This window comes from Protopterus annectens, chromosome 4.part0 (assembly GCF_019279795.1).
Source record: "Protopterus annectens isolate FY-2018-M chromosome 4.part0, PAN1.0, whole genome shotgun sequence".
NCBI lineage: Eukaryota > Metazoa > Chordata > Ceratodontiformes > Protopteridae > Protopterus > Protopterus annectens.
This window is the reverse complement of record NC_056733.1, coordinates 53,154,598-53,226,686: the sequence shown is the minus strand read 5'-3', so window position 1 is coordinate 53,226,686 and position 72,089 is coordinate 53,154,598.

Here is a 72,089-nt window from a genome sequence, read left to right as displayed (position 1 = left end):
GGCAACCATAAAAACTTTAATAAACAGATGTGAGTAGGTAAGCGCTTTCACCACTACAAGTGGCTTCTTCAGACCATATAACTCACAAAAGCAGAAACAAACATTTAAATAGGTGACATCACCTACTCACTTTTTAAATAACCCAATAAAAACATAGCAATCACATTATTAAATTCATTCAGTACTAGACCTGCGCCTTCCATCACTACCAGCTCACTAAAAAAGATAAAGCATGCTGCATCATCAAATTCAGGAAATCAGCTCCTAAAGCAGCAAAATCATAAATTACTTACATCAAAGTTCAAAGTTGCTACAGCTGTAAACAGTATAAACAAGAATATATAGCTCACAAATACAGACGCATACGTTCAGATAAATAACATCAACTACTCACTTATTACTTTTTAAAATAGGCCAGTAAATACACAGCAGTCGCAGTATTTCATTCATTCAGTGCTAAACCTGTGTCTTCCCTCATTACCAGCTCACAAGAACAGATAAAGCATGCTGCACCATCAAATTCAGGGAATAATCTCCTAAAACAGCAAAATTCATATACTGCATGCATCAAAATTCAAAGTTGCTACAGTTATAAATACATAGTATAAACAAGAACATATAGCTCACAGGAATAAAAGCATACATTCAGATAAATAACATCAGCTACTCACTTTTCACTTCTTAAAATAGGCCAGTAATTACACAGCAGTCACAGTATTTTGTTCACTCAGTGCTAAGCCTGTGTCTTCACTCATTACCAGCTCACAAGAGCAGGTAGAGTATGCTGCATCATCAAATTCAGGAAGTGAGCTCTTGGAGCAGCAAAAGCCATATACTGCATGCATCAAGATCACTAAGAATTACTGCAATTATAAATGCACAGTATAACCACCAAATAAGTGCTAAAGTCATACTCACATTCATATATAAAAAATACAAAAGCAGTAAAAACAAAGGAAGGCACCTATTTAGGTATACCTCTCTTATTAAGTACTGGTTTAATGGAAACCACCCCATTGAGCCCTGACCCCCGATCAGCTCTAAGCTTAAGGATCCAGCATAGCTCTGCTTCTTCTGTCTTATTCTCAATGTCTCCTAATCTAACACTAACTCCTATACTTTCAATAACCCTAAATTTCAATACATGCTTGCCTTCATTTGCTAACACATACCTAGATATGGCACTATTATTACTCCCTTTACATATATTATAAAGGTGCTCCCTTATTCGTTCCCTTAGGGTACGTCCTATCTTACCCACATAGAATCTCTGATAACAATGGCACTGCACTAGATAGACTATATGCCTGGTGGCACAAGTGGCTCTAGGGCTGAACTTATACTCCTTACAGGTATCCAGATGTAAAAACACATCCATAATTTCTATGTGTTGACAAAAACCACACTGGCCACAAGGGAATGTCCCAGCCATTCAATATTTGAATTCAGTTCAGAATACAGTCTGAATGAATTGCATTTATTTAAACTGTATTTGATTTAATATTGCTACACACTCAAGTGTGCTAGCTTGCACTGCACTTGAATTGTTTTTAGTGCTGTTTTAACTGCTTTTCTGTAAAAAAAAAAATTCTAAGCTTGTTTCTTGCCTTTCCTGTAACTAGTCTAGTCCACATACAGATTTGCTGTATCCAGGTCTGTTAGTAAGCTTCTGAGCCCCCCAAGCCTTTTTGTGTTGGAGGGAAGCCTTTTAGCTTATCAGTGGGAGTGGTGATCACTAAGTAGCCTATTTACCACAACAGGAGTGGTTTCTGGCACATAAATTGTAGTTTATTAGGTTCATAGATTCATAGGTAGGTACTAGGCTATCTGCCCGAGGGCATTGATAAGTCTAGCCAAAGTGTGTTGGCTTTCGCCACCCCATTGATTAATTAACTGGTCCTTTGTCAAGCAGAGCCAATGAAGTGATCCCAGGGGTGTATTTTCTGTTACCCATCCAATCGTCAAGGTTTCTCTTGAAAAGTGTTAGTGAGGGGCTCTGCCTGATGTAATTTGGAATTTTGTTCCAAAGCATGGGACGTCTCTGTGACAGGAATCTATCCCTCCAGCATGTTCTATTTATTGTTGTGGCGAGATTTAGCTCACTAGAGTGCGTGGCTCGCAGTGACTTGAATTTCTTTAGGTGGAGCATGTCCATCATGTTGGGCATTTGGGCAGTTTTTCCATCTCTTTCATCTTTTTGGTTTAAAAGCCTGCATTTGCGCTTTTCCCACCTTTCCTGTAACTAGTCTAGTCCAATTACAGATTTGCTGTATCCAGGACTGTTTGTAAGCTTCTGAGCCACCCAAGCCTTTTTGTGTTGGAGCGAAGCCTTTTAGTTTATCAGTGGGAGTGGTAAGCACTACGTAGCCTATCTACCACAAGAGGAGTGGTGTCTGGCCCAAAAACTGTAGGTTTTTGGCCGTTTGGGCAGTTTTTCCATCCCTTTCAACTTTCTGGTTTAATTGCCCACATTTGCGCTTGTTTCCTGCCTTCCCTGTAACTAGTCTAGTCCAGATACAGATTTGCTGTGTCCAGGATTGTTTGTAAGCTTCTGAGCAGTGCCAAAGTCTGCTCTTCAAATTTTCCCTTAGATCTGCTAGTTTTCTCCTCTCCTGCACTTTTACTAGCTTATTAGTCTGGCACTTTACATGACTTCTGGTAGCAATTATTGTATCACACAAAAGTGCTACCAGCACTAAACGTTCTACATGGAAAGAGCTCCAGTACTTATTATTAATGCCCAACCCTCCAGGCATGTCTAAAGGTCAGTTCCCTGTGCTTTCTCCTATTAACCTGGTGAACTTGGGCATCCTGAGGCAATGTAGCAACTGCCTCATGTTCACTGACAACCTTCTCTTCTTACCTCCCAGCACTCAGACTTGCAAGAGATGCACTTATATATCCAAACTGGAAGTCACACACTCTCCAGCTAAGACCGGAATAGCTGATCAAGAGGAGAAGGTCAACACTTGCACCACACCACATGGAACATATAGCCCTCCAGAACACACACCAGCACTGCCTTCACATAAAAACACAAACCTTACACCCACCTTCATGGAGGCTCTCAATAAAAATCTACCCAAACAGCAGAGACCTCCAAGGCAGAAATGCACTTGACCACCATAACACTAATCATGAGACATATAACTCTAATAAACAGTGTGCCATTCAACCAAAGCCCCTAAGGCAAAACAGCATGCCCAACAAACTAGTCATAGGAGACCCATTAGTGAGATACACTGATGCCCCACTCACTAGGTTGAATAAGGAGAAAGTAACAGTCAGCTGCCTGTCAGGTGCCAGGATCTGCCACATAATGCACTCACTCAGGTCCTTCAACAACAGGTACAAATATGACTCTGTCATTGTACATGTGGGTGTGAATGACCTGAGACGTACCTCCCTGGACTACATGAAAAGAGACATGGAGGAGCTCTTGAATTATGTAGCCAGGGCGGGTATGACCCTAGCCCTGAGCAGCATCCTACCATCACCCAGAATGCTACCAGAAAATGATTGATTTCAACAATTGGCTAAGTTTCTGGTGTCATTCTAAGAGGATTCAATAACTGTCTGCCTGGGATGACAAGATTGACAGACCTCGATGATTTGCCAGAGATGGCCTGCATGTGTCACCCCTGGGTTTCCAGATACTGGCCAAGACTCTTGCCACCCCTATAGTGCCTTTTTTAGGCAGTGTTCCAAAGACCAAATTACCACTGTAACAGCAACAAACAAATGTAATCTGAGGTTCATGCTGCTCAATGCTAGAAGTCGAAATCTCAAAATGCACTCGCTCAAAACACTCCTTAAAATGGAGAACATCGACATTTGTGCTGCAACAGAGACTTGGTTCAAGGCAGCAGAAAGCACCCCTGCACTACCAGGCTATAACTCATTCCACGCCTTTCGGCCCCAGAACTTGGACTGAAGCTGCAAAGGTGGTGGTGTTTTTATACTCATAAAGGATGCACACACCTCAAGACTGGAAGCCCAACATAACACATCAGAGATACTTCAAGTGGAGCTAACAATGGGTAAGACAGCGATTCAGATCATAGCCTGCTATAGGTCCCCAACCATGTCCCAAGACTCACACTCTTCGGTCCTAAGCACCGTGGAAATTATTAGGGTCCAACCTAACACTCTCATACTGGGCAACTTCAACTACCTCCTCATTAACTGGGAAAACTGCTCATGTACCAATACACTTGCCCAACATTTCCTGGAATTCATTAATTCCAATGTCCTGGACCAGCTTGTTCTTACCCCCCACTAGAGGTAGCAACATCCTTGACCTGGTCATTACTAACATGGGTGACCGTTGCTCTACGGACACAGTCAAATCCTCCCTGGTTAGGTCCGACCACAAACTAATCACCTTGGAAATCCACATCCCTCGCACCCTCCCACCCCCGCAAAAGTAACCACCATGAAAAACTTCTACAAAGCTAACTTTGGGCTTCTAAAAACAGAGGTGGCTAACTTTACAGCACCCATGCAAAAGAATAGTTGCATGACTGCCAAATCATACACCAATGCACTGTACGAACATGTACACAAATTCATGAATCTCACCATACCCAATAGAACCAAGATGCTCTCCTCCAAAAAAAGAAGCCAATCTGGTGGTCCCCTGCCATAAACAAACTTTACAACAGAAGGAGGAAACTGACGCGGAATAAGGTGAAGTCCCAAGACAGGAAAAACTCCCTTATCATCCTCAACAAAAAGCTGAGATCCCTCATCAAATCCTCTAAAGCTAGCTATGAAAGCAGAATTGCAGCAGATAGTAAAGACAACCACAAGGCCTTCTATAGTTATGTAAAGAATATCCACGGCAATACCTAGCTTTGCTCTGAGCTACTGCACAATGGTACAATGGTACCTCCTATACCGAGCCAACAGATATTGCCAAGATATTGGCTAATAGCTTCAGTGCCAACTTTACCCCCCCCCCCCCAAAGGACCAATCACAATACCAGTAGATTGCCAGGCACCCAGTATTACTGCTGCACAGGGTAAAACAGCACTGTCCAAGGCCAAGAATACAGCTTCTATGGGACCTGACAATATCCCTGGCTGTGTTCTACATGAACTAAAGAGTGAACTGGCACCTTACCTGTGTGCCCTGTTCAATCACAGCCTCGTGTCAGGCTTTGTCCCTACCAAATGGCGCACTGCTACAGTCATCCCTCTCCACAAAGGACGAGCGACTACAGACCCTGGGAACTATTGCCCCATTAGCCTGATGAGTCTGATTTACAAACCTATGGAATGCATCATCATGGACCTAATAAACAAGGATATAGGGAATCTCCAAACTCTGGATCCCACACAGTTTGGTTTTGTGTAAGGTAGATTATGCCTGCTCAACTTGGTCAACTTCTTTGAGTCAGTCACCAGAGCTGTGCATGAAGGCAAGGTGGTTTATACAGCCTACCTTGATCTGGCCAAGACCTTTGACACCATTCCCCACTCAGGAATCATAGAAAAACTCACTAAGCTAGGCATCGACCCCTATATCACTAGGTGGGCTGCAAACTGGCTCACAGATAGAACCCATAGTGTGAAAGTAGCTGACTCCAAGTCAGACTGCTGACCAGTCACAAGTGGAGTCCCACAGGGTTCAGTCCTGGGTTCTCTCCTGTGTGGTATCTAAGTCTCTGAAGTCCAGGCCAACACAAAAGGACTCTGGCTGACAAAGTTCGCAGGCGATTGCAAGTTGGGAGCTATTATTAACTCCCCAAGTGATGTTGACATCCTACATAAAGGCATCACTGAGACCAACGACTGGTGTCAGAACAATGGCCTTAAGCTCAATGCCAAAAAATGTGTCATCATCCCCTTTGAGAAAAACCCAGTTCCCATGAATTACACCACTGATGGTAGTTTACTGAACACAAAAGGTGTTATAAGAGATCTGGGAGCACAGGTTAATAGCTACCTCTCTTTTGACCACCACATTGCCACTGTAGTCAGAATGTCCTTCTATGTGGCACATCTCATTACTAAGGGTTTTGCATCCAGGAAGAAAGAGGTCATTGTCTCCCTCAACTCTTCCCTCATTAGGCCAATCATTGATTACAATGCCCCATTTGGCATTTACCTCACTATACACCTGCAACAACTAGAAAGGCCGCAAAAGTACCTCACAAAGAGGATCCTAGGCCTTAATCACTTGTCCAATATGGACAGACTCAAAAAACTCCAACTATCCTCTGTCTTATATCGCCTACTTAGAGGCGATCTCTGCTTGACTTACAAAGCCATATCTGACCCAGCTCTGTTAGAAATGTTACATCTAAAGAAATCCCAATCCCTCCGCACTACATGCTCCAGAGACCTCAACCTTATTAGCACAACCAACAGAACGTGCTGGAGGGACAGGTTCATAACCCAGAGACTGCCCATGCTATGTAACAGACTTCCCATACATGTCAAACAGAGCATCTTGTTGGCCCTCTTCAAGAGAAATCTTGATGAGTGGATGGAAAATAGAAAATTCACCCCGGGGATCACTACTCGACAGAGGCACTGGGAGCTAAGGTTGGGTGGCACGATGGCAGGGTAATCCTATGCGCTAGGCTTGTAAAGGCTCCAGGGCCATTAGCCTAGTACACACCTATGAACCTATGAACTTATGAACTAGACCACCAATAACACCACTCACAAAATTCCATAAATTTTTACGCCCCTCACATAACACATTCATGCAGGGGAGTGTACATACTGCACTTTCTTTAGTATCCAACATCCCAAATAATATAATGATGTCCAAGCCTGCCTCGCTAGGAAAAAGCTGCAATTTTCCATGATTTTGTGAGTCCCCTCAAAAAGGCCCTACAGTTTTATTTTCTGAAGCCAACCAATAAACAAATATAATTACTCCAAAATTCTTTCACTGTGCTTTGCTGTGAACTTCAGTGTCTACTATGATTCAGATGAAATATGGTACAAATAACCCCTGAAATTCATTTATACAATAACAACAAATCTATTAGGAACAGTTTGTGAAAGTTATTACAAACTACCAAAACAATAAGGGTTGGTACCATTAATGTCTGTACAAGGTCACATTAGTGTCAATCTTCCGATCCTTTAGTATGTATAAATTAAAAGTAGAATATTGAAAAGTTATTGTTGGGTTTAAAAAAATGTAATGACACCTGTGTGAGACAAATGTGAACTTTTTCTTACTTTGCTGCGCTTCAGTAGTAACTCAAAGGCACCCCCTACTGGTCAGGGCACGGTATAAAAGGAATGGAGTCATACAGTGAGTCCTTTGAAGACTAACTCACTAATTCACAGCATAGTACTGCAATATTAAATGAGTGCAATTTTTTCAGAGATGTTTTTGGTTTGCCTCAGAATTTATCTCTGTTCTTCGTAAAGTTTGTGTTTTTTTTTCTGGGACAGCAGAGCGGTGCAGCTGTAGCATTGTCACCTCACAGCAAGGGGTTGAACGGTTCAGTTCTCGGCTGGAGTGCCTTCTCTGTGGAGTCTGCATGTCCTCCCTGCATTCGTGTGGGTTTCCTCCGGGTGCTCCAGTTTCCTCCCACATTCAAAGACATGCGTCTGGAGTGTTTCTCCCTGGGCCTTTGCTGAAAATTGGCTTTGTTCCAAGTCGGACTTTCCCAGTTAACAAATGCTAAATAAAATAAATGAAACATTTTATGAAAGAAATGCGAGGATTACAGTGATTAAATAGTTAATATTTGCAGATGTCTTGGTGTTCAGAAAAGTCATGTTCATGCAGAGCCTGTTATTCTATCTAAAAGAAAATAGCATTAGTTAACAGCATCTCTGAAATGGTCTCTTCTTGTGTTAATACTTTGAGAGTTGAGATAAAAGGATCATGTTTTTCCTGAAAAATGACATGGCCAGTTTATTGAGGTGGTCAGACCTGAGAAAATTCAGATGACTAATGATAATGAGAACCCTATGAAGTGACTATAGGTAAGTAGGTGCATTCTATTTAATGGTGGTGCAACTCTATGACACATCAACTGGGTGCCATTATAGGTATTGTGATCAGATGGGTTTATTTCTCTTCCTGAGATACCATTAAAGAGTTGTGCTCTCTCATGGTCCAAGTCTATGTCTACATCTTTGTACATAAATAAATGATTGTAACTAGTAATTTCGACCTAATAGGTCAAACTATCTGTAGTAGTAGAAGGTCTAGGACATACATTTCAGTAGCTGTTCAATCACTCCTTCCATACGGACTCCACAAATTGGCTGGTTTCTGGATCAGTACTATAAGAAAGTATTATCCAAAAAAGTTTGGATTAGTACTATAAGAAAGTATAGTACTGATCCCAAACTATAAGAAAGTAATTTCCAAAAAGTTAATGTACTCTTCTACCCCTGGACTCCCTCCTGTGCAGAGCAGTGTGCATGCTGCTGAGAACACAGACGTATTAATCACAGAGGATGCAGTCCCTAGGGTCATGAAAAAAGGCTTGTATTCTGCTACAGCATAAGAAGCTCTATGGATACTCCTTTCAGTTTGAGGCAAATCTGTATTTTCAATAATCTTGCCAGATTATGGAATGGCTTACATATACCCATTAAAACATCTCAACCTTTGACTATGACAAAATGGGTCTTGAACAAATGAAAACCTAACAATTGAAAACATGGAGTGAATGTGTACAGGCAAGTTCTTCAAGACTAGTGATAGTAACAATAAATTATAATGTTAGGGTTGTTTTTCTTTAACGTGTATTTCCTGCAACTAAACATTGTAAAAACAGTGGCTTCTTTTTCTTCCCTACAGAAACTAATGCAGACTTATGCTGGTGTTCACTCAGGCAGGTGTGCACATGGCTCCAATATATATCACATGTTGATGCAAAGTCTCTCTGTTTTTTTTCCACTGTTTCAAATGTCAGGCATCACACACTCACCTGAAGAAAAATTTTGACTGCACAGTAAGTTCCATTTTCATTTTCTGTGGATCCTATTATTTAAACATTTTCTTTTATTAGGGTCTGCAATACCAACGGTTGTTTTGGTCACCACTAAAAACTTATTTATACGATGTTTATTATGTTTGGGCATATGAATAGTTGTGAGCATCACAAAAAAATCATGTCACTAAAATCAAGAAAAAGAATGTGATGATTTCATTTCTCACAGAAAAAAAAATGTAGGTTTTTGTTGAAAAAATTATAAAAATAATAAGTTCATCATATGAAGCTGGAAAAGTCAACAAACTAATCCAGAAGAGGACAGCTCTCAGAAAAACTGCTCTTGTCACCCATAGGTTTTAGGACTTCTACTCAATACTTTCATCACTGCATGTTGCTGTCCATCTTGCCATTTCCCACTGACAGCAAAAGAAGTAAGTAATTTTGGTGCTGTCGAGAACATACTTTGGTACCAAAACTGAAAATGAAATTGGTACATCCATCGGCATCAACAAGGTACAGAAGTTCGTCATCCTTAAGATCATCTTAGCAGTTCTGTAGCCTGAGTAACAGCTTCTTAGACAAGAAATCACATCCCTAAGCTGCTGGTTTAAATAATGGAAGAGACTTAAAATTTGCAGCTATGTAAGGCCACCCTCTTTCAACTTAGGGTCATGTATAAGTTTGTCTCCTCTTATACCAATTTATGCTACAGGAGACTGTCTGAATAGATTCTTTCTGCTTTAACAAAGTCTTCAGAACCTATCATGGTACCTGATAAATGTTAACATAATTCTTGATCACCTACATCAGCTCTCAGAAAGGTTCCCTACAAACTGAAAAGCTCTAACTTTCCATTTCCTGTTTCATCCAATGAGGAATAAAGTATTTTAAATGTCAACATTTCTCTCCATAATATTTTATTTATAATTATGAAGCTATATCCTTACAGACTATAGGATCTTTCCAAAATAATGTGAAATTTACTGAGGCAATTACTATTACTTGGGAAATTTACAACTGGCTCACATCTGAAATTAACTGGAGAAAGTTACAACTGACCCACATCTGAAATTGCTTTTCCTAAAATGAGGTTGTTAGAAATGCTTGACATCACAGAATCCATGGGAAGAGTGTCTAGTCTGTTCAAGTCCTCCTAGGACCAGGGTTTATGGACAAGAAATTATGGGTATCCTAATACTCAGCCATTAAATGTGAGGAAAACCTTTTCTTTACTATAGTCAGCAGTCAGATCCGCCAACCTTAACTTATAACCTCTCACAGACCTGGTACATTTTTTTGTCCCAGAAGATACTTTACCATTTAACAGACAAGGAAAGTTGTTTGACAGACACAATTAAAGGAGGTATATCTCTAACATGTTAGTATTGAGAGAGCATAATTACTTACCTCACATATTATCTTTCAAAATTCTTTGAACAAATGTTGCAAAACATTAACAGTGTAATGGACTGTAAAATAAAATGGGGGTTACTTGTGAATGTAAAGAGTGGTGAGTATATGAGTCCTTGGGGTCTATGGTTAATCTTCAAATGGACTAACCATCGAATGGCATATCATCAAAATCTAATCCTCAAATGTCCATCCGTTGAACGAGCACTTCATTGAACTTGTGAGAAGGGGAAAGTAACTAGTTGGCCAACACTTCCCCATCTCACAAATGGCAGCATTTCAAACTGATCCATTGGGGAGGCTTAGCCACTCACACCCCCCAACTATATATACCAACTCCAAGGTTGAACTACAGTGGGGAAAAGTGAGACGGGGAAGTCTTAGCCAACTATTTACTTTCCTTGTCTCACAGGTTGAATGAAGTGTTCGTTTGATGGATGGACATTTGATGATTAGATTTCGATGATGTGCCATTTGATGGTTAGTCTGTTTGAAGATTAACCATACACCCGGGTCTTTGGCCATTTTGTTGTGTTTATGATGCACTAGATGCAATAACTGGAGTAGCCATAACTGGCATAGTTATACACATATATGCTTATCCAGCTCCTGAGAATCTGAGCAAAAATATTAAACTGTGAACCTTAGACAACTTAGTAGCAGGCAATTTCGTTTTCCAGTCTTCCAAATATAGAACTATTAAAATCCTGGAAAGAAAAAGGGAGCCTTAAAGATCAGCATCAATTGAATATGTTCCAGCTGTTAACAAAAAAAAAAAAAAACAAAAAAAAAACTCAGTGTATATGTGACCATGCTGCCCAAAAAAACACTAAAATCTACCAACAAAGACACATATATTGTTTGGTTCTGATGAAGTCCTTTTGAATGTATATGATGAAATTGCTTATCCTGCTGTTTTATTTTACTTGAGGAATAAATTATTGTGGATTCTCAGCAGGTTCTGTGATGTTGTTTGTTGCCCCTGCAAACACCAAACACTGTGAGTGCCTTTCTTGGTGGTATTTTCCAGCTCTTCTTTCATTTCAAATAAATTATCCATCGTCCAAGAAATACCTTAACAAAAGACTTGTCAGGCAACCTCCTAGAACTAGATGTCATAAATCAAAACTTGTGAAGATTTCTCAGTCAAAAAATGAGTGCATGTACTATCTTTACTTCTCATGATATTCTGAGTTTATCTTACCATACATTGCACATTATGTATATCATTAATGTTGTATATTTCTGTTTATTTTTGCTTATATTAGATTTTATATAAACTGGATTTGCAGCCAAGCTGGATCATGGTCAAACGGGGTCCTAGGCAGGATAACGGATCCCCCCACCCACTCCCTCCCCTCCTGTGAAGCTATTCCATTGTCTCATTACGTGGATGTTTTCTCCATTTACCATAAACACTGTCCAAAACTGTCAATGTGCATATGACTCTCTTCCTTACTTTTACAGTGATTACAGGGATTAGGAGTTAAAACTTTTATTTAAAATTTTATACACAGACACTAATGGCTTTTTGCTAAAAAAAAAAAAACAGAAAACAGTCTCAAACTGAAACCAGACTTGTCGTCCCATTAAATGTATACGCATTGGAAATGCATCTGCCCAATCATGTATTAAGCGTACCTGGGGTCCGAGGTTGTTTTCAAACCATGGATATAAATGCAGGTGCTCTTTGATTCTCTTTCCAGATTGTTTTAAATTAAATTTCTTGTTTCATACAGCAACATTTGTTAGAGTGTTTTAAATTTGTAGTTCTGAGCATATCTTTCAGTGAGCAGTGGAACAAAATCTATGGATCAAACACGACCAAAGAACTAATTTCAGAACATTTCAACCATAAATCATAATCTACTAATATCCGTACTCAATAATTATGGGCACTTTATTGACTGTGTATACATCACATGTGTATACATCACATGTGATTGTGATAAAAATGGCCACACTAAGTATTACAATTTGCTTTACATAAATGTACACTAGCTCTGCAAAGACAGACTCATGACTTTTAACTTTATCAGCTCAGCAAGGTCAGTCATTTTTGTCCACTGACATTCCCAAATCCAGCAATTATAGCTTCCTTGATGACATCATCTTTTCATGTATCTGTGCCAAAAAATAACAATAATAATGGCCATATTCACATATTTCAAATTTGTGTCACACAAACACATGGTATCCAAAGTATTCAAACTTAATTCAAATGCACACAATGCACACTAATCCTGCAAAGCTTGATTAAAGGCTGTTTAAAAATTAACCGATAAGAGCATAAGAGCATAAGGTACCTTCAGCCACAGATATCCTCCCATCCCCACCAGCAATTCAGTTATGGTCACTTTATTGACTGTGTACACTGTTTATTGTCACAAAGAAATAAATTACATGTACTTTATTGGTAGCTTTGGATAAATTACATGAAATTGTAAAAAGACCACTAGTATCACACCATAACACCCAACCATGTTTAGCACAGTTTAAACAGAAAACTATTTATCAGAGCATAATAAATATTAACCACTTGATAACACAGGCTAAGTCAATATGCACACTCTCTGTAGAAGTTAAAGTCATCCGGATAATTCTACATTAAAGAGAACTAAGACTAATACAGAGGTAGCTGCTGGTTAAAAAAAAAAAAAACTTTGCATCTCAGAGCTCCATCTACAAATGCAGTGCCTGCTACCCTTGACAAATAAATTGCCTATGTTGCATAAAAAAATTGTGTGCTGGTGATATTGATATAACACTTCCTGAACAAGATCAGCTATGCAATAGAGAATGGCTGGCAAAACCAACAATGCATTCATTGTTACCAGCCACACACACAGTCCTGGAAACCATTAAAGAGCCTTACCCAAAATTCCCATTTGCTGCAAAAGCACTGTCTGGTTAAGTGACTTGCTCAACATCACACAGTAGGTTAATAAGGGTCTATATTAAAAGACTGAAGAGGTGTTTCAGCGAACACCTCTTGGTTGACATGTAATGAGCCAATGCACTAAAGCGCGAACACTCAAAACAGCGGTTTCTTTCCCTGGGAAAGAAACCTCTAGCACAACACACACACACACACACACACACACACACACACACACACACACACACACACACACACACACACTTTAAAACATAACAACGTGGGGGGCTTCACCACCCGCACCCCCCACAACCCCCTTAACTAAATATACCAACTCCGAGATTGCACTACAGTGAGGCAAGGGACAAACACATGGGGATGGCCAAGCAATTTCTTTCCCAGGGAAATAAATCGCTGTTTTGAGCATTCGCGCTTTAGTGCGTTCGCTCATTACGTGTCGACAAAGAGGTGTTCGCTGAAACATCTCTTCGGTCTTTTAATATCGACTCAGTTAATAATGGTGGAATGACTGAAATCCCCTACCTTACCACAGGAAGTGACTCAATAACAAGATTGGGTTTTAGTTCTCTGAGCTAACTGCCACAGTAACAGTTTTTAACTAAATGCAAAAACCCTTTACAATCCAATCATGTAAAGAAGACTGTTATTAGAGTAAAATGCAGTGATGACTCATAGTGGATGCTGAATATCAGATAGTTCTGATTATTCCTCCAAATGATAGGTTCATAGGTTCATACTAGGCTATCTGCCCTAGGGCATTTATAAGCCTAGCCAGAATGGGTTTGGCTTTCGCCACCCATTTTAAATTTATTTTGCTATGCCCTTTTTCGAGGTTAGTATACTGTGCCTCTGTCTAACAGTGACACAGAAGTGATACCCGGGGTAAACCTACGATCTCCCATCCACTCATCAAGATTCCTCTTGAATAGAGTCAATGAGGGACTCTGCCTAACCTGGACTGGGATTTTATTCCAGAGTGAAGGGAGCCTCTGGGTTATGAATCTGTCCCTCCAGCATGTCCTATTTATTTCAGTGCTGAGGTTCAAGTCTCTCGAGCGCGTAGCCCGATGGGATTTGGATTTTCTGAGGTGCAGCATGTCCATTAATTCCGGGTTGGACATGGCTTTATACATCAGGCACAGATCGCCTCTGAACAGGCGGTATGCCACTGAGTAGAGCTGGAGTTTCTTTAACCGGGCAGCATATGGCATCTGTTTGAGCCCTTTGATCCTCTTGGTGAGGTACTTTTGAGGTCTTTCCAGTTGCTGCAGGTGTCTGGTAAGGTACATCCCAAAAGGGGCATTGTACTCAATTATGGGCCTGATGAGGGATGAGTAAAGAGGCACAATGACCTCCCCTGATCTAGATGTGAATCCTTCATGATTAGGTGGGCTATATAAAATGTTTTTCTAACCACTTTGGCCACGTGGTTGTCAAATGAGAGATTGCTATCAACTTGGGTCCCCAGGTCCCTAATTACTTCTTCTGTACTTAATGGATTACAACCTATGTGGTAATTTGTGGGCACTTTGTTTTTGCCAAAGGGGATGACTATACACTTTTTGGCATTTAGCTTGAGGCCATGGCTCTGGCACCAGTTGTCTGTTTCTATGAGGCCCTTTTGGAGGATGCTTGTGTCAGCTGGAGAGTCGATTATGGCACCCAGTTTGCAGTCATCTGCGAACTTGGTCAGCCACAGTCCTTCCGTGTTGGCCTGTACCTCCGAGAAATATATACCGAACAAGAGAGGTCCCAGGACTGAGCCTTGTGGGACACCACTTGTAACTGGTTTGGAGTCTGACATAAATAAAGACTATATAAAGTCTTAAATAAAGACTATATAACCTGACAAATGATAACCCTTTGTAGTTGCTGGAGGCTGTAAAGATGGTACTGTAAAAATATATTATTAAAATGCAACATGCACACTATGTTGCATGATCCAGGCCTATTAATGAATTAATTCATTCTTTAGTGCAATGAATAAAGCAAAACACTTAAAAGCAATATAAATACTGCTTCAAGCTTTTGTTCAACAAGTCATACAAAATCAGAAGTATTACTGCATGCCACATACCTTTTCTTTTGGGGGTCTTACATGATTGCAAGACACCTGCGGCATATTTTTGACCTCCCTTTGTCTTCGTGTCACCCAGAATAGCTATCCCAACTAACATTACTCAGTCCAGGTCTGACCTACTTGAATGGCTAATAATGCTGTATTGTTGCATAATACACCTCCAGTGTCAACACAACTGGATCATTGACAAATGGGGTCTTATGCAGGGTAATGAATAAAGTCCCTACCAGCCATACCAGTATCCCATTACTTGGCAGTCTCATCTCAGTTACTGTAAATACTGTCCAAAGTCAAACCAGTGCACATAAAATTGTCTTCTTTACTTTTACAATCACAGAGATTTGCATTTCATTTAAAATCTTTATTTCAAATTTTACAGAAAGAAACACCAACATCCATTTTCTAAATAAAATGCTCTCACATTGAAAAAAGACTTAGCATGAGAAACAGTAAACAACTATTCCCTTGAAACTCACATTTAGTGAAAATGCATCTGGTGACCCATCAAGTTACAACAAATGTGTTGGAATTTTTAACCAAATAGCATATAGTGAAGTACTAATTGGTGTCTATGTCAAGGGTACAGGAATACAAAAGACAAGTGCTAACAGCCTAGTACATCCCACTGGCCACAAGTATCCCTTTTTATAAGCAGCCCAGTGGTACTCTCCGGGGAAGTAAATTGCAGAGTAACACAGAAGAAAAATAAAGGCTGAGGAAGTCTAACCATGTACAACAGGAAGCATTTAACAGCTCATAACCTTACTCAGCTGTAGTTCTAGACAAACTGCTGTAGCCCAAACACAGTCAGTGCATTTCAAACTTGTGTGCCTGCAAACAACAAGCTAAATTACAAATGTATTCATAGTTAAATATTAACATTAAACTCATAGATCTCATGATGCATGATTTATTCACAGCTAAATAACAACAGACCGTCCACATTCAACAGAACAAGGAAGTCAACGATGATACCCAAAGAGCATCAGTCATCTTTATAAATAGGACCAGTACAGTCATGCAGCAGATAGTGTTGTTGCCTCAGAGCAAGAGGTTCCCTGGTTTGATTCTCGGCTGGGGTACCTTCTGTGTGGAGTCTGTATATCCTCCCTGTGTTGGCGTGGGTTTCCTCCAGGTGATCCGGTTTCCTCCTACATTCTAAAGACATATTGTATGTGGATTGGACACTCTAAATTGGCACTAGGTGTGAGTGTGACTGTGTGGTGTGGAAGAATTACCATGGCAGGGGTAGCCACTCAGTGGTGTAAACCTTGGCAGTGTTGAAGTGACACCCCAACCCCATGTGCAAAAAATGGGAAAAAGGGGCTGTGGATAAATGGGCTCAATTTATAAGTAAGGATATGACATCTAGGTCCAAGGAAGTTATCATGCCACTATACCCAACCCTCATCAGACTCATCATAGGTGCATTGGAGGTTAATAGGCTAATGGCTAGATGGTCATTGCTAGCAGAGCAAATCTATGATCAGTGTGTAGAATGTCCCCTTCGGTATGTACTCGACCAGGCACATGCAACAAATGGAATGTCCACAGAGGTTCCTCACAAAAAGAATACAAGGCTTGAACACAATGTCCCATGCAGATATCCTCAAAGCCCTTTTTCCTTCTTGATTAGATTCTTTTTCCTATAGACTGCTGAGAGGCAATTCAGGCCTAGCATACAAGTCATCCCTGGATCCTGCTCTGGTGGACCTTTTGTATATCCACAAAATGAACAGCACCAGAACTACCAGATCAAAGGATTTCAACTTTTCTTGCAACTTAAATAGGACATGTTGGAGGGAGAGGTATGTATCTCAGAGAATCTCCATTCTCTGAAACAGGCTTTCCTTCATGTGAAGCAATGCTCTTCCCTAACTATATTCAAGTGTATCCTGGTCCAGTAGATGCTGGCTAGATGGGAAATCATAAATTCACCCCTGGTTTGACACCCATGTCTCTGATTAACATACACCCCCTTAAAATAACCTCTAAGGCACCCTAACTGTGGAAAACATTTGGGTTGCATTGCTAGGCTTATAAAGGCCCCACTGGTTTTTAGCCTAGAAGACACCTATGACTCTATAAACAGTATTCTTCTCTGTGGAAACTGCAGATACACTTTTATGTTTTTATATACTTTCGCTGACTACACATATGTTTATTTTGAGAGAAGACCTGAGGTGGCATTTATACAGATGAGGAAATTAGGTCAAGAAACTATAAAAATTCCCCTAATCTAGTAAAGACAGATATTATTAATAAAGATGATAACTTTGGTGGTTGAGTTTAATATATTATTATTCTATATTGATTTTTTTCTTTAAATTTATGAGTTAAATTTATGTTAAAATATTAATGGCTGAATTACAACAGTAAGAAGGTCAGGAAGCTCTAGGTGAAGGAAACAGAAACAAGTATGCATTGAATGAAATGTGTTTGTATGGATATCAAAAGCAAATACAGCTGGGAAACAGACATAGCATCAAAATATTAAGTATGAGAATTCTAGAGATGCATGGAAGGAACATGATAAAGGGAAGAAAGGGGTACTTAGAGAAAGGAAAATAAAATTTAAATTTCAGTTAAAATGTGATCTTCTGTGGTGACTGCCATTGCAGAAAAGCTCCATTAAGGTGTAAATGAAGTACAGACAAGTAAAGGAACACTGTGTTTAGTAGAAAGCTGCTAGAGTGAAAAAACAATGTAGCATGTTTTTGAAACTGGTTAGGATTCATGGAATTTGAAAATTAGCTACATTTTCACACGATAAAACATTGACAAACGGTAGTTACTATAGATACAGAGAAAGTTACTGGGATTATATCAGACTTACTAACAATAACAATACACGTGGAGCAGATAAAAAAAATAATGTTACTATCATCAAAACAACCTACTTCCTTACCAAAATGGAGACTATTTTCTTGGAAATTCTTGCAAAGAACTTTCATTTCACCACATTGAGTTGAATTAATGTACAAAAAAGATCTAGAATGTTGGAGATGTAAGTTAAATGTCAAAGCTAATTGGCAACATGTTTTTGTTTGTTTAGTAATTAAACCATTTTGGGATAATATAAACTTTATTTTACAGGCTGCATTTAATGATAAATTTATTTTAACCAAATCTCTAATTTTATTTAATTTACCAATTTCTACTTGCGTCATGAGAATAAAATATCCTCTTTTATGGAGTATCTTAACAATAGTAAGAAAAGTTATTACCAAGAAATGGAAGAATGAATCCACTCCAACTATGAAATAATTTATAAACATTGCAACTGAGGTATGTCAATCTGAACTTAATACAGTGAAGACAAGAACAACCAGAGTCACCTCTTCCTACAACACTTGGCTAAAATTTAAAGAACTGCTGAATAAAATGTTGTTAATGCTTCGCAAAAAGCTGAGAAGTACCTGGAACTGGAACAAAAATCCAAGCAAAGAACAAACATCTGACCAGGAAGCCAAAGACCACAGCAAAATAATCCAACAATGGTAGAAACTACTCCAATTCGCAGTTGTTGTAGAAAGAAACAATCCTTTATTGGTAAAACTACTTCAATTTACAGTTAAGTGCTTTCTTCTAAACATAGACTTCTTCAGAAGCTGTGTAATTATCAACTAAAGCCCAGCACATCAGGGAGCCAACCTGGTAGCACTGCCTCTGCTGCTCCTGCACTACTTGTACCCTCAGGTAGTCCTGCCCAAGATGCTGGTCCAATGGTACCCTCCAGGAGCAGTGGTGGAGGTGGTGATTTCATCACCCACAGTGAGTTGCTATGGTTGGTGTGTAGGGTCACCACACCTGCATGCCTATGACAGATGGAGAGGCTGCTCTTCCTCATGTTCCATAGGAGGAGGAGGAGATGTCAAGGACTCCAGCCACCTGTGGAGTAAGGTGACAGCAATAACAGTCCAGTGGGTGAGGACTCGATTCTCACTGTCTCCAAGCTTGATGGCTATGGGCCTGGGTTGTCCCCACCCTCACCCTACTCATGGTGTCCCCCAACATTTGTGTCCATCACTGTCCCTGTTTCTTGTCTTGTTTGTCTCGTCTGTCTGCAATTGCTTCCTCACCTACCCAACTTACCTGACCCAGCCATACCTGTGTCCTTTCCCCAACACTCCCCTCTTTCTCAAATAAAAAAAAATTACCACATGTCCCAAAACAAAAAATCTGTCAATTCTCACTTGTCTTCTTGACACAGTTCATTCAGTCCAATTGGCTATACAACATGATTGTGTTGTGGTCATCCCTATTTGTGGGGTGACAGTCCAAATTCAGTTAATATTCTGCACATATTTTCAGTTTACACTCTTAAAGAAATGGATAGCTATGGTTCTTTCCAACCTCCCTCCTGCACATTCCTTTACTGGTTTCCCTTTGTTCTTCCCCTTGCTTGCTCCCCATTTCACTACTTTCCTATCTACCTTATTTTAACACCTTTAATCTGGTCAAAAAATAGAATCATACACAACACACATAAGCAGCAGAAAAAGCAATGGATCCCTTCACTTTTTGGGCTTCATCTTTCTATCATCTGGGCCCAAAAAGAAATGTTTCAATGTATTAACATGTGCTGCCACAGAATCAGTCAAGCAGCAGGTTTGTTTCATACAGTCAATACTAACTGTCAGACTTTTTGCAATGTAGCTCAGGTTAGGAGCTTAAGTACGTGCAAACAGAGAAAGAATTAAAAATGTATATTTCGCATGTGTATGCAGTTTGTCAATCATCACACAAACTGGCTGCTCGCCGTGATACAGAAAAGTAAATATTATTATGTATTATTGCTTTTTACTGTCCATTTCCTGTCTATGACATGAAATTACACATGGAAGCATAAACTGAAGGCCCATTCATAATAATATGTTGCATATTTACATGCCCCCCCCCCAAGGGCTGCAACCCTCGTGTCTAAGTACTTTTTCCACACATATATCACCTACACTACAGAAAGTAATATCAAATGTTGTGTGATATGCAATACACATCAATCTGGTAACATGAAGAACTAGATCTACTGAGCTATAAGACTAAAAAAGCCTTATCTGCAAGGCTAGGGAAGGCATCAGCATGGACTTTATCTACAGGAACGTAGGCGACCTTCAACACCCTTGACCCAACCCATTTTGTTTTTGTCAAGGGTAGATCTTGCTTATTAAACCTAGTGGACTTCTTTGATACTGATCTAAAAGACCTGAATGAGGGATAACAGGACATACCACCTATGCTGAGTTATACAAGGCCTTTGACACAATCCCCCATTCACATCTGATAGTGAAAATCTTCCATCTGAGAATTAAGCCATACGTTACCAGATGGATAGCCAACTGGTTCACTGACAGAACGCACATTTTCAAAGTTGGGGACTGCATATCCACCAGTAGCCCACTTACCAGTGGAATGCCACAAGAATCTGTGCTGGGCCCTCAACTGTTTGGAAATTATTTCTCTGAAACCCAGGTAATAGTAGATGGCCTGTGGTTTACCAAGTTTGCAGATGACTGTTAACTGAACACACTTCTATAGTATCCCCCAGTGATGGTAACATATTACAGAAGGGGCTGACACATACAAATGATTGGTGCATAAATCACGGACTGAACTTTAAAGCAAACACTGCCTCATTGTTCCCTTTAGCAATGAAGTACCCCTGCTAATTATGATATACGTAGCACCCCTGTAAGCTCAAACACAGTGTTGTGAGACTTGGAAGCACATGTTGATAGCAATCTACACTTTAATCACTGTGTGTCTATAGTGGTAAGACACATATTCTGCACTGTGCACCTCATGCATATGGACATCAGATCCAAAGACAGGAAGGTCATAGCTCTGCTGTACTCTACCCTTATCAGACCACTAACTGAGTATGATGCTCCCTTCTGTTTGTTCCTCACCAGACACCTGCAGCAATTAGAGAAAATAGAGAGGTTTTGTGACTGGGAGAATCCAGGGCTTCCAAAACATGACCTAAATGGAAAGACTTGAAAGACCTTTCACTGTACACAGTATCATGCAGGATGCTAAGAGGTGACCTATGCCTGGCCTACACAGCAGTATCAGACCCTGTCCTACTGGAAATGCTAGACATCTGCAAAATCAAAAGGGACAAGAATAACTTGCTCCAGGGTTCTCAACCTAGCCTGTGACATAAACAGAACATGCTGGGGAGACAGAAATATCCCCCAGCGATTGAAATTCCTCTGTAATAGGCTCCCACTTCATGTGAAGCAGTGCTACTCAATGATCCTGTTCAAGTGCAACCTTGATAACTGGAAGGGTGATTATAAAGTCACTCCTGAGGGGCACATATGTCACTCATGGACAGGGCCAACTGGTGCTGCTCACAAAATTGCTCTAACAACAACCATCTAACTATGCTCAATAACAGTACTTGTGTTTTTACACAGCTAGGCTTGTAAACACCCTAGGACCATTATTCTAGTAACCTATTATGAACCTATGAAGCTATGAACCTATGCTGGCCTCCCAACATCCGCTCTTCCACATGGCCTGCTGATGTTATCTATTATAAGTTGACCTGCACTCTTGTAAAAGTCAGACTTGTGCCATGGCACTTGCATAAAGTATTGAGTTCTGTAATCTGTGTAATTAGATAGGTAGGGGTTTTGTTCTCACTGCAGTCAGCTGTGTGTGTGTGTGTGTGTGTGTGTGTGTGTGTGTGTGTGTGTGTGTGTGTGTGTGTGTGTGTGTGCGTGTGTGTGTGTGTGTGCACGCACACGCGCACTCGCATGTGTGTGTGTGTGTGTGTGTGTGTGTGTGTGTGTGTGTGTGTGTGTCTAGACAGAACAGCAGAAGTGCTTATCCTGCAGTTACTGCTCCAGTGCCATGGATTGATAGTATTTTGATACTTGCACATGCCTACACCTCCATTTCATGCAGGCCTCCCAACATCTTCTCTCCCATGTGACCTGCTGATGTCATCTACTATAAGTTGACCTGCACTCTTGCAAAAGTCAGACTTGTGCCATAGCACTTGCGTAAATTACTGAGTTCTCTAGTCTGTGTACTTAGGGGTTCTGTTCTCACTGCAGTTAAGTGTGTGTGTGTGTGTGTGTGTGTGCGTGTGTGTGTGTGTGTGTGTGTGTGTGTGTGTGTGTGTGTGTGCGCATGCATGCATGAGCTAGAGTGACATTGCAGAGAGCATTTTACATCAGCACGTGGGACACTGTTATTAACATATCCTCCTCAACAGACACTGGCGATGTTATCAGCTATATCAGATTTGTGGATACGCAATACTCCCACCAGGGCAGGGTCAGAGACTGGCCTGGAGGCCAGGCAGAAGTCATCTCATCCTATATGAGACAGATTACAGTGACATGGCTTTTAATCTATCCACATACATCATGGCATGGTTTGTAGGCCAGATGTTTTCTTGATGAGAAAGCCCTGTAGTCTCTCCTGCTGCTGCATGCGTCTGGCAAGGGACATGCAAAAGAGAGCATTATACTTTATTAGTGTTCTGATGAGGTTTGAGTACAGTACTGTCATACAATCCTACGATCTGAATATGATGGCGTGACTTATAATATGCACAACATAAGCTTTCAATACCAGTGTGGACACTTAGTGGTCAAATTTCAGATTGCTATCTCCATGTGTCCCCGGTGCTTGCATCACTGAGTTTCAGCACAGCAGGACTGCTGTCAATGCTGTGATTAACATGGAATTCCACTTTTCAAGACAACATAAAAGACACATTTCTGCATTTATTTGTAGATCATGTGCCTTTGTCACCAGTCATTTGTCTGTATTAACTCCTCCTGTACAATGTTATCATCATTGGTGGGCTCAATGATTGCACACAATATGCAAGAATCAACAAACTTGGTAAGCCAAAGTCCATATACTTTAGCCTGAACTATTGAGAAACAGAGTCCAAACATTGAAGGGCCAAGCACAGATCCCTGGGGTTTACCAGTGGTGGCAGCTCTACTGGTACAGGTACCTTTACAGTATGTGTTTTGTCAGTGAGCCAACTGGTTACCCATCTACTGACGTATGGGTTAATCCCCAGCTGGGAGGGTTTATCAATGATACCTGCATGGGGGATACTATGAAAACCTTAGGCCACCCATGATAGGCAGTATGCAGTGTCTTACCTTCATCCAGGCCTATCACATGGAATCAATGGGTTGTAACATCACAAATCACCTACGGTGTGATTCATCACATACACCATCCTGATACAGTTGAATACACACTTCAACACACCCTCCATATGGGCTATGTTCCATAGAAGGGTGTATATCAATATGCATCCATCTGAGCTGGAAGGACAGCACCTGATGCACGCTTGTTTAGAGACATCCAGACTCTCCTTAACTGTGACGTATACCAACATCATAATGGACATCTTCTAAATGGACACTAGTAATATTCTGGCTGTGTGCAACAGACCTGTATCACTTGTTAATGCTACATCATGTCTGTTACATCTGATAGATGTCCTCAAAGAGGTAATTGAGGGCATGTATGATGACAACAATATCATCTTGTGGAACTTGACCAGGTCAAGGATCTGATACAAATCCACATGGAGGTATTCAATCATCACTGTCATACGTGACCATAAACAGCTATATCACCAAGTGGGTAAAGCAGTGTATCACATACATGGCATCTCAGTGTTGAAATGTGTGAAGGGATCAATATCTCAGGTCCAGTGATCAGGTCCATATATCAGGGCTGTCTGCTAGGCCCGTTCCTGTCCATTATTTGAGTGATGGACATCATAGATGACATACACATCCTGTGTCAACACAACTGCCTGAAGGACTACAGATTGTGGGCAATCATTGACTCCAGTTGTGATATTAGTATTAAGTAGACAGTATCAACACATACCAAAGATTGCTGCAACAGCCATGACAACATCTGCAATGCAAGAAAACATGGGGAGATTTGTTAAGTTAGGAAAACAAACACACCACCCAAGTATAATGTGTACATCGCACCCTATAATCAGACAGATAGGCTTGTGACCTGTGGTAGATGGTAAGTGGAACATCCACCAGCATATGGTCACAGTGCTGACTACTTCCTTGTATGCAACACAAGTACTGAGTATGTGAAGGACATCCACATCAGAGGCCAGAATACCTTCAAAGTTCCCAGCCTTCATCACACCAATAACCGAGTACAATACACCCATGTATCTCCCTTCTCATCTTCCAGTGATGTGTAACTGAAGTGTACCACCTTTGTCACAGCAAGCTGTCAAACAGCTTATTGGCCATACCTAGGTATTCTTTTTGTGGCATATACCTGACTGATGGTGCAGAACACCAATCAAGTTGTTATACCAGATGAATGTCTGCTACTTGTTCTGCTGATGCAGACACTACATACATAGGTGTTTGCAATTTTAAAGGCATGGATATCATTCGTGACAGTATGGATTGTGCCTATATATATATATATATATATATATATATATATATATATATATATATATATATACATGCATGCATATATATATATATATATATATATATATATATATATATATATATATATATATATTTATATATATATATATATGCATGCATGTATATGCCAAGCACACCGGTCAACTAGCCTGTACTGCTCATAATGTTGCATACAGTTATAGCAGTGTCCCCAGGACAGTGTGCATGGTTATCCTCATAGTGTGTGGATGTATCATAATAGTTGTTCAAGTGTGTTTGTGCAGAATCATCTCTTATCACCCTAAATCACATATATTATGTCAAAGGCATGGGATTACTGGTGGCATTATTCTAATATTGTCCGTGGTTGTGATTGGTTCTTTTCATGTTTTCCATGAGCCTTTACCTCTGCCCCACTTGCAGGAGACTTCTGCTGAAATTGCACTCATATTCAGGCAAGTCAGTTTGCACAGCTTCATAATATGCATCCTACCCCAATTTTATGTCAGATCCTTATAAATGTCCTCTGCTTTATTCATGTAAGGATGCTTATCTCACACAAACATCTTCCCCATTGTTATGTCACCTTGTGTGACAGTCACATAAAACACCTTTTCACTGTGGAGTCCCTGCTGTACCATACAGATATGGGATTGGTGTTGCTGCTACAATCATCTTCCACTGGCATGCCCTCATCTGCTGTACATTAGGTTGTTTTATCTGTCCTCTTTTCCTGTATTCATTCCCACAATTCATCTGTGTGTCCCTATTCAATACACACACTTCCCCTGACTGTTTATTTTACATGGCAGTCCATATACCTTTACAGATCGTTTACACAGCTTCAGTACACGATGCAAGGAATGGGATATCACAATACTTTGCACTGTAAATACACTGTCCTATACTGTGTTTGGACTGTATATTTTGCAATCATACTTCTCAACCGTTGAAATATTCACAGGATGCCCAGATATGTTCCTTATCAAATTTGTGTCTTTCTGCCATATTACTGGGATGATCCCAGGACTGATATGACCCATTATTACATACATTTGTGTCACACCTCTCAACTGTCCAAATTTTCGTCTCATATTTTTTTATCTTTTCCACATAAAATATTAGTTTTCTGGGAAACCATTGGCATGTCATTGCAGACTGAAGTCAGAAAATAATGACAGACATTTGAGTTTCAAAGTTCAGGCTCTTCAGAAAATTCATGCTAATGTAAAAACTATTATTCTATCAACTTTCTAAGTTTGTAAGAGCAATATTAAACATTTGTCCCTATTTTCAGGCCTTTATCCCCCATTATTTATGGCTTTGTTCAGATTTCTTACTCTAAGAGGTTGAGAAGTATGTTTGAGTTTCATACTTCAAATCCTTCAGAACATGTACTTTTACCACATTTTTATAAGGTGTCTATGTCAAATATTTCCCTATTTCTGGGTCATTGTCCCCACATTATGTTGGGCTTTGTGCAGGTGTGTTGTACCAAGAGATCTCTGAAGCCATGGTGATCATTGTTGTATTCAGTGCTAAACCATGGACTGTAAGTGCTCTGCTTCAAACAAGATTGCTATTTGTGTTCACTTATATGGTTTCCTGGCTGGCAACACTGCTGACAGCCATGAAACCTTGCTTAGATGCAGCGCGTGGCATGACTATGCATTGCATGGTAGAGCACACTGGTGATCGCCGCACACCACTGTGCACACATGCAAATTCCATGTAGGCTTTGCGCAAAGACTACATGGAGTTCATTGAATCCCGGGGTTGATGTATGTCTAATGGCTGTTAACACTAGAACCTTTAGTAATAATGTGTTTTTTATTGGAACATTTTCTACATGCCCAGAAACCTGATGTTACTGTTTGTGAAACATGATTAAAGAACGATGACTAGAAAGCAGTTTTGTCACTGTGTAAATGTTTTTAGTGTAACAGACAATCTGACAAAAAAATCAGGTGGAGGTATTATGATAAGAATTAAAGATTATTTTGAGATCTGTAATTATTAAATATTCAATGATTACACCAGTTCTGTAGATTGTGTAACTGTGACATCAATCGGGTTTGTGACATATAATGTTTGCAACTAAAACTAAGTCAATATGGTTTGTTTTCATTTATATAAATGTATGATTGCCTTTGTTATACATAATTTCATTTTCTTATGAAAAAAAAAATCCATAAAACATAAAACAATTGTTAGACTGGAAGCCTTCCAAGATGTCTGCACGGTGATCAATAGCATAATTTCAGCTCTCTAAATATGAAAAAGGAAACTGAGAAATAAAAGCTAGCATTTTTTTCCAACTTGAGTCTACTTCTCATTCTTCTAACAATAAAGCTCATAGACAGACTTTTCCAATGGAACCTTTTCAAATGTTCCAATGGAAATGTTATATGTTCCACAGAAGAAACAAAAAAAGTACAGGAGCTGAGATGAACAGGAGAAAGCCAAGCAGCACTAAAATTAGTGAATAACTGTGAGATTCTAAAGCATCAATCACATTTGTGAAATATGGCTTTGGAAGAAAAAATGACTGAGAAGACTGGACTTTTGTTGGCTTTGTTTAACTTCTGAGTGGACTGCAAAGGATATACCCCACTTTATGTCATTAATGTTGAGAAGGATAATAAAAGGGAAAAATAAGTAAGTTTAAGTAAAACAGTTTTGTTCTTAATAGTATTTATATAAAACATATCAAGATATAAACTGCATGTTATCTAGTAAAGCAGATTTGTGTAGTATGTAGTCAGGGGTATCTTAAATGTAGGGGTGTGGGTGAGTCATTTTATTGATCGTTGTATGTGATAATGATATTAAAATAAACACTTTTTTAGTTTTATGAAATATAGGCATTACAATGTAAAAAGAGAAGAAAGGCTGGACAAAAGCAAGTTTGAGTTAATTTACAGTAATTATGGGCTACTGGGGTGAAAAGACTGAAGGTGCACTAATTATAAATGTAGATTTGAGATGTTTTTGCCTATTTTTGCATAGGTGAATGTCTGAATTAATGCCCTTGACTTAATCTAAAAAATGTGTTTTCTGTAAGCAAGTAGGCTTGGAAAATAAGACAAAATGACAAATGCAATGAAAAGTGCTAAGCTTCTTGCATATGCAATGATATTAGTTTGCTTTTTTTAGCAAATGTTCAGTGGAAGTTAAGAAGTTTGCAGCTTAAGGCATTTGTACATTCTGTTCTTATGTTTCCATGGAAATTAGGTGTCTGGAGGTGCAGGCAATTAATCTTGAGTGTTCTATACATTGTTTACTAATGAATATACACAATTAAAAATTACAAGGGCAAACAATTCAGTAGAAATAAAAGTTTGAAACCATTAGAAGTTAATAAAGGAAGCAGCTTCCCTAGCAGCCTTAATACTTCACTGCATTTAATAGAATTGTGTATAATTTATTTTTATTTAAAGATAGTCATTTATTCTTAAGGATAAATGTTAATATTTTCAGAAAGTATACAAGCTGTTTCTCACATCTGGGTGGGGAATAGAAATAAGAACAGAGCAGACAGCAATTAGTGTAACCTGGAGCATATGCTGTAATATGTGCTTTAGCATGGGTAACTTTAATTTTAGGTTAGGTAATGCCTGTGGGTGCAGCTGTTGATATGGAGCAATTGTTCCTATCAGGAGGGTTAAATTTCATTTTTTGAAGATGTACTTAGTTTTTCTAATTTGACAGGTTATGACACTGTTCTGAAAATGTATTTTGTTTTTTTCTTGATGGTTTTCATTAAAACAAAAAGTCTTGAAAAACTTAGCATAACATCAAATGGAAATGACAAGAAAAAAGTGTATACAAGATTGCCTGCCAAACATTAGTGTGTGTATGTAAAACAAAAGTTGGAAATACACATTTAAGAAGGCTGTCATGTGTAATAGATGGGAACAATAACTTCTTATCATAATGGCTATGCTATCTATATTATACTGGAATATAAACAGACTTACAGGTATAGGCAAAAAGGTAAAAATACTGAATTTTATTAAGAAATACAGCATGCAAATAGAAATGCTAGAGACACATTTGGAAAGAAATGCAGATGTTAATTTTATAAAGAAAGGATTTCAGGATAGATATTCAGCTGAGTAGCAAGGACAATGGAAGAGAGGAGTAAGTGTGGTAATTGCTAGAGGAGCTCCAATAGTGACAGAAGAGGAAAACAAGATAAAAATGTTAGATTTGTGGTAGTAAGGGGCTACTGGCAAAGGAGGAGGATTATGTTTGCAAGTATTTACATTCCACCTAAAACTGTTATTATGGAGTTTAAGGAAATTATGGAAGAAATCATCAACTTTCGGCAGAGAATATTACTTATAAGTGGAGACTGAAATTTGATTTGCAACTATGAGGATATATCTGGGGTACCTAGAAGGAAAAATATAACAAAAGAAGATAGATTTCTGAAGAAATTTATGAAAACATTTGGTATAGAAGACACATATTCAGTTGTAGGAACTTTGAGACGATTTGCATATTATTCCCCAAGGTATAATAACTGGGCTAGACTAGACATATATTATACTTCACAGGAACATGAACATGTGCATTTAATTGAAAGCTTCAAAACAAATCAAAAAACTATTTCAGACCATATACCAATAAAGACTAAGATAAAAATGCAGATTAATGAAGTAAAAATTAGACACTGGTACTTTCTCCCTTACCTGTTAAAAAGAGAGTTATTTAGAGAATGGATATTGGAAATATTATTTGAGAGTTTTTACAGAAGATAGAAATGTCTTTAGAAGTTATAGCTAGTGAGTGGGATACAATGAAAGTAGAGTTTAAAAATATGGTAGAAATAAAAGAAAAAAATATATGGTTAATAAGTAATAGGAATGACAAAGGTTAAAGTACTGCAGAATAACGGAAATCTCACAGAACAAACAGAGGCATAACTGCAGAGTGCTAAAGATAAAATACAGGAGTATCTGAATAATATGCATGACTTTAGAAAGATTGCTGTTAAGCAACTATTTTTGAGAATAGCTCCAGAGCACTAAAACTTTTAGCACAATGACTTAGGCAACATAAAGTAGAAAGAATTGTTAACAAACTTAGGGTGCCTATAACAAGAAAAATAACCAGAGATCATGTAGTCATATTAGAGGTATTTTGGACATTTTATAAAGATTTGTATAAAATAAAGAAATATGGAAATCAAGAAAGAGCAGAAATTGAAATATTTATGAAAGACTTAAGTATGCCAAGGCTAGAGACAAATGTGGCTCAATAACTAACAGTTAAGATAGGAGGAGATGAGATAAAAGTGGTGATGTGTAATAAGTCTACAGGAATGTATCCAGGAAACTAGGAAAGAAAGTGATAAAAGATCTGATAGGTTTTGTTTAATGGTATTTTAAAAGGAAGGAAAACTCTTAACGCCTTGGAAGAAAGCTGTATGTTGTAATACCTGAAGACAGTAAAGACCCATCAGACTCAGTTTTATATAGATCCATTTCAATTTTAAACTATATTACAAAGTGTTTATGTCTATACTAGCTATAAAATGGCAAAGGGGTTGCCAAAAGTGATAGAGATGGATTAATGTGGTTTTGTGAAGGGGAGGCAAACAGTTGACTTAGAGGGAAGTAGAATGTAAGAAAATACACTGTTATTGGTGGGTCTTGATTCAGAGAAAGCATTCAACAGAATAATCTGGGATTCTATGAGTAGGGCAGTGGAATAATTTGCATTCCCTGACACAATAATACAATTAATTAGGAGAATATATAAAGGATCAGAGGCAAGAATTAAAATGGGTTGGTTTCTCTTTAAGTTTTTTTCTGAAGAGAGGAATCTGGCAGGGTACTCTCTTTCACTTCTGTAATTTGCTTTATATCTATAGCCACTGGCAAAGAAAATAAGGGACTCAGAAATTCCAGGATATAATTGGTATGGTGATCAAGAAAATATGTCTTTATTTGCAGGTGATATTATTTTGTAACTGAAGATTTTCAGACAGTTTTAAGTATTTTTTAGATATAAAATTAATGAAGATAAAAGAAAAGCTATACCTGTATTTATGGAGACACAATAAGTATTTAGGAGTATAGATTTATTTATTTGATTAATATTGACCAATTTCCTGGCTCAGTCAGGTTAAAAAGACTTCTGCTATGGCAGCTAAAGATATGTGTGAAAAACTAAACAAAAGATAATACAAAAACTGAGAAACTGGAAGCTCTTGGTTATGGATATGGATAGTAAAATAAAAGCAGAGAAAATTATTTTAGTCCTCTCAGTTCAGATTTATAAACAGGTCAGTCATATATTTTATCAACCAGAGGAGAAGCAGTGGATAGTAATTAATAAAGGGTTGAAGGAATTTATCTGGGAAGGGCAAGAGGGAAAATAAGTGGGATAAGTTCATCCTTCCATTAGAACAAAGCTGCTTAGGATTACTTGATTTGAAGGGTTATTTTAGAGCTACACACAACACAAGCAGAAAGTTATAATTCAATGTGGAAATGGATGATGAAGAAGCAAGGAGGTATTCAAGAAATAAGGAGAGAATGGGCTTTTGGATGTAAATCCTTTTGGTAAATACAACAACCAAACAAAATATTATATTTGTAAAGTAGCATAAACTACTTTAAAAAGTAAGCCAACATGACATTGGAGAAAGGAGATTTTGCTGATAGGGTGACTCAAGTAGGGGTATACAGAATATGCAAGAGGGGGCTGGAATTTATGGAGAAAACTGGCAAAGGAACCAAGGTATTGGAAGCAAATAACTAGAGACAGGGAAAGGTAACAGAATGTGACAAGGCCAAGAAGACATTTGCCTACCCTACCAGGGACTGATATCAGATCATAATGAAGGAGAAAGGGATAGGGTAATCCTAAGTGAAAGACCTGCTCTGGAAAAGTTTTTTTAGTTAAATCTAAAACAGCAGCTGCTATTGAAAAAGGGATAATTAGTATGACCTATAAAATACTGCACAATAACTATAACACTCAATCAGAGGAGGTTAGAAAATACTGAGAAGAAAGATTGAATAAGCAAATTACAAGGGAACAACACAAAGGCATATTGTATATGGTGTGGTTCACCACTGGAGTTAGTGGTTTGGCTATTTACATATGCATGGCTCCCAAGTATGTAACAAAGTCTATAAGGTTCAGGATTTTTGCTTGGAAGTATTTGCATGGGGATTTTTATACCCCAAGCAGATTCCTAAGAATTTTTCTTCAGGTAGACGGCAAATGCACGAGGTAATTGAAAACATATCTTTTCGAAGTGTAATGAGTTGGCAAATTTTAAAAATTCCCTAAGAAGTACTCTGTCCGAAAATTTGAGTAAGCAAAGAGGTGTAACTAAGGAAATAATTTATTTGAGCTAGGACACAGGATCTAAACTGTCTAGAGATAGTAAGGCCTTGTTAAGTTTAATTTTAGTAGCTGCCCAAAAAGCAATTATTAGAAAATGGAAATCAAAGTTTAAGCCAACTTTATCTGAAGTACTTAATATTTTAACTAGAGATAAATTAATTGGAATTGGGATCTTTTGAAAAGGGAAGGAGCAAATTACAAAGAAATAAATGGAAATTGTTGGAACAATTCATACAGGAAGAGTGAAGTTTAAGGGAAGACAGCAACTGGACAATTTATGTAATGCTGGACTGATGATAGTTACAAAATAGAACATGTGTGATATATAATGTACATAACTGGAAACATGTTAATGTGTTTTTTCTTTTATACTAATCCATATTTGCCTATGTCTTAAGTGATAATTTAATAAAGGTATACAAATCAACAAACTGGATGTATATTCTACAATTTATTCTCAAACACAACAGATTACAGATATATTTACAAACTCTTTTGCAAAGAGGGTAATAAATTATACTATTATGCAATGACCCCCCATTAATATTCCAAAATGTGCACGCTGATTGGTCAGTGTGCACATTCTAAATCAAACTTATACTAATGGAAAAAGGTCTAGTCATCCGGACTTTTTCCATTAGTATAAGTCTTTTTTTACAGCAACGGAGAACGCAAGATCTCCGTTGCTTTTTAGACACTGTCTCACTATGTTAAAGGAGTTTAACATAGTGAGACAGCTTTAAAAAAAGTAACAGAGATCTTCCTTTCTCCGTTGCTTTTTTTAAAGCTGTCTCGCTATGTTAAACTCTTTTAACATACCGAGACACTTTGTAAAAAGCAACATAGATCTTGCTTTTTCCGTTGCTTCCACCCACAGCTCTGATGTACTGCGTAAGCATACACATGCGCAGTACATCAGAACTGCTGCAGAATACCAGACAGCTGTGGAAGGGCAACAAGGAGACATTATACAATGCCATTATTTAAGAAAAGTAAGCATTTTTTTCCTTAAATAATGTCATTGTATAATAGCAATAACCCACTTCTGGGTGTGGGTAATGCTGAATTTACCCACAGTTGTCTTTGTTTGGCCACTCGGGCTTCGCCCTCGTGACCAAACCACACCAACTGTGGGTAAATCCAGCATTATCCACACCCAGACATGGGTTATTGCTACAGTAACAGATTGTGAAATTAAATTAGATTATATTGAAAAAGAACTATGCAGACTGGACCCAAACAAACCTCATGTAGGAGTTGGAGTTAGTAATAATGACCTGAGAACACTTCAGTATGAACTTGCAGTACCATTATATTTGTTGTTCACTAGGTTATTTAAGTATGGAGAGATTCCTCAAGATTGGAGGCAAGCACTTATAAAACCTGTCTTTAAGGAAAAGGGGAATAGGACCATATAGAACCCATAAGCTTACTTTCATGTTATGGAAAAATAAATAAACTTTGGATAAATTATTGCTAGAATTGAAAAGGGTGTTGAAACCATATATCAGCATATATAGTTGAAAATAGATCTACAGCCACCTGTACCATGGTGTTCTATGTCAATTAATAGCTATACATGAAACACTGTACTATGATGTAATTTATATAGACTTAACTGCAACAGTTGATAGGGTCATACACAAAACACTGATCAATAAATAAGAACAACTGGGTAGTGATGTAATCTTGGTAAGATAGAGAGCTGCATGGCTTGCAAACAGAACATAGCAGGTATCATACAGTAATTGGACAGGTGGACTTCTAGGTAACAGTCAGGGTGTACCACAGGGCTTTATCCTAGGCCCATACTTGTTTAGGTTGCATATTTCGTATCTATCTTTTTTCATTTAAGGTGTTCTACCATCTGTATGCAGGTGATTTGAAAATGGTTAACCTGATTACTTAAGTTAAAGAAGGGGAATGTCTGCGAAAGACTTTGACTAAATTGACCATTTGTGCAGAGGAGAATAATATACTGATAAATACATAAAAAAAACAATCATAACAGATTTGGAAGACAGAAATAGAGAGGTGAATACTTAAAACAGCGCACAGTAATTAAAACTGTAGATTTATTTAAGGACTTAGGAATATGGGTAAATCTAGCTTTGAGTTTTTCTAAACATATCAACAACTCGGTTAATGATAGTTAAGTCAGTTTAGTCAAATTAGACCCAAACTTGAGTATGGAATAACAATATGGAAACCTTATAAGAAAACAAGCATAAATAAATTAGAGGGAGTGCAGCAGAAATATACCAAGGTCATCTGTGGATATGAACATTTAAGTTATTATGAAAACTAGGTTAAACAGTATGATTCCCTGGAGATATTTCAGGTGCAATTAACTGTTGGTAGGGCACCTATCTAAGTCATTGCCAGCTACAGGACCCTCTCCATGAGTCAGAACACCCACTCTGCCTATTTGGACCTACTTGAGTCTATCAAGATACATCCAAACACCATGGTTTTTGGTGACTTTAACTACCCATCTATTGACTGGGTAAATTACTTGTGCTCAAAATCACTTACCCAATGTTTCCTTGACTTCATTAATGTCAGTGCCCTGGACGAGCTGGTTGTCACTCCCACAACGGGTGCCAACATACTGGATCTGTTGCTTACCAATATGGGGTACCACTATAGCACCCCCGCTGTGAGGTCTTCCCTGGTAAGATTTGACCATAAATCAGTCTCATTCCAAGTAACTATCACATCTGACCCCCCCCCCCCCCAGCAGCAACTAAACTAAAAACCTTCTCCAAAGCAGACTATAACCTCTTACAGGATGGTATAAATAGCTTCACTGGAACTGGCAACTATGCTGAATTCTACACCAATGCTTTATACAAACACCTGTACAACTGCATTGCCTTGGACATACCTGATAGGACCAAAACAAGCTCCTCAAGGAAGAGCTTCCTGATGGACAACTACAATTAACAGGCTTTACAATAAGAGGAAGAAATTGCTGTCTAAGTGTAAGAGGGAGCAAGCCCTGAACTGGAAACAGTCCATCCTCAGCTTAAACAAGTGAATAAGACTTCTTGCAAAGTCCTCCAAAGCAAAATATGAATCCAGATTAGTTTCCTCAACTAAGGACAACCATAAGGCATTCTTTAGTTACATCTGTAACCTAAATGAAAAGGCCCAGATTTTTGCTGAACTGGTAGTTAATGAGACCACATATACTAAGCCTGTGGACATAGCTAACCTGTTGGCCAACAGGTTCTGTGAAAACTTCACTCTCCTGTCCCCACCACACGTACCCCATGACATCCTTACCACCTATCCCTTACCTTGTATCTCTAAAGAGCAGGTCATAAATGCCCTCTCTAAGGCCAAAAACACAGCATCTATGGGACCTGATAACATCTTAGGCTGCATCCTATATTGGTTCCAACAAGAACCATTAGGTACTCTTTTCAATCATAGTCTAAGGACCTGCTTCATCCCTGCTGAATGGAAAATGACCACCGTTATTCCCTTGCACAAAGGTGGTGCTTCCACTGAACCCAGGAACTATGGCCCTATTAGCCTGACTAGTCTTATCTGCAAGGCCATGGAGCAAATCATCATGGATCTTATCAACAAAGATATAGGTAATCTCTAAACACTTGACCCTACTCAGTTATATTTTTCAAAGGGAGATCATGCCTGTTAAACACATCTATATTGATCGAACATTTAGCTTAGCGAATACCTAAATGTTGATCTGGTAATATCAAAAAATTGGAACAGTGAATGGCCAATTTAACATAGGGAATGAATTCCCTCGGTCGCAAAAAAAAAATTAAACCAAAATGAAGTGGGGGGCTGTGCCGCACACACACACCCCTTACTAAATATACCAACTCCGAGATCGCTCTACAGTGGGGAAAAGGGCAAAATCCACATAACGACAAAGGGAATTCTTTCCCTGTGTTAAATCGTCTGTTCGCATTTTTTTTTCCTATTACCAGATCGACATTTAGGTGTTCGCTAACTTAAACATTCAATCAGGTAATAGGAACCCTGTTAAACCTGGTGGACTTCTTCAAGACAGTCACCAAGGCCCTGGCTGGGGGGAAATCTGTGCATACAGCCTACCTAGACTTAGCCAAGGCTTTTGACACTATCCCCCACTCAGGCATCATTGACAAACTCACCCAGCTAGGTATCAACCCTTATATCATTAGAAGGGTCACTAACTGGCTCATTGATAGAACCCATATAGTCAAACAGGGGAATCCACTTCCAACAACAGACCTGTAATCAGTGGTGTTCCACAGGAATCAGTCCTACAACCTCTACTTTTTGGAATCTACTTCTCAGAAGTACAAGCAAAAACTAAAGGTCTGTGGCTGACCAAGTTTGCTGATGACCGCCAACTGGGTGTTCATAGAATCTCCAAATGATGTCATCAAATTCAAGAAGGTCTTACACAAACAAATGATTGGTGCCAAAGTCATGGCCTTAAACTCAATGCAAAAAATGTATTATCATCCCTTTCTGTACAAGCGATATTTATGACAACTACCACATCAGTAGCAACACCTTAAGTACACAGTGGTGAGAGACTTGGGCACACAGGTTGACAGCAACCTTACCTTTGACCACTGTGTCTCTACAGTGGTAAGATGGGCACTCTATATTTCTCATCTCATAAGTAGGGGCATTGCCTCCTCTAACCTCCCTGTACTCTTCCTTAATCAGGCCAATAATTGAGTACAGTGCCCATTTTGGTATTTACCTTTCCAAGCACCTGCAGCACCTGGAGAGACAACAAAAGTTCCTCGCAAGGAAAATTCAAGGTCTTCAGCATCTGTCCTACATGGATTGTCTGAAATCACTGTCACTTTATTCTGTTTCATACAGACTACTCATAGGTGATCTCTGCCTTGCATACAAGGCAATCTCTGACCCTGCTTTATTGAAAATGCTGCATATCTGTAAGTCAAATGGTACATGGGTTACTCCCTCTAAAGGCCTTAACCTGATATGTGACATTAATAGAACCTGCTGGAGGGACATTTTTGTCTCCCAGAGGTTACCACACTTTTGCAACAGACTCCCACTTCATGTCAAACAGAGCACCTCATTGGCTCTCTTCAAATGCAATCTGGACATTTGGATGGTTAACCGTAAATTTACCCCGGGGGTGTGACCTGTGTTCCTCTTGGACATGGGCAATAGATGATGATCATGGAAATAAGGGTAGAGCTTTGCTAGGCTTATAAGGGTGTATGGTCATTAGCCTAGTAACTTCCTATGATTCTATAAGGCTACAATATCTGAACTTGTGCATTGTCTCATATAGACAATTAAGAGGGGACCTTAATCAGGGATATAGGACATTTAGAGACAACTGTCTCTGGTAAGTTTAGTATATCAGAAAGTAGTATTAAATCATCAGGCAACCTATGTAGAAGACTATAGAAATGAAAAGTATACTAATTGGTTCTGTGAAACAGCAGCTGATGCATGGACTACACTAGTTAATTACATTATTAGTAAGCACTAGTTTAAAAACAAACTGGATACATATCTTGGGAGTACCTGTTTTGGTACATTTACAGGTTAAAAGTGCATTATTACCTGTGCTTGTAATATTTGTAAGTATGTATGTATATACAAATCCTAGCACCACTACTATCCTCCTAGGCCACATAGTACACTGTATGGATGCTTGATAGTTAGATATCAAGTTAATGTCAGGCATCTAGGTTTACTGACCACATATCCCTCACAAATCAATCACAGAAGTGCAACTGACCAATGACATATGACCATTACACTAGCACTGTTGCAAATATCATGGCTAATGACATGTACAAGGCTTACAACAGCAAAATACTGCTTTGAATATGAGCTCAGGGTTGTCTCCCCCATCCAATGTAACAGTCATGTACTGTGCTAATTGAGTTTGGCCAACACATGTAAAAGTACTGACAAACTAAAATCCCTTATAGGCAGCAGGTGTAACAATGAGTACAAGCATCCATTATACAAATTAATGTATTTGTAAGTAGCAGCACATACACAAGCAGATATCTTAAACTGAAGACATTTGCTTTGAAAAAAAAAAAATCACCCTTCTCTGGAATCAAACTCTGGTAGTAGGGTTTTCTTCCTTAGCATGATGAGGACATGTGTTTCTTTCCATTCATATATTGTGTAGATTCATCTGTCTTGTTCATAGGTTCAAAGGTGTTTACTAGGCTAACGACCACAAGGGCCTTTTTATGCCTAGCCATGCATCTCAAATCTCTGACAAGTTCTGATACCCTTGATAAGTGGAAGCATGGGCCTAGGAGATGAACTATTTACAGGTTACCTGTGTCCATTATAGACATAGGTGCCAAACCAGGGATGAATTTCTGCTTTGCCATACAACTGTCCAAGTTTTACACTTGAATTGGGTTAGGGAAGAACTCTACATGGATGGGAAGCCTGTTCCATAGATGGGGTACTCTCAAGGATACATACCTATCTGTCCAACAGGTCCTATTTATATCACAGGCAAGGTTTAAGTCTTTAGAATGAGTAATTCTAGTGCTGTTTGTTTTGTGTATATGCAGGAGTTCAATCAGAGTGGGGTCTGATGTCAAAACTGGTTTTAGTTGATACAGGTTGTTACCTGTCAGAATATCACCAACCTTGTGTGCTTTTCACATTGTTTAACTCCAAGTGCATCAGTTTGCTATATGTCTATATGTCTTGTACCCCCTATTACATTGCCTTCTGTATACCATAATTTGTCACCATGCACCTTTGCAGTCTTCTGTTCATTATATATGTGCTTCTGTGGTCCTATACTACAACCTTCCACCCTCTGCATATGTCCCCTACCTCCTTCTATAACAACTTTCTCTGTATATGTGTATCCTTAACTTAAAATAACAGATGTGCACAGGAGCACTACCAAAGGTGCCAGCAGCTTCTAACTACTTTACACACTCATTACATATTTACTGCACTGTACTTTTACCTCAGTAGGATCCTCCTGTAGGTCGTTACTGAAGCTGCAATGAGAAGCTGCTTGTTACACACACACTTCCCTCGCTGCATGCACAGTTAATGAACCTTGAGGCTCGTTGTGTTGTGCAAGTGTTAACTTGGCTGTGATTGTGAAAAAAAAGTTTCTTCATCGGGATTGCTTTATTACCAGATTTACCCAATTCATTTTGTAATATGTCTACAATTTTGTTGGAGGATTTTAATTATCCCACACTAAATACAATAATTTCCATGGTAAGTTATTTTTTGAAAATTAATTTTTGGATTAATATTGTTTCTCACAATTTTACACACTGGGTTTATTTTCCAAAATGTGGTCATAATATAATGGAACTATTTATTAATTACCTTACAATGGTGGCTGGTATCAACGTTACTGACTCACTGGGAAAGTTAGACCATAGATCATTTCAATTCATTTTACCTAATGAAGTCTGTGATTGACTGCATGACTATTAGAAAGGGAATCACACAAGTCTTAAGTATAAATTGAACTCTACAAACTGGAATGATCTGTGATTTGCTAACAATTTTAAATACCGTTCACTTCCTATTAATGTGCAATTCACCACTACATGGAACTTGCACAGGAAAATACGTGCAACATATTAGGCAACCGCATGGTGAAACAGACAAGTATTTAGTTAAGATTAAAAAGGCATAAATTTAAGTTCTATATAAAGAATAAAACAGGCTTTAAAAGACAACCTATATTTCTTCCAGAAAATTGAAAAGTTCTATTCAGTTAACAAAATGTCACTAAAAATAACTGATAGCTAAAAAAAAAAAAAAATAAAAACCAAGACGTATATGTGTATGTATGTATATATATATATATATATATATATATATATATATTTTTTTTTTTTTTAATTAGTTGTCAGAGAATATGTCAGTCACTTCTTGACCCTTTCATCACAGACACTGTAGTTTGTGAAATTGTAGTTCATGCCAAAATCTTTATTGAGCACTGTGACATTCTCTCTCTGGGCCAGTAATCATGGAGTCTGAATCCTCACCAGTAACACTGGAGAGGGATGTTCACTTGGAAGAAAAATAGATACACACAGTATTTCCAGATATGGCTCTCTGCATCAAGCACAATTTCTCTTAAGAGCACACAGGGAACAAACTCGGTCTGGGTTTTTCTCTCTCTCTCTCTTTCCAGGTCACCAATAAGACTCCCCACTTACACACCTATAGAGTTAAGTCCTCAGCTGAGTGTCCAAGCCATGTCCTCCACTAGTCTCTCTATGAAACCAGTGCTCTGTGTCCCTGCTCCAAGGAGCTGACACACACACTCTTTGAGATTTGATTTGCACACACACACCTGGGAAAGGCTGGCCCAGATTTACTAGCTATGCCCCCTTCTGCCCAGACTAGAAGGTAGTTACACTGCCACCAGACACTCGCCAGCTCTTTCAAGAGTACCCAATTATACCTAGTGAAATTAATATTAATACAAATGATAGTGTTTGACCAATGCAGTAAGGCTTTCAGGAGTGGCCACAGAGTCAACAAATAGATATAATTACTCTCAAACGTTAAAATACTCTCTAAAGGACCAGCCACAATGAAAAGTTTAAAAATATTCAATTATAAATAATAAAAGAACATGGAAATATGGAATATCTATTTACAATAAAGACCAGAGTTTCAGTCGCAGGAAATATTAAAACAACACAGACAAATAGACTGACACAGATACAGATTCACCTAGAATCTTGCACATACATGTCAATAATACACACACACATATAACTTTGCTAAGATCTGTTGCAGCTTCTGGAAGTCATACAACAATTTCAAACTTCTTCCCTTCTAGAGTAGCAATTAGTTCACTGCTAAAGACAATATAGAAGGCTTCCTAGTACTTGTTTTCCCAGATATTTTGTCTCTGGTTGCAATCAGAACTGTAAGATACAATCATTATGGCCTAAATTAAGTAATTTAGTTTCACACTATTTTTTAAAGTTAACTGGAATGAGATTAGCGTCCTCTTTTCCACTAGCCTCTGTTAACATATATACATTTTCTCAATTACAACAGTACAGTCTGATATAAATGTGTATTACTTGTGTGTTGATACATGTTTAACACAAGTAATTTTACAAATACATTTTTCAACACAAGCATCTTTCCAAATCAGTTTGATATACAAATGACATTTAATTCTTTACAAAATTTCAGCAAGCTGTGCTGGTATATGTTATGCAGTCACTGCCCTACTTCTCCTGGCATAGCTGGCAATACCTCACATCATCACAAGTACTTTAGTAATATGGTCACACCTAAGTGCTCAAAAATTCTTCTTACAATTACTGGGCTGTTTTGAAAACAGACCAGCATTAGGCTTCCCAATCCTCACTCAGGTTTGATCAGCATTCAGCAGTGCCTCTCAATTTGCGACTCACCCGACTACAGCATGGTGCAGCAAGGAGCCCTTCCTACTGGATCAGGCTGCCTCACATGACTGAGGCAGCCTGAGACAAGAAGAAGGAAGTAGTTAATGTGGAAGAAAAAGCATACCCATGGGAAAAAGTATTTATTTATTTATTTGTTTCTTTTAAGGGATTTTTTTCAGGCACATTGTATGCTATTGTGACTGACGTATATGTCAGCATGCATATATGGACAAACTACTGAAGGGGTTGTCAGGGGAAATATTTCATTCTGATGTCATTGAAGTACTTGTGCAGTTATGGACAAATTGTTAAGGGGTCGTTGATGGAAATGTTTCATTTTCATGTCAGTAAAGTGCTTGTGCAGACATGGACAAACTGCTAAAGGGGTTGTTGGAGAAACATTTCATTTTGATGTCACTGAAGTGATTGTGCGAACATGGGCAAACTAACGATAGGGTCTTTGGGAGAAATGCTTCATTCTGTTGTCAGTGAAATGCTTGTGTAGACAAGGGCAAACTGCTGAAGGGGTCATTAGGGGAAATTGACGGTCACACCTGTGTAAGGGAGGTGTTCAAGTAAATTACTTTGCCCAGTTGTTGCCATTTTTATTTTATGTTCTGAATTCAGATGTATATTCAGTCAAAAAAGGTGGCTTTAATTGGATGCAGGGGTTATCTGTAGATAAAAGTACCTGACACTGTTGTCATGTGTTTCAAGATAAGCATTTATTATTCTGACTTTGCAGAAGTGTGCATATTTTTTTCACTTACTGTAACATTGCACTCAGTAAGCAGCTGTCTGTGATGGTCTGGGCAGGATGTGTGTTATAGCTACTGATCATTGGCTGAGTGTTGCACTGAGTGATATTGCCATATGATAGCACTTGGATCTCCTATTTAGTTTTTGGCTGTGCATTCCATCTATGTGCAGTCCTTTTCTCTCTGTGGATTTTATCCAAGTGCTTTGGTTTCTTTTCCCAGACACTCAGCAGCATAATATATGCCTCTGGCCATTTGTTCTTTTACTTTTCACCACAATCTAACATCAGAGTGGTACACTGAAGATAACTGTCTTTTTGGAGGGGTAGAAAGGCAGGCAGTATTCCCAGAATGACTGAATATATTTCCTTATACAAGATGTTTTGTTCAGGACATCATAATTAAGTCAAAAGTTAGTTAAAAAAATCTAAGATGTACCACAGTGTATCTACAGCTTTATGATTTCTGGGGTCCTAGCAGATGCCCATCTTAATTCAGTTACTTCCTCCAGGTTTAAATTACAGTGGAGTCTTAGCCAGTTGCAGAGTGTTAAAACATGGGGGGGGGGGGGGGCAAAAAAGTAAAACAAAATATGAAAAAACAATAAAGAATTAGTCTGTCTGGATGGTGTGGAGCCAGGATGAAGACAAAACAGAGAAGGACACTGGGGGAGTGCAGGAGAGACTAGTGGGAAACGGGGACCCACGGAGTGTCGATTACAGCTAGACATCTAAAGTTTATGTAATCAGTGTTTATATAATGAGTGGGCTTGTACTGAAACATTCTGCAGATGAAGGTGAATGACCACATTTGTCTGATCATAGGTAAAGGTTATTGAGGTAATACAGCCCTGCCCCACTGTATTTTATTCCACCCATTCAGTTGTTTCCTGCAACCCCCCCTTGCTTTGAAGTTACCAGCTGCCACTGCATTTTATCAAAGCCAACTCTTGTTAGGGTTGCCAATTTTCATTGTGGATGAACCCGGACCAAGGCCACACCTCTCACACTTCCCAAAGCCTGCCGATCCATCCCCTCCCTTCTCTCTGCACGCTTTCTGTCCATTTCATGACATCTTTGTCACACCAGTGGAAGGAGGAATGTCTTCTTTTACTGGATTGCAATATTTTTTTTTTTTTTTTTTACAGAAGAGCATAGTAAATCTGCAAATTTACTTTGCTTTTCTGTAGAAAAAAGCATAGCAAATCTTCTGATTTAATAAACTCCAATAGTGTGTTTTTCAAAATGGAATACCAGAGTTTGTACAGTGTTTTCTGGACTACTGGACAATCAGATTGATTTCCAGATAGTCTGGAAAAAAAAGGATAGGTGGCAACACTAACTGTTGTTCTATTAGTTTGACATCTATTCTTAGAAAAGGTTTCAAAAGATGGTTAGTTAGTTGATTAAAAGTGCAAAGGGTGTACAAAATTAAACTGCCTAACAGATTTGTTGAGGGAAGATCCAGTCTTAACTAGTAGGCCTACCTTTTATGAACCGGTAAGCGCTACCTTAGATTTAGGCCTTAGTGTACTAGATACAGATTTGTAGCTTGCAAAGGCATTTGATAGCCTTCTCCATGATGGAATTATTAAATGTTTTCAAAATACTAAACTAAATTCATATTTTTATAGGCTGAGTTGGCAGCTTGTTGCTCAGCAGGAAACAAAGGGTATTTCTTTTAGGTAGTACATTGTACTGACTGGCATCTTCCCTAGGAGTTCCTCAAGGTTCTGTATTGGATACAGTTCTATTTAATAACGGATTTTCTTTTCTACCTATTACCGGAATCCAGCATGTATCTGAACATTTTGATGACAGCACGACTTCCATTATCACCAATAATAGTGATATGGTGATATATATGTAGTATCTTATGGAAATGAGGAGACGATTAAATAAGACAGGCTTTAATCTGATGTGTTAAATGATCTGTATTTGTCACACATTAGACCTGCCCTGGAACTTAACAGTCAATTTTGTGCGTACTCTACTGGGACAAGAGCACAAAAGGTTACTAGGAAAATTTCTGAATGTAGCAATATGACATAACAAGAAGACTAAATGTCTTGCATTTACAGTGTTATTTACAGATAATGTAAGGGCAGGGGCTATGTTTAGCTTGCAAAGCTTTTCATAGTCCTACTTTACGGCTTTTATTAGGTCTTGACATATAAAAAGTCCCTCAAAGAGAGTAGTATGTGTTTAATCTAGCCATATTTAAATCAAGTAAGAAGAGAAACGTTTTGAGTCAGTTCATTCCTATCATTTTGTATAAGCCCTATTATACATTAAAAATGCCAAAAATCTTGCTAGCTTTAAAATAAACTGGACTAATAAGTTGATTCTGCGGTCTAAACTATTGATAAAATGAAGTCTGAGTTCTACATTTGTCCATGAGGCCCACACATGGGTAATCCCTTGAATTTACTCGCTTATGGAATTTATGAACTTCATTGTCAAGAAAATATAGCAGTAGGCCATTCACGATGCTTTGCCAGAGATGGCCTGCACCTGTCGTCCCTGGGATTCCGGATACTGGCTAAGGCTCTAGCCACCCCTATAGTGCCTTTTTTAGGCAAGGTTCAAATGACAAATTCGCCACCATAATAGGTACAAGCAAGCAAAATCTGAGGGTATTGCTACTCAATGCTAGAAGTCTAAACCTCAAAATGCACTCACTCGAGGCACTCCTTAAAATGGAGAACATCGACATCTGTGCAGTGACAGAGACCTGGTTCAAGGCTCCAGAGAGTACCCCTCCATTACCAGGCTATAATTCATACCATACCCTTTGGCCACCTAACCTGGACCGAAACACTAAAGGCAGAGGCATGTCCATATTCATTAAGGATAGCCACACCTCCAGGCTAGTTGCTCAGCATAATGCATCCAAATTTATCCAAGCGCAACTAACTCTGGGCAAGATTGCAATCCAAATTGCAGCTTGCTACAGATCCTCCACCATGCCCCAGGATTCCCACTCCTCATTTCTTGATACACTGGAAAATATTAGGGTACAACCTAACACCCTAATAATGGGTGATTTCAACTACCCCACCATTAACTGGGAAAACTACTCATGCACCAACTCTTGTGCTCAACATTTTCTGGAATTCATGAATTCCAATGCCTTGGATCAACTTATCCACACCCCCACCAGGGGCAGCAATATCCTAGACCTGGTCATTACCAACATGGGCAACTGGTGCTCCATACCAGAGGTCAATTCCTCATTGGTCAGATCCAACCACAAGCTAATCACCCTAGACATTCACAACCCTCCCCCACTCCCCATTAGGGAAACCACCGTAAAAAATTTCTCCAAAGCCAACTTCACACTTCTTAAGACAGAAGTGGCAAACTTCACGACACCCATGCTGACGGACAATAGAGGTATGACTGCTGAATCCTACACAAATGCACTTTATAAGCACTTACACAAGTGCATGGATCATGCAATCCCTAACAGAACCAAGATGCTATCCTCAAAAAAAAGGAAGCCAATCTGGTGGTCCCCTGCCATAAACAAACTCTACAACAGAAGAAAGAAACTGCTGCAAAAAAGAGTAAAATCCCATGATTGGAGGAACTCCCTGGTCAGCCTCAGTAAGAAGCTGAGATCCCTCATAAAATCCTCCAAAGCTAGTTACAAAAACAAAATCGCCACTGACTCTAAAGACAACCACAAATCATTCTACAGCTATGTCAAGAATCTCAATGGTAACACTCAGATCTGCTCTGAGTTACAGCACAATGGCACTAAATATACAGAACCAACTGACATTGCCAACATCCTGACAGATAGGTTCAGTGCTAACTTTACCCCCCTCTCATCCCCTAAAGGGCCCATCTCTATACCGGAAGAATGCAAAGTTTCCGTAATAATGGCTGTATAGGTAAAAACACACTCTCCAAAGCCAAGAACACAACATCCATGGGACCTGACAACATCCCAGGCTGTGTTCTACATGAACTACAGAACGAACTGGTACCCCACCTAAGTACCATGTTCAAACATAGCCTCACCTCAGGCTATGTTCCCACTGAACGGCGCACAGCGACGGTTATCCCACTCTACAAAGGGGGAGCCACCATGGACCCCGGAAACTACCGCCCCATTAGCCTGACAAGTCTGGTCTGCAAGGCTATGGAACGTGTCATCATGGAACTTATAAAAAATTTAATTGGTAATTTCCAAACTCTGGACCCCACCCAGTTCAGGTCTGTAAAAGGCCAATCATGTCTCCTAAACCTGATAGACTTCTTTGAAGCGGTCACCAAAGCCGTAGATGAGGGTAAAATGGTTCACACAGCCTATCTAGATCTCGCCAAAACTTTCGCCACCATCCCCCACTCTGGAATTATAGATAAACTCACTAAACTAGGTATAAATCCCTATGTCACAAGTTGGGTTGCCAACTGGCTCACTGACAGAACCCACACTGTGAAAGTAGCAGACTCCAAATCCGACTTCAGACCAGTGATAAGTGGAGTACCACAGGGTTCAGTCCTGGGTCCTCTTCTGTTTGGTATCTACTTCTCTGAAGTACAGGCTAACACAGAAGGTCTTTGGCTAATGACGTTTACAGATGACTGCAAACTAGGAGCCATAATCAAAACTCCAAAAGATGTGGACAACCTACAAAAGGGCCTCGCTGAGACAGATGCCTGGTGTCAAAGCCATGGCCTCAAGCTCAATGCCAAAAAGTGCATTGTCATCCCTTTTGGTAAAAACTCTGTACCCATGAACTAAAACATAGGCGGTAGACTACTTAACACCGAAAGTGTGATAAGAGACCTTGGGACACAGGTGGACAGTAGTCTCTCCTTTGATAATCACATTGCCACAGCAGTCAGGAAATCCTTCTACACGGCACACCTCATCACAAAAGGTTTCTCATCCAGGAAAAAATAGGTCATTGTTCCTCTCTACTCGTCATTCATTAGACCCATTATAGAGTACAACACCCCTTTTGGTATGTACCTCACAAGACATCTACACCAACTGGAAAGGCCGCAGAAATACCTCACAAAGAGGATTACTGACCTCAAACAGATGCTCTACGCAGACCATCTAAAAAAACTGCAGCTTTGCTCCATCGCATATCGCCTATTAAGAGGCAATCTCTGCCTAACACACAAAGCTATGTCAAACCCAGAGCTTTTGGACATGCTCCACTTAAAGAAATCCCAATCCTTCCGAGCTACATGCTCTAGGGACCTAAACTTTGTCACCACAATAAGAACATGCTGGAGGGATAGATTCCTGTCCCAGAGACTTCCCATACTCTGGAACAAATTACCTATCTATATCATACAAAGCTGCCATTAGCACTTGAACAACCCCTTAAACTATCTTTATATACTACTGATGGGCAACATCTAAAAGCTGATAAAACAGCCAGCTCCAGTGGCATATAGGAATAAAGTCTTGACTATGGCCTAGGTGATAAGAGTTTGATTAACATCTCAGGTGCTGGAACGAGCTAGCAGAAGAAGATGGGTGTGTCCCTCTTGATCCTTGCTGGAGTCAACAGCAATATAAAGGAGGCAACTGTTTCCTTGTATACAAGTATTGTCAGACCAATTACAGAATAATGCAGCCTATTCTGTAACCTTCTTATATGTCATCTGCAGCTGGAGAAGATACCGACTCCTCATGAGGAGAACCCAAGGGCTTCAAGGTTTTCCTTATAGCCAAAATGACAGCATCTCTTTCACAGCTCTCTGTTTTATCCCTTTCTTAGCTAGACCTGTGTCTGACATACACAGAATTAAAGAACCCTTTACTATTTGAAACCCTTTGTCTGACATAAACAGCATTAAATAACCCTTTACTATTTGAAACCCTTTGACATAAACAGCATTAAAGAACCCTTTACTATTTGAAACCCTTTGACATAAACAGCATTAAAGAATCCTTTACTATTTGAAACCCTTTGACATAAACAGCATTAAAGAATCCTTTACTATTTGAAACCCTTTGACATAAACAGCATTAAAGAACCCTTTACTATTTGAAACTCTTTGCTTAGAATACTTAAGCGATCTGCATAGAAGACAACATGCAGCCTCAACAAAAATATCAACAATACTGTGAAATTTGACAGCTTCATATCTACCATATCGTTATGGAATAAACTCCTTCTCAGTTAAACTCAGCCATCAATCCATACAATCAAGAAGGAAGCCAGTGACTACTTTGGCAGCCATAAGTTCCAACATGAGAACTGGGGAAACAAATTTCTCTATGAACAAAAAGCCTTCAGCTTGTTTACTAAGCCTATGGAAGAATCATATGAGGAGTCTGCAAAAGTTTATAAATGGTCATATCCAGCTCCACTTTTAGACTTGATGTCCTGGTTACAAAGTTCAATAAATCAGTATGGCATCTCTTTTCTGTTGTAAAACTACAATGGATCCTCTACTTCCCATCAGTTACCAGAAATTCCGGATTCCTTTCTTCAGAACTGAATATGTGATTTGCCCTAGAAATGTGGAAACACTGATGTGGTGCTAGCCCTCAGCTTCAGTATTGCTCCCATTCAGGTAAAGAGGAATCACTTGTGTCCTCATCCAGCCTCCTTGTCATGTGATTTCTTGAAAAATTATCTTAGCTCTCTAAGAGTAATAGGCTGAATCCCATCTGGTTCCATTACCTATCCACATTTTTGTTTCCAGGTTCTGTCAAGATCTCTTCTTCTGTAGTAACATGGATGTTGCTGGGCATGCATGCATTTATCTATGCAAATAGATGTGCTAAGAATTTAAGATGAAAAAGACATCTGATGTATATTTATATAACATGATTACATTTCACTACATTGACGATTTACTAAAGCAGTACACACTAAGTTGGCCAAAAATGGTCGAAAGTTAATCAATTGAAAAAAATAAGTAAATAAATGTTTTTTGCAGAAAGTCAAGTCCCCCTTCAACACCCACAACCACTGCTAGTTATACCAACTCCTAGATCACAAAACAGGGGTAAAGGACAAAATCACTCTTCTCACTGTGTTGTGGTCCTGTAAAACAAATGCTGGCATCCTTCAATGAATCGCCAGTTTAATAAAACAATTTTCCCAATGAAATATATGATGTAACAAGCATACAATGAAACAAGAGGCAGTAATATATTTATATATATATATATATATATATATATATATATATATATATATTTATATATATATATTGATTTTTTTCTTATGCTTCATTTCAAGATTTTATTTATTTATTACTTTGTTAATTTTTTCAGAAGTGAAAACATATATTATGCAACAACATGCACTGTCTTGGAGTTGGGGGTGGTACATAATGATTAAGGTCTTTACTTCACAGACACAGGTACAGGGTTTGATTCTGATCTCTGGTTACTGGCTCAGCTTCTAATAGCTTCAGGACTGATAGCCCAATATTTACCTATGATCACTTCTGGGGTAGCAGGGCTTCATTCAAGAAGCTGGTGTCCAGCTAAAATAAAACACGGCTTTACCCCTGTGTGGTATATATGGGAGAGTTTGTTATTGCGACTTCTTTTATTACAGTTGGATTCTATGGATTTTTAGGATTCTAAGTGTTTTTTTCATTCATGAAGTTGGTGTACAGTTCAAAAAATCATAGCTATCATAGCTATACTCCCGTATGACATATACGGGTGAGTTTGTTATTGAAGGTTATTTTACTACAGTTGGATTCAATGGATTTTTAAGATTCTAAGGAATTTCCTTCTATTTTTTCATTAAGACTGGGCAAAATATTAATTTAGTAGCTCTTACATTTCTTTTCTGTTCACTCCAATCCATTTTGTCTTCCTTACCCTTCCCTTTTGTTATAAATAATGTACATTTAGAACACACAGATGTGCATAAATACTCATGCAGATGTCTTATACCTCCATTTTAATGTTTCACTGGTTCCAAGATGAACTGTTATAGACAGTTCTGATGTGCCCAGTGGGACTACGTAGTTATCAGATAACTAACTAAATAAATAAAATGCAATTTCTTAATTATTGTGTTATCTTCACGCAGCAGCCAGGGAAACAAGTGTAGTGATTGTTGGTATCTGGTGGCATAACAGTTGCATCACTTGCAAATCATTTTTTTTAATTTCCTATACATACACACAAACACACACACACACATATATATATATATATATATATATATATATATATATATATATATATGTATATATATACGTGTGTGTGTGTGTGTGTGTGTGTGTGTGTGTGTGTGTATGTGTGTGAACAACATGTTGACCACACTAGGCTGAGGGCATGAAAGCTCTGCCCATGTACCTCTGCTTCTGACAAATGTCATGCTTACAAAGGTGGTGGCTCTGTAGTTCCATAATTTTCACAGTCTTCCCTCACTGCATTCAGACAGCAAATCCACCAAGTATTTTGTAGGTCTCTGTAAATTCCTCACACAAATTATTGTCTCCATGACTGGCTGAATTAACTTAGGGACATAGTGATTATTTTATTTTATTTATACTTTGTTGACCGGCTTATTCCCAGTAGGCCAATGTCCTCTTTTCAAGGGATACCCGAGGTGGTGTTCATACTGACTAGGGGAAATTTGGCCAGGGTACCAGAGAACTTCCCTTACCCCTTCTGCTTGGTGCCATGGGATCTTTTGCATTCATCTGAGCTATCACTAATTCAAGTAAATGGGGCCTCGCTTATCCTGGGTCATCCAAAGGACAGTACGTTCAGGAATACATCACCTGAAAATTAATCCATGTACCTGCTATGGGAACAAAACCCACAGCCTTCTGTATCAAAAACATGTGGGCTATGTGCTGAGCTACTGAGACTCCCAACAAGATGCTCCTGCACATGTAGATTTAACTATCACAGTTTCCACTTGCACACTATGTGACTCTAAGCAAGTGAATTAACTACATCAGACCTCTTAACTCAGTCTTGGAAACAAGTGTTTGTGTCCATTTTAAATCACAAGAATAACCATATAAATAAAATCTCTAATATACTGCAGATTTCTGTAACATTCAACTAGACGGAGCTGCTCAGCAATTTTCCATAACGTAGCCCAAAGCTACCTTGCCAATTAATCCTTTTCCTTCCCATGTTTACAGTAACATATTTACAGATTTTAACAATTGATAATTAGAAAGAACCCAAATTTGCTTGCTTTCTGGGGTTATCAGTGCAGCTTCAAGTTGGGCTGGCTGAGTATCTTAAGTGTTACAGTATGCATTCAGTAGGTCCACAGGGTGCAGCTTGTGGCATTAACCATAAAGCTATATTACTCCCATCTTCTGCCACACACATATGCCGGCATTATGCACCCAGTTAACCAAGATGGAGCTCACCTTTAAATTGTCCAGTTTTAGAGCATATCTCATACATTTGCAATTTAAGTATCTGAAAGTAATCTAAGAAGAAAGGGTGCTTACTTCACTTTCAAGACTCTAGTTCTTAAAGGAATTAAAATCATATGAAAAGTAAATAAATTCCCAAGAACAAAATGTACATATTACAGTAACATCCATTAAATCATTTCTATTCTGCTCAGAGTGAGCACCTTAAAAATGCAGTGTTAACATACCAAAAATACTTTTCCTAGTCAACCTGTATAATAAATATTAGAAATAAAAATATACATCTGTATGACTTCAGAATATGTCCTCTATTATCCCCAAGGGGGCTCTAACAACCTTTTAGGAAGCAGGAATGATCACTTCGTGATAATGGAACAAAGGACCCCAAAATAACAATGTTGCATAAAGCAAAAGATTTGCTGGCAGATTTCAAAGGAAGCATGTCTGAAAGCATGTCTAACCTCTCTCAGAGGTCAAAAGAACTGACAGATTACAGCTTTGTTGTACAAAAGTGTGGCTTATGCATTCCTTATATGCAGGAAGATGTCTCAAAGTGTCAGTGACTGATCTACACAGGACTGTCACCCCACTGAGCACGTAAGTGAAAGGGCCTTGTGCTGTCAGTAGCACGCTGCGGGAATCCTTGTGTCCTAGACGTCAAAAGTCAACTAAAGTCTCCAGATGACAGCTGTCACAAAGGCTCAATATAACAACCAGTATGACATTTAAAGAAATGTGAAGCTTCCTTTTTTAAGTAATTTTTTCCATCATATCTAATTTTTGTAGCTTTTCAGGTGTTATATGGGTATATACTTTAAGGAGACTGTTTTCGGTTACCCACACCTGTTATTTTCAGTTACCTGCACCATGCTTCTGGTTTACCCCTAGTCAGGGAACAAAAGATGGGGTCTAGGCACTCAGTCCTGCTGATGGCTTCACACATAGATCCCTATTTGTATCTGGTGGGAGGTAAGAGGCAGCATAAATGAACCAACTCCTGCTCATTGCTGGGCTCATGTGCCCTACTGTGGTGAACAATAAAACTGACTAACTACACGGTCCACTGTGATCCATCTGAACATGCAGGCACATATGTTGCCTGATCTCTATCAGATGCAGGCACAGAAGAATCACAAATCTGCATTCCACTAGGAATAAGATCCGATCTGATCCTACTCTTCAGGATGAATCACCAAGAGGCCACTTTCGCTCTTTACATCACTGGTACTACAGATATAAAGTGTGCCTGTGTACCAGCAGAATTCTTAACAGTAGGCCTTCTGCTTGATATTGAGAGTCATGACTGTACTTACAGCTTCCTCTCCTTGTAAACCAGCCCTGTATCATTATTATCAGCTCTGGACTGGAGAGCTATACTATCAGTCTTCACTGTCAGTGTTCAGAGGGAATAAAGCTTGTGCATCAGTGCATTTTACAGGATTTTGCACTTTCCACATAACTTAATACATTTCTTATATTCTGCTGCCACCACCCGCTGATGCCAGATCCGATGTGCTCACCTAAGGAGGAAGAAGTCAGAAGGCAGGGCTCAGAACTGTTATAGTGTAAAACAAGTTTATCCCTCATAACTTGACCTATGCGGTATTTCTATTTTTAAACTGGAGCCTCAGACAGATAGCACAATTTCCCACAGGTAACCTTCCTGAGTTATTGTTCTGGTGTCTGTGGATAGCATCTTTAGGCCAAAGTAAGAAATGTTGCTATAACATCTACTCACACCCCTCCCATCCTTTACCAATCCCCATCTTAATGAAAGAAAGCTAGTAATCAGCTTCTGACATTTGATACAGTGGACTAAGCCTGTGAGCTGTAGTTGTCATGTTATATGCCTGTTGTGTGACCTTGAGCAAGTCTCTTAACCAGATATTGTTCCTGGGTCACCCCTGAAAATGTTTAGCGTGTCCAGTGGGCCTGGTTAACAGATGGGTATTATTATTATTAGTATTATTATTATTATTATTATTATTATTATTTCTCGTCCCTTCCTCTACTTAACTTTCTGGCACCTGAGTCATTATTCAAACCTGAGTTACTGATGGACATCTGGCCCAGATGCCACTGGGACATGCTAACTTCATCAGCTTGCAAAACATTTACAGTCTGGTAAGTTTGGAAACACACATATGGTGGCAGCACAGTTATTGAAAAGCTTGACAGGTGATTTTACAGTCTCACAATGTTATTGATATAAGGCAGTATCCATCCAGAAGCATAACAACCAAGTGCTCTGTAACATGCATTTGGCAAAAAATGCACATTCAACAAATTGTGGTGGGGTGGGCTCTTGCCACAAGTTATATAAACTTTTTTGTTTATACCTCTCAACTATCCAGATTCTTGCAGAATGTCCACATTTTTGCCTTATATTTTTGGTCTATTCCCCATAAAATTGTGTTTTTCTGACAAATCAGTGAGGATTGACATCACTAAATAATGACAAACATTTGAGTTTTGGACTTCATAGCCTTCAGAAAATGCATGATAACATAAATCATGTTATTCTGGCAGCTTTCTAAAATTATTAGAGCGATATTGAAAATTTGTCTAAATTTTGGAGAGTTTGCCCCCCCCCAACCATTATTTTAGGCTTTGTCCAGATTTCTTGTGCTATGAGGTTGAGAGGTATATTACGTTAAGTCTGGAGTTAATATTGGTAGGACTGTTTTGGGCTGAAGGTAAGACACAGAGGTTCTAGATGATGATTTACAGACAGAGATTGTTGTAAATTGTTTCTAGAAGTAAGAAAGGTGTGGTGGATAGTAACAAGTTTATTATTATTATTTCTTTGGAGGGATGGATATGAATTAATGTGTCCTGGGCTTTTAAAAACGTTGTATAAAGCCCATCAGTGTCTGGATGGTCAAAAGAGAGGATGTGATTTAGCAGTATGTTTGTGGCTTTAATAAAATTGATAAATAACATGTATGTATTAGGTCTTGATTTTATAATGAGCTAGGGTGTGCACATGAACATTTGGGGAATCAAATGTCAGATAAAGTTTACCTAAGATGTCAGTGCAGGAATTTCTTATGTAGGAAAGATTCAATATCATATCAGCATCCATTAGAAATAATATATGGTAGGAGCAGACCTCTCCATAAGCTGGTTGATTTCTCCTCAAGAAATATACAAAGGTTTCTAAAGTATACAGTTAGTCTTTGTTTAAGAAAACAGTATTTGATTTGTTTCACAGTGACTTGCTCTCCTTCTTTAGTGGGGTGCATATGTTTACATTAAGTGAGTAACTTTGGGTTTATTCCAGTGCTTTGCACTCCTTCCTAACTGAGATGTATACATTTCTAGTACCATTGCACCAAGACTCATTATAGATGGAAAGTGCAGTTTTGTAAAATCTTACCATAACAGTAGACATCATTCTCTTCAGTATTGCAGTATTCTACACCTCAGGGATCTCTTGCTAAGGATAGTCGAATGTCCGGCCAGTATACCAAAGCCTTTCGATCTTGTATACGCTGTATATCACACATATGCTCCCCATACAAGACATATGACATAAAGGTGATATATGGATGCAGTTACCCAGAATTGAAATGCCCCAGTAGAAAACAGACTCCAAAGGACAAAGGAGGCCATGCACATCCAGAAGGAGAAAATGCAGATGGAAAATGGGGACCCTCAGCCAAGAGGGTAACCAAATCAAAGCCCAAAAGAAAAGGGGGTGGAGGGAGGGACTGAATACTGCAACAGTGAAGAGAAGGACATCTACTGTTATGGTAAGATTTTACACAACTGTACCTTGCCCTTGTATATCACGGTTGCAGTATTTTGCACCTTAGGGAGAGTACAAAAGCTCAAGAAAAAGAGTTGGAGGTGGAAGACAAACCCATGCAGGATGGCTCTAGCAAAACCTGCTCTGGCCTTAGAAACCAATTCCAATATATAATGCTTAGTTAAAGTATGCACTGAAGACCAAGTAGCAGCTTCTATAATGGAATTGGTGTCCAAACCCTTGAAGAAGGCACCAGAAGAGGCAAAGCCCTACTGGAATGAGCTCTAATTGAAGTGTCACATCATGAAAAGAATAACAAAAGGAAATGGCCTTAGATATCAAGAAAAAGATGATTTGCATAGAAACAGCCAAACCCAATGTTCTGGGATAAAAAAAAAAAGCTGGTCAGACTTAAGAATGGCCTTAGTTTTATTTAAATAATAGCTGTGCTGTCTGTGCAAATCCAAGATATGCAGGACTGTCTCACTAGCAGGCTGTGGAGAAGGAAAAAAAGAAGGGAGTTATACTGCCTGATTTAAGGATGACACATTAACAGTCTTGGGAATAAAAGAAGGACTAGTGCAAAGAGACACCCTGTCTCTGTGAAAAAAAGAGGACTGGCTAAAGCTCAGAGGCCCTCCAAGCAGAAGGAAGAACCCACAACATGACAGTCTTCCAGGTACAATGTTGCAGAGAAGCTAGAACTGCAGGCCAAAAAGGAGCCTGAGTAAACTTTTCCAAAACAAAATTAAGGTCCTAAGGAGGAGAAGGAGAAATAGGCTTTCTTGGTGGTCTAGGATGTAGAAAGCCTTTAAGAAACTGTTTGACTGCAAAACAAGAAGTCAAATGAGGATTCAAGGGCAAACAGGCAGAAAGAGTCGACAAACGGGCCTTTGCAAAAGAATAGGCCAAGCCATACTGCAGCAACTAACACAAATAAGAGAGAACCACAGGGAACCCCACTAAAAGGGGTCCTGGCTATCAGCACAGCACCAGACAGAAAATCTTTTAAACTTGGACATATAAGACTTTCTGTTTGTGGGTTTTCTTGCCTCATGTAAAACCCTAAGCAGGTCCTCAGAAAAGAGGTACCTAAAATGGATCAAAACCCTAGCACTACAGTGTCAGTTGAAGAATGGACAAGTGAGAATGGATGAATGGCCCCTTCTCCTGTGTGAGAAGATCCAGCAGATGAGGTAATTTATGGTACAAGATGCAATAAAGGGGGAACCAGTGCTATCTTTGCCAAAAGGGAGTCTCTAGTAGGATTTTCAAGGAGTCCAGCTGAATCTTCTGAAGAACTCTTGGAAGCAGAGAAACAGGAGAGAAAGCATAGAAAAACATCCCCTTCCAAGGAAAAGAAAGGGTGCCTGTCACCCATGCCAGATGGCATGGTACTCTGGAACAGAAAAGGGGAAAATGCCTTTTTTAGAGGAGAGGCAAAAAGGTCTACCTGCAAAATACACCACCAATGGATGTACAGAAACACATCTCTGTGAAGCATCCATTTATGAGCCTATGTTTTGGGCCTGCTCAAGGAGTATGCCACTAGACTGTGCTCTGAAAGAGTCTACACCACCTGAAGAGTTAGCTCATAACTAAGCCAGATCCCAGGCCTGAAAAGCTAGTCTGCAAAAAAGATAAGACGTTCTGCCCTCCCCCCGCTTGTTCACATACCATATCACTGTGATGTTGTCTGTGTAAACCTCCAAGGACCTGGGGAGAGCATGGGGCGAAAACCCTGAAAGGCCAGAATCATAGTTCCCATCTCTTATATGTTGATATGGTCTGACTTCTGGGGGAGGGGGGCAGAGACCCTGAACTTTCTGGTGACCATAGAAAGCCTCCAACCCCATGTCTAAAGCATCAGAGAACAGTTCTTGAGAAGGAACTGAAGGCTGAAGGACAGGCCTGGGCTGAGGGTAAGTTGCTGAATTCACCATTCAAATTGCTGCTTGAAACAACTCTGAAATCCAGAGAATGGCAATGCTGAAGCCAAACTCATTTGAGGTACCACTGAAGTTTCCACATACGCAATCTGGCAAGATAGAGCACTGGAATTGAAGAGGCCATGAATCCTAGGGCCCAAAGAAACTCCCTGGCTAGAATGGCAAGCAGAGGAAGAAAAGACTGAAAGAAAGGTGTCAAGGACAATACCTTTGGAGCTGGAAGACAGACCAACATTGTCACTATCTGAAGCCTGCAGCCCAGATATATATGATCTTGAGAAGGAGTCAGGGCAGACTTTCGGAAGTTGATAGTGAACCCCAGATTTTGAAGGACAGATATGGTGAACTCCAGAGCCTGTAACAGGCAACTGGGAGAAGGTGCCTGAATCAACAGATAATTGAAATAAGGAAAAATCTGAATTCCTTGAAGCCTTCAAAAAGCAATCACAGGAGCTAGGCATTTTGTGAATACCCTTGGGGCAGCAGAGAACTGAAAATGAGAGGAATAAACAGAGAAACACAAAAACATCCTGAAAGGAGAGTTACTAGGAATATGAAGGTATGGATCTTTCAGATCTAAAGACACCAGAAAAGCCTGGGGCAGCAACATAGGGAACACAGTTTGAAGACAAAGTATCCAAAAAGAAGGAACCTTGAGAAAGGTTTTGAGCAAGGAGAGATCCAGAATAGGTCTCCAAGTGCCCTCCATTCGAGGAACCAGGAATATCCTGGAGTAAAATCCCTTTCCTACTTGGGAAGGAAGGAAACTCTGAATAGTTTGCTGGTCCAACAGGGACCCAAAAACCTCTGAAGAAAGAGGAAGATGCTCTTGAGGACATTGAGGAATCCCTTAAAAAGCAAGCGGAGACTTCTACACCATGAACTAACCCTGACAGATGATGGACAGAACCCAAGAATCTGAGGTGATGTGTTGCCAGTTTGGAAGACAGAGGAAGAGCCAAAGAGACAAGGGAACCTGGACATGCGTTAGGGGAGACAAAATCTCAAAGAAAAGCAGGCATGTCAGATAAAGGGGTTTCTGGGCCACAGGGGTCTGAGAAGCTCACCTACCACCCTTCCTGCCTTTAGTGGCCTGTCAAGGTTGCCTGCAAACAAATGTAGGCTAGATCCTCTAGAACTTAGGGATGGGGACACAAAAATATGTTTGAGGTCCTGCAAAGCTTTACCTTTCTGCTGAAAAGACTTAGACATAGCAGCAGCAGTCCCAAAAAGATGTTTATTATCCAAAGGAGCATCCACCAGCTTGACTTTAATGTCCTCTAATAATGACTGCAGATGAAGCCAAGAATAATGTCTCATGACAGACCCAAAGGCAGTAGCTCTGGAAGAGGCATCAGCAGCATCATAGCTACACTTGATAAAGTAGTGAGCAACCTGAGAGACAGAACTCAAGATAGAAAGAGAGAAGGGCTTTCCTTCAGAACCAGGAAGGTTAGAAATAACCTTACAAGCTTAGGCAATCATGCCCAGAGCATATCTGGTCATGTGGGTCTGGTAATTAATGGCCCTAAGGGCCAAGGTGGCAGCAGTATAGACCTTCTTTCCAATCCTCTCCATGGCCATATTGTCCTTATCTGAAGGCAGGAGCTTGGTAGAGGGCAAAAGCTTAGAATGCTTTTAAAAGGAAACTGACATCACAGCAGGATCAGAAGAAGGACATTTAAACAGGAATTGACAAACCCCAGGAACCTTGTATGTTTCTTGGAAGCAGGGACTGAGAATCTGGAGTCTTAGAGACAGCTATAAACATGTCCAACAAAGCGGCCAACAGAGGAGGTACTGCAGAAAGTTTAGGCATGTCAACCTGAAGCAACTCATAATACCTCTTCTTAATATCAGACACCTGAAAAGAATACCACTTAAAGTACTCCATCATCCTGGTTACTGTGTCTCCAAAATATATCTCCTCCAAAGGAGACTGAGGGCTAATGGAATCCTCTTCATCAGAACCTTAAGCCAAGGAAGAAGGCAGCTGAGAAGAATATGCCAAAGACCCCTCATCAGACTCCAAATCCTCACCTGAGGTATCAGACTCCTAGTCCTTTTAGAAGGAATGGAAGTCTAAGGTGGAGTAGGCATAGAAACTCCTTGTGCAGGCTTCAGGGACATTAAAGTATTAAACAGGCCCTGAGTAAACTCTTGCCATTCCCTATGAGGGTCCGTAGGAAGAACAGAAGAATGCTTGGTATTCTGCTTTTTCTTGGTATGGGCATCAGCCCTAACAAACACCGGAGGTTCTGACCCTTGATGGGATTCAATCAGAGTACCCGGTAACTCTTCTCTGACCAGATTCTGTGGAATCCCTCTAAGGCTCTCCAAGATAACCAACCATGGTTCCCCCTTAACAGCTGGAACAGACCCATGAAAGCCTTAGAGGATGTGCAAAAGAAGGATCCATGCCGGCTCCAATGGGAGTCATGTCAGAGGAATCCAGTGTTGACACCAGACAGCCTACAGAGCTATCACCTGCATCTAGAGACACATCCGGTGGAGACTGGACAGTAAAAGATTCTTGATGAGAATTCTTAGCCTTCTTTCTGCCTAATAGTAATACCTCAGTATTAACTGATTCAGCCATGCTACCCTGCATCAACTATTTAAGCTGTTGGTTCTCAAGATAAATGGCCAGGGAAGACAACCAGTTTCTAAGTTTCTTAGGCATAAACACCTTACAAATACTACAGGAAGTATGGTTGTGGGAAGCACCCAATCAAAAGAAACACTGTCCGTGATGATCCCTATGGGGAATCTGCCTCCCACACTGACATTTTCCCTTCTTAGATGACACAAACTCCAAGATAACAAAAAATAAACAAACAAAAAAATATTAGGGCACATATCTAACAGCTAGGTATCAGCATAGCAAAGGGCATTCAGACCAGTGAGGCAATCAATGATGGCATTTGGAATGGCGGTAAAGAAGTTCTGGGTGACTATGTCCATATATCACCTTTGTGTCCTACACATGGAGCATACATGTGACGTATGGTGTATACAAGATCTAAAGGCTTTGGCATACTGGCTGGATATTGGGCTATCCTTGGCAAGAGATCCCTAAGGTACAGAATACTGCAACGGTGATATAGAAGGATATCAGGACTGTTCCACTGTTTCATCATGTGCTTGATGAGCAGGGCAGAAAAGGGGATAGCTGGTGTCTAGGTCTTCCATGTATGGAAGGAAAAGGTAAGCCTTTTAGGTATCAGTATACTGAGAAAGGCTGCCACTGCATCCTCAACTGTTTTGTAAAAAGATCTTGGACTAGTCCACACTGAACAAATCATAACAACAGGGGTATGCTCCTGTGAATGTATGGGAGAGACGGCCCTGACCCAAAATGTTCTGGCTTATTAGAAGTAATGATGGTGGGGACTAGATAGTAATCACTCATGGAATATTTTTGAAAGGCTGTTGCTGTTAGGCTGGTGAGAAAAATGAAGAGACCGGGCCAAGAGTGGAGGTGGTTTATTTAATTTACGCTTAATTTGGGTAAGAAACAAAATAATCTGATGTTATCTATGTTTCTGAAAGCATGTGCTTAGTGCTGCACCCATGGGCAATACAATCTTGACACGGATCTTACATAAGAAGTTGTGACAATGGCCTATTTTAGTAATTTGTATGCCAATATCAAGAGCAGTCATTCCTGTACAACAGGGTTTCCCTCTTTGTTGATTTGTTCTTCCTTAAGGAAAGTGTGTACTACCCTTAAGGCTGGAAAAAGTACAGTTGTGTACACTTACCATAAATGTAGATGTTCGAGTGTATTCACTGTTGCAGTCATTACATTTGGGGTAATCTGCTGGCAGGTTGCCCTCAGTTGGCCCAGATGTCAGGTGCCCCCCACATGGGGATCAAAATATATTTTATATATATATATATATATATATATATATATATATATATATATATATATATATATATATATACACACACATATATATGCATGTAATTTAGAACACAACAAATACACCTCCAAATAAAAGCAAATACACCAAAAAGGCTTTTGAGCATAGTAAAAGAAAGAAGAGGTATAGTAAGAGAAAAACAGGGGGCTGGCAGGTGGGTAACCAGGACTGCAACAGTGAATACACTCGAACATCTACATTTATGGTAAGTGTATATAACTGTACTATGTTCTTCGCGTTTCACTGTTGCAGTCATTACATTTGGGTAGAATCCCAAAGCTTTGGTTGGGAGGATGGAATTATACAGCATTAGAAACAGCTATATGGCCCTGCAGGAAAGCAGTGGCAAAGCCTGCTCTGGATTTAGAGAAGAGAGGTAAATGGTAATGTTTTGAGAACATATGAACTGAACTCCAGGTAGCAGCCTCTAGAATGTCTCTGGTAGGAACCCCTCTGAGAAAGGCTGCAGAAGTAAATGCAGCCCTCATGGAATGGGATCTGATCCCCTTGGGAACAGGTTTACCATTGTGCATGTAGCAGAAACTAATACAATGGCTTATCCATTTTGAAATAGTCTGCTTTGAAATAGCCTTTCCTTCTGCCCCTGCAGCAAATGCCACCAGTAATTGCTCAGATTTTCTTAGTTGTCTGTGTACATCCAATGAATGCAGAATTCACTCACCCTTGTTCTGTGGATTTGGGAAAAAAGTTGGCAGATGAATGGACTGATTAAGAGCCACACTAGATACCACTTTAGGCATAAAGGATGGATTGGTCCTGAGTGCCACCCTGTCTGGGTAAAAGATAATAAAAGGCTCCACTGCCATGAGAGCCTGTAGTTCTGAAATCCTTCTAGCTGAAGTGACTGCTAAAACAAAAGCTGTCTTCCAAGAGAGAAATTTTATGTCAGCAGTAACAGCTGGCTCAAAGGGAGGTAGGGTGAGCTTTTCCAACACAAAATTGAGGTCCCATGCAGGAGTTGGTGCTCTCCTGGGAGGTCTTAAATTTTTGGCTCCTCTGAGGTACTGCTTTAGCAGGGGATGAGAAAAGAGGGGAGGCTCTGTGTTGCAATGAGCTGAAATGGCAGAGGTATGTATTTTTATGGAAGAGAAAGATAGGCCCTTGTGAAGCATCTAAGTTAAATATTGCATAATCTGAAGAACATTGGGCATTGCTGTGCTTATTCCTTGTGCTTGGTTCCAGGTACAGAATCTTTTCCATTTATCAGCATAAGATTTTCTAATACTAGGCCTTCTAGCCAGCAAAATGACATCCATCACAGGTTTGCCGAGAGATGTAACCAGTGAAATTAGTTGATTAGCCATGCTGCAAGATTCAGAGTTTGGAGCTGAGTGTGCAGAATTTGATAGTTCTGCTGAGACAGTAGATAAGGTGTCTGAGGCAGGTACCATGGAGGAAGGTGTGACATGTTGCGTAGGAATGGGTACCAGTGCTGGCGAGGCCAGTCTGGAGCAATCAGAATCATTTTTGGTTTTCCCTTTATGACTTTTAGTAAGACCTTGGAGAGCAGAAGCAGAGGGGAAAAGGCATAGACTGATAGGTTTTTCCAGCTGAAGGATAGAGCGCCCACTTTCCAAGCTTTTTTGTGATGAATTCTTGTGCAGAATTTGTCCAAGTGATAGTTCTGGGGTGAGGTAAAAAGATCTATGTCTGGGCTCCCCCATTTGCGTGTCAACATGCTGAAGATTCGTGGATTCAGTTTCCATTTGTGTGGGTCCATAAGATTTCTACTTAGTTCGTCTGCCAGAGTGTTTTGCTTTCCTGGCAGGAATTGAGCTTGTGGATGTATTTGATAAGTCAAGGCCATGTTCCACAAAGCCATGGCTAGTCTTCAAAGGGGGTAGGAATGGGTACCCCCCTGCTTGTTTATGTACCACATGACTGTGGTGTTGTCTGTCTTTATCAGTAGTTGTCCTGGATGAAGATAGTCCTTGATGGCTGTCACAGCATTCTGTACAGCTAGCATCTCTTTCTGGTTGATATGTAGGTGCATTTGATTTGGGCTCCATTGGCCCTGAATGCATCTCCCTGTCATATGCGCCCCCCCAAGCATAACATGATGCGTCCGTAGTCAGGGTTTGGGTGGCAGGGGGTGGAATGAATGACAGTCCCTTGTTTGAGTGACAGGCCTCTGCCGACCATACGAACTCTTGCTGCAGGCAAGGAATGATAGGAATCATTGTTTCCAGGCTGTGACAATGTTGACTCCATAAGCTTTTTAGGTACCACTGAAGTTTCCTCATATGCAGTCTTGCATATGAAATTATTAGAATGCAGGAAGCCATGAACCCCAAGGCCTGCAGAATTTGTCTTGCAGGTAGCTGGGTTTTTGTGGCCACTTGTTTGAAGTAAGTCATCAATTGAATTTGTTTTTCTGGCATAAGGTAAGTCATCTGGGCAGTTGTATTCAAGCTTGCACCCAGGAATGTAATTATTTGAGAGGGTACCAGTTGTGATTTCTTTTTGCTTATGGTGTACCCCAGACAAGTTAGAAGCCTTTTACAAATGACAGATGTTTTAGAAGAGTGTCCTTGTTTTCTGCCTGAATTAGACAATCGCCCAGGTAAGGATAAATTTGAATGTTTCTTTGTCTGCAAAATGCAATTACTGGTGTCAGGCACTTTGTGAAGACCCTGGGTGCAGTAGATAAGCCAAAGGACAGTGCAGAGAACTGGTAATGCAAATAGCCTGCTTTGAAACGGACGTATCTTCTGCAAGATTCCCTGATTGGGATATGCAGGTAAGCCTCTTTTAAGTCTAGTTAACAGCCAGGCATCCTTGCCTAGCATAGGCAGTAACTGTTGTAGAGTCAGCATCTTGAATTTTGGAATGTCCAAGAATGTATTTAGAATGGATCAGTCCAGAATTGGACGCCATGATTTGTTTTTTCTGGGTACCAGGAAAAGTCTTGAATAAAAACCTTGTCCTTTTTCCTTTTCTGGTACTGGTTGAATAGCCCCCATATTCATGAGTGACATAACTTGTTTCTGGGCTTCTGCCCACTGATTTGGAGGCAGATCTGGCCATCCGTTTGGGACTGGCAATGTGTGGGAATGAAATCTGTATCCCTGGGATACTATATTTAAAACCCATTTGTCCTGGGTTATTAGATGCCAATTTTGTGCATGAAGTGCCAGTTTTCCCCCCAAAGGGGCTGCCAAAAGATAAGTGCTTGGTGATGGCAGAGGAAAGTCATTGAGACTGCTTACCGTAGGGATGTGCCTTGCTACTTCCAGATTTGGAGGTGGAGGCACACCATTGTTTTGTTCTGTAAATTCCTTGTGACTGAAACCTGGAGCCTTTGGAGTGTCTGGGTTTGACCTGAGTGGCTCTGGTGGGTACTGGAAAAGACCAGTTCTTAGTAGGCCAGTGCCTACTGAACCTGGGCGGCTGCATTTGTAGGAAATCTTTTACAGTTTGCATAGATTTAGCTTTGTCTTCCATCTTTTTCAAAACTTCTTCTGCCTTATTACCAAATAGACTGTCCTGTTGTAAAGGAGCATTCAACAGTTTTGCTTTAACATGATCAGGCAGATTTTGCTCCTTGAGCCAAGCATGCCTTCTTATCACAGATCCAGTTAAAGTTGCCCTGCATGAGGCCTCCGAGGAATCAAAACCACATTGCAAAGTATGCTTTCCAACTTGTTCACCTGAATGCAATAAATCCTGTAAATCTTTATTTTCCACACAGTCAGAAATCAACATCATTTTCTGTTTAAGTAAGCCCATGACATGCTGCTGATATTTAAGCATATGAAATTGATAGTTTAAAGCCCTGATTGCCAAGGTTGCTGACGTGTAAACCTTCTTACCCCATCTATCCAGTACCCTGGAGTCTCTATCAAAAGGGGTAGGATTTTTAGCAGTAGAAGCCTTAACACCCTTGGGACCCTGAGAAATGGTTTCAGGGTCAGCTGTAGGGTTTTTAAAAAGGAATTTGTGGGAGTCAGGAACCCTGTAATATCTGCCTGGCTTACTAGGAGCCGGAGGCAGGGAATCAGGAGTCATGCTGGATTCTGAGAAAACATCATCAACAATGTCTAGAACAGGAGGTATAGCCAAAGGCCTATGCTGAGTAAGAAGAAGGAAATCCCTAAGCCTCTTTTTAGATTCTGAGAAATCCTGACTCTCCCAGTGAAAATGTTCCCTTAAGGTATGCATAGTTTCTCCAAAAGAAAAATCCTCAGCAGGATAAGCAGAAGGGATGGATTCTTCTGCATCAGAGCCTCATAAAATGGAATAGATAATTCCTGATCAGAAGAGGAATCGGAAGAAATGGAAATCTGATCTGATGATTCATAATCAGTGCCTTGCCTAGGCCTTTTAGCGGGGGGGGGGGGGCCTGATCAAGGTAATTAAATCTTCAGCCATTTTGATAATTTGTTTTTTAGGCATAAGGGCCTGTGCACGTGGCCCAAGTGTCGGTTTTTAGACCTAGAAGTTGATGTTGGCCTAGGTTTTGAAGATGGCGTTGGTTTAATATACAAATCTTTAGGCCTGAAAACACCCTCAGAAGCTGGTGCCTGCTCAGCGGCTCCAGACCCATCTAAGGTAGAGACATCAGCGGGTTCAATACTTAAAGTGTCTCGCGGCATACCGGACTCCAAATGGGTCTCAGTAGAGGCCTGCGAATCAAAAGTAGCGGGCATCAGGGGCTGCAAAAGCGTCTCACTAAGTACCGGCAAACCGGAGACTGGCTTAGGAGAAGCTTTGTCATCGGTTTTGGACCTCAATGGACTGCCTCTGTCTTTTTCTTTGCGTTTTTTGTGTATTCCAGTAGTCAGATTGCTAACCAATGACATTTCTGGAGTTAAATCTTGAGCCAAAATATTTAGATGCAAAAATATACCGATGCTTAATAGTGCGTTGATTAAATTTAGCACAAAACCGACAGCAAGGCACGTTGTGGTCAGGATCTAGGCAAGGAATACAGTACAAATGAAAATCCTTATGAGGTATTTTCTTCCCACAAGTAATACAATTAACAACTTTTACTGACATCGGTAAGGAGCAAGAAAATGTTTCCCCAATGGGGTACTTAGCTTTAGGTTGAAGGCTTCGGTTCTGAAACTCGAAAATGAAAATTTCAGGAGTCGGCTGACCGGCACTTGCAAACTGCTTCTGCTTCAGGCACCGCACGGCAAGAAAGACTGATGAAAATGGCATCGGTTGCATGTTTTATACCCCTGAAAACCTGACGTCATGGAAGAGGAGACAGCAACCGACACAGGACCCAAGACTTTGTTAATTAGGCCGACTGAGGGCAACCTGCCAGCAGATTACCCCAAATGTAATGACTGCAACAGTGAAACACGAAGAACATCTACATTTCTTCGGTGTTAGGTTACACTGCACAATCAAGTAGAACACAGATGTGGGATCAGAATAGTTAAGAAATACCCTCTAACATGTTGCCTGTGGTTTTCAATGAGAATGGGAAGAGGCATGTAAAATACACTTTTGAGGTGTTTTAAGTAATTGCCTATTACATGCTAACACATAGTGCAGTGGGTCAAGATATATTTATCAGGTGACACTGGCGTTTCTCAGCTATGGAAGTCTTCCCCTCTGCTCTTTAACCACCTCTGTGCTTGTTAAAAAGTTACATATGTATGTGTGTGTGTGTGTGTGTGTGTGTGTGTGTGTGTGTGTATATATATATATATATATATATATATATATATATATATATATATATATATATATATATATATATATATATATATATATGGGTCTATGTCAGATGACTGACTTTTCAGAAACTCAAAATTCATATGGTTGAGACCATATGATCGAGTTTACGAAAAGTCAACATAAAAAAAAAAAAAACATAAAAATCTACCTTTTTTATGTTTTTGCAGGGAGGCAAGCACCCCTTCACCCTCAACACCCCCTGCAAATTATATATACCAACTCCAAGATTGTACTACAGTGAGGATAATGGTAAATTTCCCTATCCTCACTGTACCATGATCTCCATTCCAAAGCCTTGAGTTTTCAAAAACTCAATCATATGATCTGTATTATATGGATTTCGAGTTTCTGAAAACTCGATCAACTGATAGGGACCTATAGATATATATATATATATATATATATATATATATATATATATATATAGATTAGATCTATATATATATATATATATGAGAGAGAGAGAGATTATATATAGATATAGATATAGATATAGATATAGATATAGATACAGATATAGATAGATATAAAGAGGGTAGGTAGACTGGATTAAGCCAGGTTTCAATAATAACTACAGTAGTGACAGGACTATTAGTACTGACCCAGGCTTCAGACAAGGTCAACTTATTTAGAGGTCTTCTGTATTAGCAGTTGTAAGTGTTATGTAAATCTGTGTTTACTTGTGAGGTCATAATTCTTACTGCTTATTATTTTACTGAGGTTTTAGTGGACAGGTCTGTAGAGCTGGGTGCTGCATATATGTTATATATAAAGATGAGTCAAGTGGGCTGAAAGTATGTTAGTTTCATAGGTGGATGAACTGTACTGAAAGAGTGAGGCTGCAAATGGGTTATGCAGACTGCTGGTGACTGCTAAGTGATTTTGCTCAGTGAAAAGTTGCACCATGATTCAGTTACGACAAGGGATGACTAAAATGACATTGTGTGCATGTAGAGTGGGTGCAAGCATAACCAAGGATGCAGTAAAATAGTATGAAGCAGGGAAGGGAGCTTAGTATCTTTATATGATGGAAGATGAGATAAAAAGCAGCTATAGACAATGGGGTGATGAGTGATAAGCAATACGTAGTGGGTGTGTGGAGGTGTCCATTACATTCATTTTGCTTTAGTATTCACAATCAGCTGCTTGGCTATAGAGAACAATTGCTTTCATGGAGCAGAATGCTGTAATAAAAGGTAGCACATATAAACAATTCAGTCCAATAACTGGGATAGCAGGGAGCTATAAGAAACAGTGTTATACTATCAGTAAAATGTATCATGCAAGTTTGTAGTCTGTATCTGTGTTTGTGGACTGCAGAAGCACTATCTAGCCCAACTGTGGGGTATGACAGGTAGCATTAATTTAAGGAGTGTGGGCCTATGGAGGCATGGCTGATATTAGATCACTGATTAGACAAATAATCTAGGAGAAGGGAAGCATAAAAGGCTTCTTCTACCTGGATTCACACATAATTATGTATCTGGGAGAGTCATATGTTAGTGAAAGTTTAATAACCAGCTAGGATTCCAACAGCAAGGATAGTGGGCCCCAAGAGCTCATTAGAGGCACAAGGATTTTTCAAAATATAAATAAAAATACAATAAAGGAATGTAACTGAATGACAGCAATGAACACAACATCATTTAAACAATATAATTCAGCTAAACCACAGAGTATTCATTAATACAGTATTAGCTACAAACCTTCCTTACAGACAGCATAGTGCTGCACATGATATAGTGGTATGACTGTTTAATGATAAATATGATATAGAGGTATGAATGTTTAATGATATATAGTTTGTCAAAACTAAGTTTTCTAAGCCTCTGCTGGTAACATGTAGGGGTAAAGTCCAGACTGTAGTACATGTAACTTGAGTTCAGCTGGTGGAACAGGCAGGGAAGATGGAACATGGCCATTGAGGTGGGGGGGGGGTAGAAAAGTTGATTCTTATCCAGCTTACACTGCTGCTCTGATGACAGGGCCTCGGGGGAACATGTAGGCCTGTCATGATGCAGGCAGCCAGTGCACACATGCATACTTCCCCCGTATGTACAGACATGGTGACCCAAAGTAGTGATGGTAGCCCTTGTCAATGCATGTGGGGGAGTACACATGTATCCAAAAAGAAGCATGAGGGGGTCTTCAGTGATGCAAGTACTCTCATGTCCCAGTTAGGGAATTAAGGTATAAAATGATACTGCTAGGATTCCAGTGATGCATGTAATAAGCTCAATATCCCAATAATATCCTAAGAAGAATAGCTTCCTTCCATGTGACTGCAGGCATTCCCTGTTCTATACAGGGTGACAGCTTTCCAAGTTGATCCCAAATCAACCATGTAACTAAAGTTGCATTCTGCTCATTATCAATGAAGCTAACTGCTCATATTCCCATTGTCATATCCTCTCCTTTCCTGTGTGTATAAATAAATATCGTTCTGTGTCTGTCATGCATGTATGCTTCGGCATTTAGCCTCCCCTGTGTGTATAAAAGCAGAAGTAAACATGCATGCATCCTACTTTTATTCGTGATCCTCACAATTTCACTAAATTTGTTCTTTGAAACTGTAGCATTTGCTAACAGACAGAGAACGATATATATATATATATATATATATATATATATATATATATATATATATATATATAATATATATATCTTTATGTATGTATCCACTGTGTGTTTCTGAGCTTGGGCCTATTTAAACAGGTGGGAAACACATAGAGAAAAGCTCCAAATATGAACAAAGAGATGAGTAAAGACACATTACAGTAACACGGTATAATGCTGCATGACTGGTTAAATTACATTCAGTACATCATTTGTAATACTATTATTTTCGGTTATTGTGAGATAATAAGGCGTAGCCATTTCCTTCATCAAAACCAAACTACAGTGTAAAAACAGAGGTAGCTCAGCCGAATTACAGGACTTCATCAGAAGTTTAGTAAACTCTAAGAGTCACATGTTCATATTCAAATAGTAAAAAAAATACTCCTTGTTGTTGCTTAAAGTGCGAGGTACTCAATTAATGGATGGAATAGGAACCAAAGTGCAACAGAAATTCAAAGTCTGAATTACATAAGTGTAGAATCAAAAAACAGTATGTGAATATAAAAAAATGAGAATATAAAAATGTATACAAATATGTAAAAACACAGCATGGGAAAAATAGCACAATTTTGAAGTGATGGCAAAAAATTAAAATAAGCCCATAAAATGTTAAAATATCTAGTAAGCAAAATATAAGTGAGCAGTTACATAATAAACAAACTGCAGTTAAGATAAAACACTACTTTGACATGTATAAAAAATTTACAAAAAATACACTTTACAAAAGCTTTTAAAATGTCAAAGTAGTTGACCAGCTTTAAGTTTTAACACAGACATTATTGATATATGTTCATTGAGACCTTTGTCATTTGCAGCATTGAGTTTGAGCCTTCAAATCAGTTCTCTCATCTGTAATTTGGTCTCCTAACTTCCCCCCTAACATCATAAGATCCTCCCCGGGATTCATGAACCTTGCGCCAGGTGCCAGCATAGCGTCGGCATTATAAAGCCAAATATGGCCACCGAGCGATTCAGGTATGAAGCAATCCCACGTGCACTACCGGCGTCGCGGACTCGCCGCCCGGCGTAGGTATGCTAATCACACTGTGTGCGGTATTGCACCATGCAAATGAAGGCAAATAGCGATCCACGAAGTGGGGCATGCGTAGCGTAAGACGGCAATGTAAACCCGAAAAAAGCGGTTTACATTTACCCAAACATGACCAAGGAGTAACGGAAGGCTGTCAACGTCAGGTATCATACAGGTGCAATATGCCAATGGCGAAAGGCACCGAGAATGTCCAAAGAAAACATGCACGAACTGTAAATAATGACAAAAATGTCATGCGTAGAAACCACAGCAGAACCCCGGATATGTGTACAGAAGGTGCAAAGCAATGAAATAATATGACAATGTCCTAAAAGAGCTGTATAATACACATCAGCTGTACAGCCACCACACACCATACTATGTATGGAAAGCCTCAACCCAGCGCAAGGGTTGTCAAGGAGTGGTGGCAGTGTTGACGCCCGTAACCATGTATTAGCAGTCAATGCCATGCAAATGAGGCAGATAATAGTGAATCGCAAAGCTGGCGCCGGTGTAAGGATGGAGCAAATGGCGCAGTGGTACTACACCGAGGAGTGGCCTACACGAGATACATGTCAATCGCAGAGGGGTGTGCCACTGTAGGAGGAAGCATATTGGAGGCCAGCAAACCTGGGCTGTACAATGCACATCACAGCAGCAGGACCGGCGTGTGAGGAAATAGATGCGCTGAGAGTACATAATGCGCACACAGATGCATGTGCACGAGGATGACTACGTTCCCCAACCCAGTCATGTGACGGCCTCCCCGTCAACAACCACGGATATAGGAAGGTAATGCGGAGAATATGAGGAAATGCGGAAGCAGTGTAATTGGAGCCGTAATGAGCAATCAACACCAATCAATCCAGGAAGGGCAAACGGCGGCAGCTGACAACTCTGCATGCAGACTCCTGCATAACGGGAAAGGGGAGGCATATGAATGCAAAGATAGTAGGGGATGTAGTAGAAATGCAAAGAGCAAAGAACCGAAATACCACAGCCAAGTACAGAGGTAGCATAACTGCGGCTGCAGATAAAATGCATCATATGCCATGTGCCTGCAGGATGCAGTAATGTAAGATGCAAAGCTAAGCCAATGCAGGCAACTGTAATGTAACACTAAAGGCAATACCGTTGCAGTTGCAACCGTAAAACACCGAAAATAATCCATGGATACGGCTGCACAGACACACCCAATGACATCACCGGGTATACAGCACAACAGTATAAAGTGTGAATGCACACAACACACAGCGCGATTTCCCAAACGCCACACCGTAGGGTGTAAACACACGGGGAACTTTTAATATGTATATGGTGGGTGCCGCCGTGGCCGTGATGCATAGGTATGTGGCAGAGACAGACGGAGTTGCGGAGGGCGGTGCCGACAACTACCGTAGGCCTCACAGGAGAAGGAGAGTGTTCAGACCAAGGGTGACCTACCAGGGGCT